General features: G+C 43.0%; 5 protein-coding genes and 1 long non-coding RNA gene across 8 annotated transcripts; 2 read left to right on the top strand and 4 right to left on the bottom strand.

The window, feature by feature from the left end:
- Positions 1-3,162: 3,162 nt before the first annotated feature.
- LOC122018508 lies at positions 3,163-6,312 on the bottom strand. Of its 3 annotated transcripts, XR_006121799.1 has the most exons (3): positions 5,741-6,307; positions 4,648-4,837; positions 3,163-3,884 (listed from the first exon to the last, which is right to left on the bottom strand). It is a non-coding gene; the product is annotated as an uncharacterized LOC122018508 (long non-coding RNA). The 3 variants fall into 3 exon arrangements; XR_006121797.1 differs by lacking the exon at positions 3,163-3,884 and having other exon boundaries at positions 4,324-4,837; positions 5,741-6,312; XR_006121798.1 differs by lacking the exon at positions 3,163-3,884 and having other exon boundaries at positions 4,324-4,833; positions 5,741-6,312.
- Positions 6,313-6,892: 580 nt separating this feature from the next.
- LOC122020111 (scarecrow-like protein 8) lies at positions 6,893-9,238 on the bottom strand. Its single transcript, XM_042577875.1, has one exon. It carries the CDS (start codon positions 8,789-8,791, stop codon positions 7,055-7,057), a length of 1,737 nt encoding a protein of 578 aa, XP_042433809.1. The 5' UTR covers positions 8,792-9,238; the 3' UTR covers positions 6,893-7,054.
- Positions 9,239-12,461: 3,223 nt separating this feature from the next.
- On the top strand, positions 12,462-17,723 carry LOC122021638 (agamous-like MADS-box protein MADS3). Its single transcript, XM_042579779.1, has 8 exons — positions 12,462-12,846; positions 14,579-14,663; positions 15,141-15,202; positions 15,567-15,666; positions 16,587-16,628; positions 16,882-16,923; positions 17,013-17,161; positions 17,291-17,723. The coding sequence occupies exons 1-8, from the start codon at positions 12,665-12,667 to the stop codon at positions 17,376-17,378; spliced, it is 750 nt and encodes a 249-aa protein (XP_042435713.1). The 5' UTR covers positions 12,462-12,664; the 3' UTR covers positions 17,379-17,723.
- A 111-nt stretch (positions 17,724-17,834) lies between these two features.
- Positions 17,835-20,356, bottom strand: LOC122021639 (mitochondrial import inner membrane translocase subunit Tim13-like). Its single transcript, XM_042579780.1, has 2 exons — positions 20,156-20,356; positions 17,835-18,149 (listed from the first exon to the last, which is right to left on the bottom strand). The coding sequence occupies exons 1-2, from the start codon at positions 20,279-20,281 to the stop codon at positions 18,000-18,002; spliced, it is 276 nt and encodes a 91-aa protein (XP_042435714.1). The 5' UTR covers positions 20,282-20,356; the 3' UTR covers positions 17,835-17,999.
- A 1,247-nt stretch (positions 20,357-21,603) lies between these two features.
- LOC122020224 (protein GDAP2 homolog) lies at positions 21,604-22,663 on the bottom strand. The gene is made up of 3 exons (XM_042578053.1): positions 22,482-22,663; positions 22,106-22,382; positions 21,604-22,026 (listed from the first exon to the last, which is right to left on the bottom strand). The coding sequence occupies exons 1-3, from the start codon at positions 22,585-22,587 to the stop codon at positions 21,801-21,803; spliced, it is 609 nt and encodes a 202-aa protein (XP_042433987.1). The 5' UTR covers positions 22,588-22,663; the 3' UTR covers positions 21,604-21,800.
- A 36,428-nt stretch (positions 22,664-59,091) lies between these two features.
- LOC122020236 (probable protein phosphatase 2C 60) lies at positions 59,092-62,497 on the top strand. The gene is made up of 4 exons (XM_042578073.1): positions 59,092-59,671; positions 59,944-60,317; positions 60,816-61,052; positions 61,929-62,497. Exons 1-4 carry the CDS (start codon positions 59,389-59,391, stop codon positions 62,202-62,204), a joined length of 1,170 nt encoding a protein of 389 aa, XP_042434007.1. The 5' UTR covers positions 59,092-59,388; the 3' UTR covers positions 62,205-62,497.
- Positions 62,498-63,047: the final 550 nt, after the last annotated feature.

Below are 63,047 nucleotides of genomic sequence, written 5' to 3'. Positions count from 1 at the left end.
TGATTGGTGGTTGCACCAAATCAGAGGGGTACCTGCTCTGATATCACTTGTAGGACCGTTAGATTCGATAGAGGCGGGGTGAATATCGATTCGAAAATATAAAGTATAAGCGCAGCGGAAAAGTAAAGTAGACACAGGGTTTTTTTACTTCGTTCGGAGCCTGTGACGACTCCTACTCGAAGGCCCGTACTCCTTGAGTACTTTCGTTGGGCAATTCACTAGCAATTCGGATAATTACAATTTAAGTACAAAAAGATGCTAATGAAAAGAAAAACAAAGCTGTACCGACAGACAAGGAATTTAAAAGAGCGGGATCGTGTCGTCGGAGCTTTGTGATCGTCGTTGGAGCGTAGAGCAGTAGAGCGAGTAATCTCAGAGTTCTCAGATGTGAAAGATGATACTGAAGCTCCTGCCTGGGGCTTCTTTTATATGTTGCTCCGGGCGCCTGGATTCCTTCCGGGCGCCTGGAATGTGACGTAGCTGCTCAAACCGAGATGCTCCACGTGGTGACGACTTGGCCTGGATATAATTTGCTTTCCGGGCGTCCGGATCCCTTCCGGGCGCCTGGAACTCCGGGCGCCCGGACCACCTTGTTCCAGAAAACTCCCTTTTCCTGCAAAACAAAGTTAGTCCGAGGCAATATATATCCTGCAAAACAGATTGTTAGCACATTTTATAATAGTATGAATTAGTACAAATAGTATGACTTAGATTCCGTCTTTCCGAGACCGGAATCTAGTCACAATCTCGACTTAGATATCCGAAATGGATCTAAGCCGGATCGACGCCTAATGTTCTCTTCCCGGGAACGCGTCCTCGCAGTCACTCCCCTCTAGTGACTTACCTCACTTACCTGCCATACGTCCGGTCAGCCCTTCGACCCGTCTGGACTTCTTGCCAGCTATCCGGTCAATCCGTCGACCTAGCTGGACTTCTTGCCAAGCGTCCAGTCAGCCCGTCGACCCGCTTGGACTTCTTGCCAGCTATCCGGTCAGCCCGTCGACCTAGCTGGACTTCGTGTCAGACATCCGGTCAACCCGTCGACCTGTCTGGACTTATCCTGCACACTCGATTAGAGTGTTAGATAACGACGAACCTAACTTAACCTGATTTGTTATTCATCAAAACCTGAGTTAGACCGTTAGTGCTAACCGCACCAACAATATGCTGCTCTAATTGTATTATATCTTTTCGAGAATAATATAGATAAAAATTCAGCACTCGAAGAATTGGATTTGATATTATATTCTACCATTAAGGTATGCATTCTTTTAAAAAATGTTAAACTTGTGTTTATCAATTTGTGTATTCATAAGTAGTTTTAATTTTAGATTCATATATGAGCAGGATTATTTTAAAATAGAAAATATAGTGTAGTTTGAGGGGGCGTTTGGTTTAGGGTAATAGGAGTGGGGAATGGGAATGAGAATCATTGATTCCCATTATTAATGTTTGGATTATAGGAATAGGAATACAAATAAGGGAATGAATCCTTGAAATTGGGTAATGACTCATTCCCATGTACCTCCCCTTCAATGAGCCATTACCCTATTTTCATCAATCAAAATATTCCCTTATTCCAAAAATACCCTTGACTTAAAACTAAAATTTTCTCCATTAATATCAAATATCAAAATATATTTATTTATTTTTTCTTTCATATCACTTATCTCTCCTTATTCTCTCTCATTATATTTTCTCTCTCATCATAGTTTCTCTCTCATCATTTTATCACACACTTTCTCTCTCCTTAATCTCTCCTATCACACTCTCTTTCCTCTTTTTTTCTCATTACACTTTCTCTCTCATCATACTTTCTCTCTCCTCAATCTCTTCCATCGCACTCTCTTCCTTCTTTTGTTCCTCATCACACTTTCTCTCTCATCACACTTTCTCTCTCCTCAATCTCTCCCATCACACTCTCTTTTCTCTTTTTTCTCATCACACTTTCTCTCTCCTCAATCTCTCTTATCACACTTACTCCTTTTTTCCTCAACACACTTTCTCTCTCATCATACTTTCTCTCTCCTCAATCTCTCCCATCATATTCACTATTCTCTTTTTCTCTCACCATATTTTCTCTCTCCTCAATCTCTCTCATCACACTCTCTCTCCTAATTTTTTTCTCACTATATTTTCTCTCTCTTCATCCTCTCCTATCATACTTTCTCTCACATCATATTTTCTCTCATCATGCTCTCTCCAATCACACTCTCTTTTTTCATTTTCTCTCATCACACTTTCTCTCTCTTCATTCTTTCTTATCATACTTTCTCTCTCATCATTCTCTTTCATCATATTTTTCTCTCATATTCATCTTTCTCTCACATCTAATTTTTTCTCTTATTTTCCTTTAAGGGTAAAAAAGGAAACTTTGATTTATTCTGATAGAAGATATACAACTAACCAAACATTGCTTTTAAGAGTGATATCCATGCTCATACCCATTCTCATTCCACAATACAATGATTCTCATTCCGATTTCTATTCCTAGGAAAGAACCAAACGCCCCCTGAATTATGTTTATTTTTTTTAATAATCTATTGTATTATACTTATTGTAGGATGTGATGACACTTATTGTAGGATGTGATGACGAGATGTGATGATAATGGATGTATTACTTTTTGATATTTAGGATGGGATGTGATATATTTAAACTATATGTGTTTGTTTTTGTGATGAAGGTGATAATTATATTGTTTTTTAACCATGTATGATGTTTTAAATATTACTTTGTTGTTAAACATTAATGTTGTTTTATTGATAAATGAATGTATTTGTGATGATGAATATAGTGTGGTTTATGAATGTTGAATGTATCATGGATGTTTCTAATGTAAACATGAATGTATTATGGATGATTTGAATGTATCGTGAATGCTGAATGTGTATCATGAATGTTGAATGTGTATCATGAATTTGGTTGTAAACATGTAAATTGGATTTAAATTGCACAAACGAAGGGGTGATGTTCGAATTTTAGCTAAATTTTGCGATGAAATTTAATTTCCATAGCTAAATTAGCGATAGAAATTAAATCTGTCACTACATTTAGCAATGGAATTATGAGTTCCGTTTCTAATTTTGTGATGGAACTCAAATTTCTGTTACTAAATTAGCGATGGATTTTGTGTACCGTCGCTAACTTAGCAACAGATTTTAATTTTTGTCATTAACTTTGACAACGGATTTTAATTTTCGTTGCTAAATTTAGCAACAGAACACAAAATCCATTGCTATATGGATTCGTGACGGAATTTTCGCAACTGAATATTTTCGTCGTTAATGGGTCGCTAGTCACAATTAGCGACCGAAATATCAGTCGCTAATATATGTATTCCATGTAGTGTTCTTCACTACCCTTGGCAATTTGATATGTGCTAAACTAGACTGACACCTCCAACTCTGGGCAAATGTTCTGGAACAGCCAATGCTCACTCAAAGTCCCCTGCTGAGTAAACATAGTTAAAAAGAAAAGAAACAAAAAAAAGGTATAGATAATGGGCATCCACAAAGTAACATCTTTCTAGTTATCGTACAGAGAATAGCATGAGTCTTTAGTTTTTTAAATCACAGCATATTCTGTGTTATGGTATCAATAATAGCTTTGATAGACCACTCAGGCACAGACTAATACAAGCAGCAAATTAAAGCAGAAAATTGGATTACAAATTTATCTTGGCATCTTTGGATCATCTTCTTTTCCCATTCCTAATAATTGATCTGATCATTCTTCTAATCTCCTGTTTCCTTGGCTTGGGTATAGCCAAAGCCTGAAATTTGGCATACCTAATTCAGACTTGCCAGTGTTCTTTATCAATTAAACTGTTATAGAGCTGTCTCATTTTCTTGGTTTGCCTACCATTGTCTCAAGATATGAGCCTGAAGCATGATACCACATTAAATATTCAAATTCTTCTAAAGTGGATTAAGCACCACATTCTATAGACAGCGTAAGCGTGTGAAACAATATGGATTAAGCACCATTTTCTTGGTTTGCCTTGATTGTTAAATAATATCAATTAATTGCCAATACTGATCGGTTTTAAAAGTACAAGAAAGGCTTTGTCAACACTAGGCTAAAATCGAAGTCATGAGCTTCGTATCATTAGTGCCCAATTATTGGGATACCCAATTATTGGAATTCCATAGTGTTATAGTGCTAAGTTACTCAGACTTGTGTGTGAGCATCCACAGGAATATGGATCTAGAAATCTATCACCAGTATTTACACCTATTCTTACGATAAATCCAAAATAGAGCATCAGTTATCTACTAGACCAAGAAGGAATAGTTCAGATTAAATACCCACCAGAGTAGCTTTGGCATGTCCAGTGAAGGATGAATAATTGCAAGTTTAAACAATTGTCGAGCATGTTCAGTTTCTCTTGACGACCTCTTCTAAATTCGACATATTTGTAACAAGTATAAAAGTTTACAGGAGACCACTAAAGATACTTCTCAATCTCTCACACAGGATACTGCCATTGATTATGACCAACTTGCAGTTCAGTTTCAATATACATAAGAAGAGAAGAGGCAAAAGACCATGAAATACTTTTTAATCAACTATCCACAATCCAAATAGCACCGCAATGAATGCTAGAAAATATCGTATGAATAATAGATCGTGCATTATGCGTACCTTACTCTTCGATCGGATCAGCCATTCAAAGCCATTTTCCAAGATTAATTTGTCAGGCACTCTTAAGATTTATCAACCTTGTCTGAAACTGAACTACCATGAACCAAATTTCGCAAGAGATAAATGTATCAACTTGAATAGTTCTCTTTTGTTTTTCTGGCTCCCTTCAGTGAATCACTGAGTAAGCTAGCTTAATTTTAAGAAAGGAAAATAGTAAGAAGAGAAATTTAATTAACAGATTTTGGTGAGACAGGACAAAATCTGATTGAGCTTATCTTTTTTTTTTCAGAAGGTGCAGAAAAATGTTTTAGGCTAATAATGAAACAGAGTGACTCCAACATTTCCAAAAAAAACAGAAGCAGATGATGATCTATAGGACAATTTGTTTACGAGTGCATAAAACCCAGAATCAAAAAATGGCAGCCCATGCGTCCTACTAAATAATATAATATCCAAATTCCACTGAGTTATTCACATTCAGTAACTTCCAATCCATATATTAAAAAAAAAAATTCAAATCCTGACACTGTCATGAGCTGAATTATAGTAGCCATTATCTCATTGAGCCCATGTACCTTTTAAACACTATCACTTTGTATTTTCTAATCGAAGAAAGCAAAGAAAGGTACTCTTTTCACGTGTTGGTCTCTCCTGTAAATTCTAACCCTGCAATCAATTAAGTTCATATGATGCATAACATATTATTCTATCGATGATATTGTAAAAAAAATGATGGATCAAATGGCAAACCTAACAATCCAACAAAAACAATAAACTATCTATTTTACCGGATTCATTCGACAGTTATCAATCGATACTCCTAGATAAACAAAGAGACACTAGCTACCACAACGCACCCACCACTATCAATAGAATAACATGATTCGCAAAGACAAGATCTATCTTTCCAATATTGCTTCTCCTTTGCTGCTGGCACATTGGCTAGCTATCTCTCTCTCTCTCTCTCTCTCTCTCTCTCTAATATACCTCGATACACCTCCCTCGCCCTGTCCAATGTTGTTGTCTCTTGAATTAATTTCACTTTCTAAAAACAAATAAAATCAGATATTAACATTTGTAAGTAGAATCTTACTGTCCGGCCGGGACCGCCACTGCTGCTCGCAAAGCTCCTCCGCCCTTCTCATGGGCCCGTCGTATAGGGAAAGATGCGACGAGCTCGCTCAGTCTCATTCCACTAGTCTTCGAAGTTCGAACTCGGGAAATTTAACGCCCGGGACCAGATCTTCACCCCCTTTCGTATCTGAATGGACCCCCGACGTTGTTTCTATGCCCTTGGCATGATTCCTGATTAAGGCAGCTTGACCTAGGTTTAATTTCCAGCACTGTGACGAATCAGACGTACGGGCGCCATGGCGCCAGATGTGTGAAGGAAGAGGCAATAAATTAATGATGTTGAGATCGAGCCAATGAATTGGCATGACAGCGGCCGGGTCGAAGAGGAGCAGCCGTCGGTGGTGCTGCGGTGATGGTGGAGACGACAGGCCGCCCAATCGCCATCGGAGACCCGCTGGAAGAGAGACTCGCTCGGCGAATAAAACGGGGTTTTTTTTTGTTGTTGGGAATCGGTTCGGCTTGGTTTTTTTTTTGGTTGCAAAACCGGGTCCAGAGCAACAGCAACCGCCGTCGTCGAAGTTGGGCGCATGATGTGACCGTTGGCGGACTAACTATTTAACTGATGATGTGACATCCACGTTGGTGGCACGTAGACGGGTTAACGTGTCGATAAATTTCGAAGCAGATTTTATAATATGTTTTAATTTATATTTAAATAGTTATTTTAATTAGATTATTGGTCCGTCAAAACGTTGTTGTATCATTTACTGAACAGCCGCAAACTTAAAGTTATGCGACCTCGATAAGGTCCGCACTAAGAACGGACGTTATTCTGCGTGCCAAACTGTACCCTGCGGCCTTCGTTTTTGGCTGGATACAAATTAATCAAAATTCAATTCCGACTTGGCAATATTTAAAACTAGTAAAATTCCTAATAATTTATCATCCTCGATCGGTAGGTGAGGATTCTACACCATTCCAAGTCTTTCCTTCTGTTGTTAGTTAGGACTTGAGTCTTGAGAGAAAAGATTAAGTAAGTTTTTAAAATCGGATTAATGACTAATTTTTATATACTAAAACGCAAAAACAGAGGGTGACCAGAACAAGTGAACGGAGCAATAGAAAAAGCACCCACGTCACTTTTGCCAAAGCAATGCAACACGTATAAATATGACGTCATAAATAGCTTAGCTTACTCTTAATTAATATCCCATACAAAGGAGAGTTACTGATAGATTGGAGGAATAATTATGGTTCATATTAAACATCGGGGTTCGGTTCGGCGCACATCCGACCGGACCTATTAATCACGTAATTAATTGACTCTACCGGCTTAGTGCCACGTGGATGCTACCGTGAGAATCTGTCCCTTCCATGCGAACTCGATTCGGTTCGCCTCCTCCGCGATGGAGAAACTGAGATTGGGCCGCATTGATTCGAGCCGATTTTTGACGGATTCGACCAGAGCCGGCCGGAGTTGGACCGGGTTGAAGCCTGCCATGCCCATCCGGGCACGCCACTTGCCGAAGACCTCGCAGCGCTCGACCCGGTCGGCGCCCTCCCTCGCCACCGAATTCACCACGCGCCGCGCCAGCCAGCCCTCGATGCGGCCCCGATCGCCGCTGTCGCGGGCGGAGGTGGCGTCCAGCGACTCGAGTAGTGCGCCGTAGTGCGAGCACGCGGCAGCGAAGCGGCCCGCGAAGGAGGCGCTGTTGGTGTTGATCTCCTGCTCCACGAGCGCGACGACGCGCGGGCCGAGGGCGCGCAGGCGGCGGAGGAGCTCGTCGCGAGGGTTCGTCGGGGAGACGCTCTCGTCGGGGATCCGTGCGAGGGAGAAGGCAAGGTTGACCGCGAGGGCTTCCCCCGCCTCGCACCCGAGCGCGGCGGCGTCGAGCTCCGCCGCGCGGTGGTGGACGGCGTCGAAGCGGACGGAGAGGCCATGCCGCTCCCCTAGCTTCTCGATGCGGTCGCCGACGGTTCTTAGAGTTCCGCCGGGGTGGTTGTTGGTGAAAGGGGAGGCGGGATCGGCGACGGCGGTGATGCGGAGAGATGGAGGACGGCCTGCAGGCCGGAGGCGATGGCGATCGACGAGGGCGTGGATGAGGGCAACGTACTGACCTCCATGACCAACCTCGAAATCGAGGATGTGGATCTTGGGTAGGTCCTTGGTGGCCTCCAGAATCGCCAAATTGGCAGCCATGAGGCCTAGCTTGAAGCAAGGGGAGGCCTCGTAGAGCATCTGCGAAGCCGCCAAGTGGTCCGAGCCACAAACTTCAGCGACAGTGGGAAAAGAACCGGCAGGAGGCGGCGGCTTCAAGCGGACAAACAGCACGGCAACCATCATCGCCGTCAGCCGCTGCTCCGGGTCACCTCTGTAGTTCGCAGCGCCCTTCAGGACAGAGAGATTCCGGTTGGCCATGTCGGAGTTACCGTCGGCCACGGCGTTCGCAGTGTCAAGGAGCATCTGCCGCAAAGAAGCCCCAGAAGGGATCGCAGCGACCAGCGATGCGGGAGGCGAGCTGGAAGCAGAGGATGATACGGTGGAGGAGGAAGAGTTAGTCGGAGATGGAGAGAGCTGATTTGCCCCTGATAGGGCCGGCACAGGTGCCGGCGCGGCAATAAGCTGCTGCATCGCCTCGCTCCACTCGGCGGTCGTCACGGCGGACCCAGAAGCACTCACCGCGTCCTCCTCCTCCTCGTCCAACAGAAGCCTCCGCTCCAGCTCCTGAAGCCCGTCCCGCAGCGCGGTTGAGGGACCGATCTCCGCAGCCGGTGCAGAGAACGGCGCCTCCTGGCGGCGAAACGGACCTGCCGCCGTCAAATTCAAGGAAGTCAGAGAGGAAGACTCGCCTAAAAAGAGATCTTGAGGCGGAGGCGTCGAAAGATGCGGAGGAACCGAGGATGCAAGAAGCGTCCTTTGTTTCACCGAGCGAAGGAACATCGCCTGCTGCATCTGCTGCTGCAGCTGTAGCCTCTCCATCTCCGAGAGCGGCCGCTTCAGCAAACCGCCGCCGCCTGCCTCCGGCACGCCAAAGCCGAACTCACGCCCGGGAAAACCTGTACTCGCCATGTTTCCCTCTCCGGAGAGGAGGACGAAGAAGAGGACGAAAGGCTAAAGAAATCTAAAAAGAGCGACTCATATCAAGATGACAGCCTTCTTTTTCCCACCCCTGAAACAGAGTAATCTCCGTAACTCCCTCCCACATTTTTATTATATCAACAACTATAAAAATCGAAGAGAAGTACGCTGTTTTCATGCCCGATTTATTCACCAATTACTAATTAATTAATGTGTGTGTGTAAGAGAGAAGGAGGATGAGGCGACGTTGGCCAAGTGTTGTCCACACGCGGAGCAGATGCCCCGTTTCCTCTTCTCGGCGCGGCGCCTAATTGGAATGGAGGCTGCTTTCCTCGGTTCCTCGTCTACGTCTTCCATCCTTAAGCCGCACGCCATCGAACACTTCGTGTGCGCTTAGCTGTTCCTCCCGTCGTCTACCGCCTCGCCCGCGACCCGGTGAGTTAACAACCAGCCACTCGCCGGGCCACGGACCGAGTTCCCCGAGTCGCGGGCGGCGATACGAACCGGACCGAGTTAATCAAACTCACGGCGGTCGACGTGGCAGGGATCGCCGAATGTAATTCGCTTGGGTCGCGCCACGTGTGAGACGGGAAAGTGTAATCCCAGCGGGTTCGGCGCCGACCGTTGACGAATCCGCGGGCCCGTCGGCGGGGTTTTTTCCTGTGTGTCACGCACAGGCTACAGCAATTTGAGCGCGTAGAATTCTGAGAAATCCCCAGGATCGCGCCAAGTGGACGTCCGGTGCCACCAGAGACAACTGAATCCATGTGTCATGATCTGATGCGGACAGCGGGCGGTTGATAACAGGTAGGAGAACATGAATAATGGTGCGTCGCATAGTGGAATTCACTCTCTTGTGGATCACGAAGAATCTTGGAATAGATTTTATTATGCCCGAAAAACATAAAATATCAAGAGATTATAATTTATAGAATTGGAAACAGCAACTAAAAAGAGAAAAAAAAAATAGAATTTAAGACCAGTCCAATCGATTAGGTCATTCCAACTCTTTACTAACTTCAACAAATTCTGATTAACTTATCAAAAAAAAATTATTTTTATAATCAAATTAATCCATCAATGTTTTTTTAACCAAGTTCGTCAAATCTGCCAATCTAGTAAGAAATTTAAAATATTTACTAATTCCCTTCCTATGAAAAAAAAAAGTACATGTGTGTATTCAATTATTTTTTATTTTTGAAAAATTATAAGGTCATGAAAGTTTTAAAATTGAAGATTTTTGATGAAATAGCATAGGGAGATTCCAATCCTATTTTTTATTCCAACCCTATTTTTTATAATTCAAGTATCCGGTACTTCGAACAGATTAAATTTAGAGGTGACTGGTCTAGTTCTATAAAAATTTTCTATCTATCACCAGGATAAATCAGGAACACTTGTGGAGGTCCTAAGAGTACATTTGATTTATGCATTTTTATTTTTCCAAAAAAAATACTATCTATTTTTTTTAGAAAATAGACATAAAAAATACAAATCAAACATCATTTTTCAGAAACACGTATTTTTTCAAAAAATAAAAATGAAAAATGTACAAATCAAACGCGCCCTAATATTTTTAAATTTATCGTTCTACTTGGGGAAAAATATCTACAATATATCACAATTAAGATTCAAACCTTGAATGTCAAATTAATCTGAAAGGCTAACCTTTTAATTTTTGTTGTTTGTGCAATATAAATGAGTATAATTTACTAGCTAAGGAAATTAAGCTGGTACTATTTAAAATTCACTGTTAAAGACAAGCGAAGCTAAATCTAAAACTAATCCAGCTATTAAATTGTTGGACAAATTTGGATTTTTTTTTAAACTTGAGTTTGGTTCAAATTGGTTGATTCGTGTAAACGTTATGACGCTTGTAATTTCGAGTTTGAAGATTTTAGGTTTTTAAATTTGAGCATAAATATTATAAACTTAATTGTTCATTTAAATTTGACCTTGTGAATATTAGACTAACATACATAATGACTCATACATAAGGACTCATAGAACTAAACATTAATCTTGTTTTAAATAAAAAAAATGATAATCTCAATTAGTCTATTATTTTTAGGATGATCGATTCGATTCTACAAAAATTTTCCATTAGTCAGGAGGGTAAATCGAAAAGCACACGTGGCGGTCAGCCCAGAAGTCCAACATCCTTTAATTACGTCTTCCATTTAAAGGAAAAATTTATACAAATACATTATAGTTAAGATTCGAATCGTAAATATCTGGATAATAACTTGAATGTCCTACCGTGACATCATAATCTCAGGACAAAATCTTATTTTAAATAAAATTATTTATGTGGTTGCTCCAACAATATCAATATGATAATGAATAGGACTGCTCAAGATCTATTTATGCAATTGAAAACATAAAAAAAGAAAAGAAAAGTTTCAATAGTAGGTGAAACTTCTCCCTCCATGCTGAACACGAGCGATAAAAAAAATAATAACAAAGGACACGAACAAGAGGTCCCTTGAAATTGACTCGACCAAGCATTGCTACTTCAAATTTAAGCTACGCAATTTTTCATTTCAAACCCAGAAATTATCTTCTTTTAAAAAATATCTGTTAGAATCATAAAATCACAATTGTATCCCTCATTTTTGATGCTACTACTTCTTTGATTAAGAGATCAGGAGTGCTTTTAAATAAATTACATATTTGTTTATATTGGGCTGAATAATTTAAATGTGAATATGGGCTGTAAATGGGCTAGCCCAATACAAACCAAATCCTAAATCAAAAATAGCTTTAATTTTCTATTTAGATTCATCAACTTCTCCCCTGCAAAAACGCTAGTCTGATGCCTACCTTCCTCAATCTCGATCGCCGCATCGCAAAATCTCCTCAAAAATTGTTTCGTTAGCTCTCGCTGCAATTGCTACTCCGCAAGGAATTCGTCGCAGTGCCGCAATATTCTCCAAAGTTTCAATTTTTCCAGCCGGAATTATATATTCTTGCAAGCATTACGTCAAACGTCTGGTGATCGATCGACCTGCTTCAGGATGCGGAGAGATGTCGTCGCCTAGAGTGGTCCAGTGAGGGCTGCAGCTATAAATCTGATACGACAAGGAAATGGAAGAGGAGCATGAGCTCGGCACTAGGAAAATGATTAAATGAACAAGGAAGGGTAGTTTCCATGGCGAAGATGAGAGAGAAAGTTGCTACAAATATGCTACTTTGCCAGTGTCTATGGAAATCTAGCCGCTTGCTTGCCAGGGAATTAATGGGGCCTTAGCTTAGCTTGGAGTCGGCCCTTGCCCAATCGGCCCTCTTCCTTCTCAGGTACGACAATAATTTTAATTTCTTTTTGCTAAAATCGATACAAGCGAAGGGAAAGGCACTCCCCACAAGGATTGCTCAAAAGCGATCCTCCTTCGAGGTTAGAGACATTCGCGTACGTAACGCAGGGAGAGATAATTAAAGTGATAAGGGGATTTGAGGTGCGTGATGGATAAAATGTCGATAATGCTGTGAACTGCTTGTGGTACTGCTTGATTTAATTAAATGTGGGGAGTAGTAACTTTTGGTGATTGATGGAGATGTTGATTTGTGTACTGCGCCATGACGCCTCCTCTGACCTCAACCTAGTAATCTCAGAAGGGGGCCGAATGCCGATGCCTCGACTACAAGAGTGAAGTGTGATGCTGTTGTGATTAATCAAGGTGAGTTTGGAAAACAGGAAGAAATATTCATTGATGGAAATGGGGAACAGTGGCAGCAGTACTAGTTACTAGTTCTTGTGACCTCTCTCTCACCCTCCTCCAATATTCTCTACCACTCTTCATTCATTATTACATTCTTCTCTCTGCCTCTCTCTGCCTCTCTCTCTCTAGCACTCTCAGAGGAAAGATGGGGAGGGGAAGAGTGGAGCTCAAGAGGATCGAGAACAAGATCAACAGGCAAGTCACCTTCTCCAAGCGCCGCAACGGCTTGCTCAAGAAGGCATACGAGCTCTCCGTCCTCTGCGACGCCGAGGTCGCACTCATCGTCTTCTCCAGCCGCGGCAAGCTCTACGAGTTCGGCAGCGTTGGGTGTGACACCACAACTGCTCTCTGCTCCGTTTCCTCATACTCCTTTTATTTCTCATCAAGATCGTTTTTTTATCTACTCTCTCTCATTTTAAAGGCCTCGTTCGTCTAATTCTTTCCTCTTTCATGCTAAGAACTGGGAGGGCGGGGAGAAAGTGCAGCCTACCTTTTGCTGCTTGAGTAGTGGTGTTTAATTCTTGCTCTCCTTTGGCTTTTAGGTCTGGATCTCTCTTAAAAACTTAGTTTTTCTGATCATTTACGGCAACAAGATCACGGATCTTCAACATACAACACATAAGTATGCATCTTTCAAGAGAGAGATGAGTTTGCAAAGGAGAAGAAAGAGAAATAAGAACTCGTGGTTTCTATTTTGGTGTATCAGCTCCTGACCCGTTAATTTAAGTTGTTATGAGCTTTGTTTCTACTGATTGATTTGTCTTTTCGGTTGGAACGACGCATGCATGCCTTCTCTGGATCTTAGGCTTCTCTCTCTTTTTATCTTTTGGATCTTGTTTTTCTATCTTGTTTCTGCTATCTAGCTCTCTATATATACTTGTGTCTTGTTTCTGCTATTTTTATTTAGATCATCTGCTATATCATAAGATACCTCAGCTGGTAAAAATCATGAGATTCCTTTTGAGATCTAGTTTGTGAAATAAATTTATCAATCTATGTGATGCATCTTAAGATTTTGAGATGTTCAATACAACCTGAGATATGTCAAACTTTGATAAACAATCCAACCTGAGATATGTCAAACTGGTTGGATGTTTTGTATATATAGAGTTGAACAAAAAAAATGATTCTTGTAGTTAATCCCAAACAGTTGAAACTAATACGGCTTGAAAAATTTATGTTGTCTCTACTATAGTACTATTAATATAAAGTCATTAGTTTAAAATTTTCATTGGCTTTAGTTGATTAGTGTTCTGACAAAGATTAATTATGATTCCTCTTCTTAATTTGGTTTGCTATTAAACATGCAAATATTTATATCTAACTCAAGACAAATCTAGACATATCAAACACTAGTGTTGTGCCTAGTTTAAGCTAATCAGCTGGTATAAATTATCTTTAAATTATTCAGTTAATTTGTTTTTTGAAGAATTATTGTACCGTATCATTCATTTAATTGAATCTTAGATATTAAGTGACTTATATATAGTGGATCTACTTGCCGCATCAAATCATGAAAGATAATATTTCCTAATTATTATTGTTCCAATTTTTCATGAATAACTCTTTTATTATAACTATTCGCATTTTAAAAAAAATCAGAAATACTCATTAATTATCATGAATTTTTCTAAATATTTTGAAAAAAAAAACTATTAAAAGAATAAGACATTAGTATTTTTTTTCTCTTTGACTTTACTTTTCTTATCTGACATGAAAATACCCTGTAGAAAAATATTTGATTGCACTGTATAATTGTTATTCAATTGAAACTTGTTAATCCATTCGAGTTAGTATTGTGATCCAATAAACTAGTATATTCCTAATAATTATCAATATTTTATCTTAAATTTTAAAATATTATCCAATAATATAATTAATTTTGAAGAGAAACAAATTACCATATAGTCATTGCTTAAATTCTCTAATGCAGTCAGTGCATCTACATAGTTTTTTATTTTTAACTTATTTCTTATCACAACTGCAATTTATTATTTTATTTAAACATTCATTGTTTTCCTTAACATTTTTTATTGATCACATCTTGATTTCTTTGTAGAACAAGTAAAACGTTAGAGCGGTACCAACATTGTTGCTACACATCTCAAAACCCTAATGTTGCTAACCGGGAAGCGCAAGCACAGGTAAATAATATTTGGTTTTTATCATTGTGACACATGCTTTTTCAATTTGTTGAGTGTTCTTAGCGTTCTACATACCAAATATGTTTATGATTGCTCTATGTTGAAGATAATCTCATTCAGTCGATATGGATATTAGCAAAGTTAATTAGGTTGTCATAAATGTAGATCGAGTTTTAATCAATTTGGAACTCATCATTGAATTATGCTTATATTAAATAAGTTAGTCAAGGAAATACAATTTAGTTATTGAATAATATTAGGTAATATACAGTTAATTCTTACTTTGGGTCATTTCTTTGGATAATAATTATCACAGTCCATTAAAACCATAAAACAATTTGCATACTAACAAAGTTTGTTTAAACACTCTTTATGTATATCTTGCAAGATAATCAAGTATTTCTTCATGTATTTGTATAGACTTTGTACAAAAATAAAATGTCTTATTTTTGTTTATCAAATCTTTGACGCTTGTAGAATTGGTACCAAGAAATGTCAAAGTTGAAGGCAAAGTTTGAATCCCTACAACGCTCACAAAGGTTTTATGTTCTTTTACACTTACATGAATAAATGAAAATTAATAACTATTGATAGTTATATAAGAAAATTGGAGAAAAAAATTAGATGTCCAATTGATCTATTTTTACAAGGGTAAAACTTATTGTTGGCTAAGCTTTTGATAGCAATGAACATACTAACCGCAAGGTACTAGTTTTTTAAAAAATAATAAGATTTAGTAGTGTTAACCTGTATTAACTATCATATTGTATACTACTAATTTCTATTTAAAATTAATTAAATATCATTAATATATAAATGTGAACATATAATTTTCATTTTACATTTCGGAAATGTGCGTGTAAATTTTTTTTTTTAACAATATAATTGTCATATTATGCAAAGACATTTGCTTGGTGAAGACCTGGGTCCATTGAGTGTGAAGGAACTGCAACAATTAGAAAGACAACTTGAGTCTGCACTCTCACAGGCCAAGCAAAGAAAGGTACTGTATTTTATATGTTCTTTTAAATTTTCTTTTATTGCGTATGATCATTAGTGTTAATTTAAGTAGTAAACTTTCTTCGAGTCAGATTCATTTGGGTGATAATTTGGGAAACCTAAGCAAATATGTTTTTTATTTTCATTAAATTCATATATGGGATTTTAACATTAGATATTAACTTAACAGGGAGACCAATTCAAATTTCGTACCTACATCTGATATTGAATCATTCTCAAATGTGTAATTAGATAAATAGGATTGGGATTTTCTTATCCTCATCATTTGTTTTTCTAATTGTTTTCTTACAACTTTCCTTGAACTTATAGCTGCTTTTCAACTTTTTGGTTCCAAAAGAAAATCACTCAACCTAGAAGCTTTGTTCTTGTTGGTAGTGTCATTGTATCGCCGCCAACTTTTAACATATATATGCAGTAATTCTTTTAACATGTCTAATTTCAAGTATATTCCAACTAGATAATCAACATCATCTCCAAGTTAGGGTAACACATTTAGTTATTTGTTTCTACGAAAGATATATTAGGGTTTAGTTGGGACAAAAGCTAACGTGAAGGAAGAAACAAGTCAATACATACTGGGCTGATTGATAATCTAAACTATGCTAAACTCAAAAGTTTATACATTCATTATATGAAAAACCTGCAAGTTTGTAGTTTTTTTCTTTATTATTATTACACTCCTAATTCCATAAGAACTTTTCGAGCCTAACGCATGAACTAAATCAAACCAACTTGGGAATATTTCTTTTAGCTGCTTTTTATTAATAACTATTATTTTTTGGTGTCAGTACTCTTTTAGCTACCTTGTTATGTTGATTGTATATTAAAATGTCAAGCTACTGATCAAAAGGTTGTACTTTTATGTTTTATCTTATATCTGTGTTTATTTTGTCATGAGTGCAGACTCAGCTGATGCTGGACCAGATGGAAGAACTTCGTAAGAAAGTAAGCAACTTTAAGCTAATTTTTTTTTTCAACTTCAAGTGATCAAAACTGACAGTTTAATTATATCGAAGCCACAAGTGCAATATCTTAAACAGGTAAGATTGTTAGAACACTAGATTTTTTTAACCTGAGAACACAAAGACATCAAAAAGAAATCCAAATTCGGATTGTTGGATTCAGCTAGCATATATCAGGTTCAAATTAAGTGTTTTATATCAACTTACAAGTATTATGGTTGCATGAACTAATGCAGGAGCGTCGTCTTGGAGAAATCAACAAGCAGTTGAAAGAGCAGGTTGGCTTATAATCAACGACGTCATATATAATTAGTTTGAATAAATTGCTGAGGACATTTTAAATAATCTTGTTGGTTCTCGATTTCAGCTTGAGGCAGAAGGTGCCACCTACAGGGCTTTTCAGGGACCCTCCTGGGCTGCTACTTCTGATGGAGCAACAGTGGATGGCAATTCCTTCTCACTTCACCCACTGCAATCTCATCCCAATATGGACTGCGAGCCTACACTGCATATAGGGTATTGCTAATTTTCAGAAATGAAAAGAAACTTTTAATTTAATTCATCGAAATCTGATCTATCTCTCTCTCTCTTCTTCTTCTTCTTCTTTTTTTCTTTCTTTCTTCTGGGTAAAAATAATAATAACAGATATCACCAGTTCGTTCCTCCTGAATCTGCCATGGTGAGGAATCAAGTTGAGGAGGAGAGGTTCATGCTGGGCTGCTGGGTTCCTTAATGGCTCTACCTATTTAAGAAGTCTGCATGCAATAATTAATGTATCCAAGTATGCACTGCGCAGTATATATGCATAACTATATATATATACTCCTATCTCAAAATTCTGCTACCTTCCTTAAATTAATGTGTGATGGCTAAACATATTTATCGTGGTGATGCCTTAAGTTGTGGGGTAACCTGTGTGGTTTTGTTTGCAATTTTTTTTTCATAATTGTAGCAGTTTAATTGGATGCCTGGGTTGTGGTTTGTGTGCATAATTTGCAGTGGCAATACATAATTCCAGTATATGATATCGTGTGCTTTTATACTCTTGTTTAATCTATTTAATTATATCTGCCTGTATATACAGTTGATTCTAAAAACTTTGAGAATCATGATGGTTATAAGGCTGAAATGGCGACGAGGTATGAAGAAGAATATCACGTCATACAGAAGTAGCACATCATACGATCAATTAAGGAACTTGCATGATCCATTAAATAATAAATTACCACATTGACGGTTTCAAAATTTGTGTTCGACTTCTTGCTAGATAAATGTTGCGTTTCTGACACAGAAAAAAGTGATTGATCTTCTTGCAGGCGCCTCGTGTTTAGAGAGGTCCTAGAAGCTTTGAAAGCTAACGGTTCGCGTTGAAGAGAGCTCGACTGATGATTCCAGTTGCCTCGATGTAGCGCTCCATACAACGGGCGATGCAACTGCTCTCGCTTCCACTCAAGCTTGATCCGGGCTTCGTGATGCACTTTGTGAAGCATTTGCTCCGCACAGTCTGCAGCACAAATCAGAGAAGAAAGATTACAAACGAGATTAACGAGTAAAATAAATTAGAAATTGGCGTGCACATTTGATACTCTTTTTTGTTACGGTTCTATTTAGTTCGTACCATTCTCATAAATTCATTGTGATCATCCGTGTTTCCTTATTCCGCACTCTCATCCAAATCACGATTACAGTTTTAATGAGTTTAACATGGGTAAAATCACTGACCCTGGAAATCGATATATGGTCAACATGCGTCAGGTCTAAGAGTCAACGGGAAGCACAAGCAAGGGGAAAGAGCTCGATCAATGAGTTAGACACTAGGTTAGACACTAGCACAAGCAAGGGGAAAGAGCTGCCACAAGAGATAGTTTGACACTTTGGTGGAAGCATAGTGCAAGACACCGTTGAAGGAATTGGTATCCCAGGGAACTATAAAAGGAAGAGGTCCCCAACCATTCAAGAGAATCTTGGACTACATACAGCCAACAAAAGTTTCATCCAGCTCAGACATCCTCTAGCTCATTTCAATAATTCATTCCACTGACACTTTTCCCACTTTGGCCTACTAAGCATTCGGAACTTCACAATCCAAAGCTCCACCACGACCTACCCCATACCTAAACCCATCAACCACACAAGCACCTGACAGGTTGCAACTCCATTGAACGAGTTGAATCCATACAAGTTCTGCGTCAAATGAGGTATCCCAACTGTCTAAGCCACTTGTGGTTTGAACGAGTTGAAGCCAACGAGTTCTGCTTCAAATGAAGTGAACACATCACAATTCCACCTCGTCAAGCTCTAATGAACTGAACCTGCAACTCAACCCAACTTAATCACAATTCAACCAAAATCCACTCAACCTAGACTCCTTTATCCACATTGTCATCTGAGATCAAAATTAGATTGACGTAGCTAGCAAATTTCTATGCTCTGTTATAGGTTTGACATAACAAAGGTATAAAGGCAATGTGTGGCCGATTAAATGAAAACAGTACGTGCAACAAAATACCACATGATACCCTACAGAGATAGGGTATTTTGTCCATAAGTAATTCACAATGATTCCTTTAATTATCTCATTCTCTAATATCAGTAACTAAGTATCATAATGCTTTGCTGATTCTCTAAATTCGGACAAAAATAAACTAACTAGATATTGCATCCTCATCTAGCATATCTATAAAGAAACTCAATTGGGTCAGACTAATAAATCAGCTTCAGTATGCTCCAAACAATCAAAAGGCTTTTAAGCAATATGATATTGTGCATATATATAAGAGCATGGATAATGCATGGAAGCATTGGATATGCATGATGTGGCTCTAAGAATCTCATTCTGAAACAATGAGAATGAATCGACTTAGGCAAAAAATTAAATTATAGTGATCAAAACAACATCAAGCACACAAACAATTGTACAAACTTGTTATGGTATTTTCTCTAACAGATTGCAGTAAGGTTGTCCGCTGTCAAGAACTGTCTTTGACCTCAGTCAGGAACAAGATCAGAGAAAATCAAGTTATGTGGAGCTTAATCGAGCTCAGACTAGATCAAACGGGATTCACCGAAATCACAAGAAGGGGATGAAGTGAATCTCAACTCGCCAGTTGTTAGGAGGCACAATCAAGTTGGTTGAGTTTAATTATAGTACAATAAAAAATGGAAGTAGGAAAACTGCTGTGACAAAATATTAGCTTTAGAATATTGTAAACGCATCGTCTATTAATTGGTCGAGCATTGTTTAACAGCAAAACAATGTCAAAAATTCTACGCTCATAGATATTAAAACCTAGTTACGATGCCATGAATACATCCAGATATCCAACCTCAAATAGTTGGCACAAATGTTAGATGAATCAAAGCCAATTAAAACGAAGTGAAAAGCAGGCAGACAGGATAAGGCATCAGAGTTTCATGAAACATCAAATTGGTGGAGAAAAAACAAGGAACCAAAAGGATTCGAGAATAACATATTCAGAAGTGAATTCATCACGGAATACAAGGGAATACCTCGAAGAACTCTTCGGCGTAGGCCTGGGCGAGCTGCGTCTTGAGCTGGTCCATGAGAACATCGGCTGACGGTACTGATTGACCCGATGAGATGCCCGACGAAGATGGCGAAGAGAAGGGATCCATTCTCAAAAGGCTCTTTCTGTTCTGCGTTCACGGCGAACAAAAACCCTAGTTTCAAGCAGCTTATATCGGAATATTTATACAGGCCGCTACGAAAACATATGGTAGCTCCGCTACACAGTCCGTATCGGCCCGATAAATAATGATAGCCCAACCCAGCCCAGCCCAGCCCAGGCATGATTTCATTGTGACATGTTTTTTTGGAGGGAAAGAGAATAAAGGGACGGGAAACAAGGGAAGGGGAAAAGAGGTCGAGTTATTGAAAATCCCTAAATTAATAGTCCAGTACAATTTCACATTAAAAAAAAAATCAACTCACTCAAATTCTATCTAGGGGTGTAAATGAGTCAAGTTGTTCATAAGCTATTCGAAACCTGATTTAATAAAATTTATTGAACTCATTAAATGAGGTTCGTTAAGATAAACAAACCAAGCTTAAGCTTTATAATATTTGACTTGTTAGCTAGTGAACTTGTTCGTTAAGTTTATGAGTCAACTTTTAAATAAAAAAAATATATAGATAAATATATAAAAAAATTATTAGAATAAAATTATAAATTTTAATAAGAATATTATAATTTTTTCTAAATATATAATTATATTTTTAATGAATATTTAAATTTATAATTTATATTTATTAAACTCGTTTAGACTCGATAAAAGTTTGAATAAACTTGTGAGTCATAAATATATTGGTTAAATAAAACTTGAGCTCTTATAAACAAGTCAAACTCAAATATTTAAAAGTTCGACTCAATTACACCCCTAATTGTATCTCCCAATATATTACTTTTTTGGACATGCTTTCCTCGAGAAACTTCCGTATGAATTAATTCATAAATACAGAGAAAATCTAGATATTTTTCTCATCGCCTAATCTAATTCTTAGATTTAAGAATGATAGATATGGCCACACTTTTTCTCATATATCTTTTTGTTCATCAATATTCGAGATATTTATCCTTTGGGCATGCTTCAAAAGGGGCATTAATTTTTCTTTTTAATTTTTTTAAAAATATAAGTTAACAATTCAATTTGCATATTCATGTAGGGACTATTAATCAATGGGCAATTTTTTACCCGTGAATTATATTCTTACCCATTCGTAATAATATTTATATTATTATACATCTTGTTGATAGTAGAGTTTATATTACTGACGGATTCAGTATAGTATGTATTAAATTAAACAGATAAATAAATTAAACTGCATCACATGGGCTATCATTTTAGGATTTATATAAATATTTAACAGATTAAATATTTTTTTCTTTTGTTTTTAATTGACATATCTAAATTTTTTTATTAGTATTCCAATTTGACCATAAAATTAACTCTGCCATCTGATTGAAGATTAAAAAAAAATACAGAGAAAAATTTCTGGAAAACTAATCAAAATTACTACGAGAAGAACCTTTTCTGGATCATTACGAACATCAATCGAAACAAAGGATGCGTTTATCTACACTTGAGGCTTGTCAGCAACACATCGCCAGCGGCGATCCTGCTACGGCCGGCTATGCTAAGAGATGCATCGGAGGGAGTGCATGGAGGCGGCGGTGTCCATAGCGGGCGCGTCGAAGGCCCGATGGTGGCGGTCGCTCTCCACGAGGCCGTAGTCCATGAGCGGCCGGTGCTCGAGCTCGTCGTCGTGGTCCTGCACGAACTCCGGGACCTCCACTTCCCTTCGCCGGATGTGCTGCCACAGGAACTCCAGCCGGTTCACGTACCGAAGCTTCCCGTACAAGCTGCTCCACCATCGATACCAAATTACACACCGTTTGTCATAATGGTTAATCATTCAGAAAGGGGCGATGAATCGATTACCCTGCGCTGAAGAAGAAACGTCCGAAGGTGGCGAAGAAGATGCGGGCCTGAAGGCCAGGGTGGACGAAGTAGACGGCGCGGATCCCGTCGCGGACGTCAGCAGGAAGCGCCTCGTAGACAGATCGAAGCGCCGATAAGCCGGGGTAGTTCTCGGCCCTCTGCGCGTGAGCGTGCATATACACCACCACGAATGGCGCCCCGCCGAGCGCCGGGAACACCCTCCTCTCCAGGAAGCTCCTCAGCAACTCCATGCCTCCGTCGGCAATCAGTTCCCTCGCTGCCACACATCCGAATCCCAAATCACAACCCAAATCCGTCGATCGGAAACACCAAAAACAACAAAAGGATCATGGATCAACCCCGTCCGTCACCGTACCAGGGAAGAATTTTCCGACGATGCGGAGGACACAGCGGCCCTTCTTGTCGCGTCCGCCGATCTTGAAGGCCTCCTCGAGGATCTGGTCCATGCAATTGCTGCCCATCGCCGAATCGATGGAATCCGGGAGAGAATCGAGGTTCGAACTCAAAAGCGAGAGAGATAAAACCTAGGCGAAGAGAAAGGGGGCTTTTTAACGGCGTAACGGCGAAACGGACGACGGAGTCAATTTTGCAACTGAAGAATATCCGCACGGAATCTCCCCTTCCGTTAGCGATATGGAGCGCTCTGACGCGGGCCAGGCCGTCACGTGGCGCCGGCTCCAGCCGAACCCGATAAACCTGACTGCCCCCACTGATTTTTAACCAATAACGATCGAGACAGATTCCAGTGGATAACGAACCGGTGGTTATTAACGAGATGGACAACTTAACCAGTAGAGTTTGGCCGATTAAACACTTTCAAAAATTTTAAAGTGCTATATTTTAATTATTATTTTATTTATTGGTTTGCCAAGTAACCAAGTGATGGATTTGGTCCAAGATTTGGATATATTTAATTAAATAGGAAATTAAGGGGAGGCCCATGGTTTTGGAACGTGGTATTCCAAAATCAAGGGAACTGTTCCGTTGACAGTTGACTACGCGTTAACGAACTAGGTAAGTGGCTGATGTCGTGGAACTTAGAGGAGAGAGAATGGAAAGGAAAGGAATTTCCAGGCAACTCCCTTTACTTTATCTTCTTGCGCTGGAATTTTATATTGTCCGTGGACATTTGTTTAATTATGGGCAGTTGAGTGATGGCGATCTGATTTATAACGCTGGCATTTTTAAATTTTTTTTTTATTATAGTTTTTGATAATAACATTTGTAATAATATCATAACATAATATCATAACAATCGCTCTGAATCATATCCAATTGGCGTCAAACAACTGTTGATATGATTGACTGGATCTTTGATTTGGAATAGGCTGTTCTTCCTTAATTAACTAAAACATATCTCATATACAAATATTATGATATACTAATTGAATACTTTTGTTTTTTGTATTTCACAAGCGAACTTTATCCCAACACTAACTAAATTTATTCAAAATCAACACAATATTAGTACCTTTGGAGCTAGAAGCAAATAAGAAGCGATGGAATGAAAAGTTTCTAAGATATTGGCACGGCTCAATCAAAATATACGATCTATACAGAAAGTACGTACTACTCTTGAGTGAGCCGAGACAACATCATAGTAACAATTTCATGTGTGTTCTTTCGATATGCAACCGATATATCATCAAGAGAAAGAGAAAAATGGAAGAATAGTTATAACGTTGCAATTCAAGGAGGAAGAAAGAAGGCGGATGAGAGAAACTCGATCTCCAGAGAGTGAGAAAGGAGAAGAGGAATGTGTGGGAATTTAAAGAAGGCCAAAGGCATGCATTAACAACGCCCCGGCTACCCAAGGAGAGAAACAGAGCTAAAGCATTAATACTAGAAATTGTTCGCACATCTTCCTCGCAATTCAATATTATTTCTGGAGAAAGAAGGGCGTTTTTTGTTTTTGTTTTTCTGATAAAATGGGAGGTCATTAATGGATCATTAAGAAGATATCACGGAATGCATGCATGGCGAAGCATTTAAAGGGGTAGTTAATAAATATGAATGATGCCCTGCTCCACCAACTTTTGAGGTTTCTTCTGCTGTCGCCATTAGTGGACTACTGCCTGCTCTACTCTGATCTGCTATGTTCTCTTCTCAAACGTATAATGCATGTACGCATTTCATGTGAGGGAATGGGACAAGGAAGGTGCCAAGCAATTCACACTTGTAATTAATGGTAACATGTCAAAGTGAATCACTTAAGTACTGCTTTGGTGGTATAATAGTTTTGTGACTTTTTGGTGGAGAGCATTGATTATACGGATGGCATTGAATGAGGATGGGCGAAGAGTAAGTGAAGGAATCTTGGTCTGACAGAATTAATGGTAACAGGCAGGCCGACTGCAGGCATCTTCTGCTTCGATACATCATCTCGCGTTCGATCGCTACTGCACAATGCATCGACTCTGTCTCTCGTATTCATTGAGAAAGAGGCGTTTACAACGACCCTTTGCAATTAGGTGGAGATATTAAGGGATGCTTAATTTACGGGAATTATAAGAGTGGAGAATAGAAATAATAATTATTAATTGTCATTGTTAACGTTTGAATTATATGAATTTGCTGTTAAAGATAATGTTAAATGGTCAGAATTTGATCACCCAGAATACATACATGCATGTGTATGCATGTGTATTTTAGTAATATCAAATATATATATTAATTATATGCATGTACATGCATACATTATAATTGGGAGATAAAAATTTCTAGCTACCGCCAACAATATTTACTGTTAAAATATAAATAAGGAATGAATCCTTATAATTAGGTAATCACTAATTCCCATATCCCCTCTGAGTCATTATTCTATTTTCAACCATCAAAATATTTCTTTATTCCAAAAACAATAAATCTTGTTGGTTAGAATCTAACCAACTAGAAATAAAATTTAATGCATGAATATACATGCATGTAATTAATATAAAAATATGATATTACTAAAATACCCTTGATAATAACTTATAAAATATATTTTGGCTGGTCATATTTTGACTATTTAGTGCTATCATTTTAAAAATACCTTTGAACTAAAACTAAAATTTTCCCATAATATTAAATATCAAAATATATTTATTTAATTTTTCTTTCATATCACTTTCTCTTTTCTTGTTCTTTCTCATCATATTTTCTCTTTTCATAATCTCTTCCATCACACTCTCTTCCTTTTTTTTCTCATCCACTTTCTCTCCCATCATATTTTCTTTCCCCTCAATCTCTCCAATCACTCTCTATTCTTTTTTTTTTCTCTTCCACTTTCTCTCTCATCATATTTTCTCTTCTCTCAATCTCTCCCATCACTCTCTTTTCTCTTTTTTTTGTTCTCATCGTACTTTCTCTCTCATCATTTTTTCTCTCTTATCACACTTTCTCTATCCTCAATCTCTCATATCACACTTTCTCCCTTTTTTCTTAACACATTTTCTCTCTCATCGTACTTTCTCTCTCATCACATTCGCTAGGCGTTTCTTTTTTTTTAATCATACTTTCTCTCTCATTACATTTTCTCTCTCATCATATTTTTTTTCCACAATCTTTCCCATCACATTCTCTCTCCCCATTTTTTCACATTACACATTCTTTCTCTTCATCCTCTCCCATTATACTTTCTCTCTCATCATATTTTAGCTATCATATTCTCTAATCATGCTCTCTCCCATTACACTCTCTTTCCTCATTTTTTCTCATCACACTTTCCCTCTCTTCATTCTTTCCATCACACTTTTTTCTCTCATCATACTTTCTCACTCATCATTCTCTGTCATCATATTTTTCTCTCACATATAATTTTTTCTCTTATTTTTCTTTAAGGCTAAAAACAGAAATGTTGATTTATTCCAATAGAAAATATTCAACTAACCAAATATTGCTTTTAAGAGTGATCCTGTCGGGAGCTGAGAAGACGGACCTGCCAGTGTTATGTGTCTGGAATGTTGGTCACATCTCCATGACCCGAATGGTGAGCTGTCTTCTGTGTTGACTAAGTCGTCGGAAGTCCTCTGGTCAATAACACCTACAGCCAGCGACTGGATTGCCCCGATCCCTGGTACCTCGATGCTCGAGGTGGGTCCCACAAACATATGAGCAGTCAGATAATAATATAGAAATAAATGCACGAATAAGGAGTACGAGAACGTACCCTGGCCCTGGGGGGGGGGCGCCCTCGGATGAATGAGTGAGCTGGTCGGGATACTGACCGAGTCGTCGTGACCCTGAATGGTAGATAAATGTCCACCAAGTGAGTAGATGGCTCTGGTGGCTCGAAGTCGAACGCGATATGGATGTGCAGGACGACACACTGTACGACTATAGCCTCGGCTCGTAGGCCGGAATGCAACAGCGACACGAAGGCCGAACACTCCATCGGCTCGCAGGCCGGGATACAATAATGACACGAAAGCCGAACACACTCTCGGCTCGTAGGCTGGCACACGACACTCAGGCCGGATAATACTAATAACAAACATAATAACGGTACAAATAACACAAAATAACGGCTCGAGGGCCGAAACTACATTTTGATTTATTCTCTTATTTTCTTTTAAAGGTAAAATTTTTTTGATTTATTCTGATAGAAAATATTCAACTAATCAAATATTACTTTCAAAAGTAATATCAATACTCATACTTATTCTCATTTCACAATAATATGATTTTCATTCCAATTCTTATTTCTAAGAAAGAACCAAACTCCTCCTTAATTCTCTTTTAACTTTGTTATTATATAGGTTTCTTAAATCTAATTCACTTATTAGAGAATAAAAATGGAATAGAGAATATGGACAAATAGATAGAATTCTTTGATCACAAAGCCCGTGCAAATAATCTTATTTCGTTTTAACAATTTTTTTCAAAATTTTAATTGCCATGAATTATAAAGTTTCAATCTGATTTATTATTATTATTATTATTGTTTAAAATGACATTTGTATGGCAATTAATCTATAGAAATTAGAGAATATCCGATCCGATAACTATGAACAGCTCGATTTTCAATTCTCCTCCGGAATGCTCCGCAGTGCCGGCGACCACCTGCCGATCCTTCCGGCCACACTCTGCGCGTGCAGCCGGCGGATCCCCTGCAACAGTTGCTCGGCGCCCTGCAGCGGCTTCCGGGACCCCCGCCGCCGATTCTCGTGGAAGCTCACCGAAGCGGCGGCGGCCACCATCAACTTCAGCTCTCGCTTGCTCACCACGATTCGGACCCGCACCACTCCGTCGTCGGCTTTCTCGGCAGAGATAACCCTCCCGACCGCGGCGGTGCCGGCCGCTTGGCGGCCTTCCTCCTCCGCGGCGAACCTCCTCCTCCTCCTCCCGCTGCTACGGCGAGCGAGGCAGAAGCACTCCACGAGGCCATTCCGGTGTTCCGCTCTGGAATTTACGAGCTCGGGCTCCATTTCCGGCGACCCTTAAATCTGTACCTCCTCGTCGAAATCTCTGTATATATGCACACGCGCAGAGAGGGAGAAAGAGAAGGAGGTGGCATAGAAAAAGGAAATAGTTTGAAAGATGATCAAGAATCGCCGGCTTAAATTTTGCCTGAAATCAAACAATTGAGAGCGATTTGGTTATAACTTGCATGAATTTTGGCAGCGTAACGTGTGAAAAAAATGAAAAGAAAACAAATGATGGATTCTGTTTCCACCGACTCGTATCATATCACATGGATGAAGCGATTATTGCGCAGAGTACCAACCTAAATCATGGAGAAGAAGCTTCACGCCATGTTATATTTATAATGAAATTAAATAATTTCCATCAATCTCATTAGAACACAAATCTATCTTAATAATAGCTCATGATTATTTGGAAGTTGGGGTGTCTGCGTAGCCGCGTAGAGGAATATATATATGCTAGTTATTAAGCGATAAGATTCATTAATTATTATTCGTAGCTTCTTCTAATCATGGTGAGTTTTTGGGCTATTTTTAATTGGGCCGTTGGGTCCGGTCCAGCCTGCCGAGATGTTCGTTGAGGCTAAGGAAAGGCTAAGGAAAAAGAGAGTAATTAATAGGACTGGCCATAATTTGGATCCATGGTTCCATCCAAAACCTAACAAGATCATCTTCTTGTTGATAGTGACCAAGTTAGCTCACATCCATTTAATCATTCCACTAACTTTAATCAGACGTGTAAACCCTAATTCTAGCTTATTAACGTCCATATCAATCTCACCTTTTCATTAACACATCTCAATCGAGACCTAAACCACTTCCATTCTCACTAAATGGTCCCATGTTGCACCAACATTCACGAGGTCGGGCTAGATGATCATGTCAAGAAAATAAAAGTTGGTTAAAAATGATAGTAAGACATTACATGAAAATTACTCATAATTGTGCGTCCCTAATTTAGTGACTGAAATATAATTTCTAATTTAATAAGTGCGTCCCTAATTTAGTGACCAAATATAATTCCATTAAATTAGGGATTGAAATATAATTTTATTGCTAATGAGGGGCCGAAATATAATTTTGTCGCTAATAAAATATCGACTTAAATAAATTTCTTCTCTAAATTAACGACAGAAATACACTTATGTCGATAAGGTTCCCTTCTCTCCTCTCTTCTCTCTCCCCTTACCCTAATTTGTGGGCAGCCGAGGCGTGACCTCGTTGTGCTCGTGATCAGGTCACCAATGGTAGAGCCAACTCAGGTGATTTTTCCGGTCTGTTGGCCATGAGCGTGGACGCCAACGCCGTCACACGGCTAACCTCCTCTTTTCTTCACTTTTTTCCCATTCTCCTCCGATAAAATCTCCTTTCTACCATCGTGGACCCCCAGGCTATAGCCCGAGTAGCCATCAACGTGGCTCCGCCATTATAGGTCACGCCTAAGGCCTGCTGCAACCTTGTAGCGAGGTAGTGAGGCCGATCACACCCTCTGTTGCAACCTCATAGCGAGGTCAATCCATTGCCTAAGCTGACTAATTAACCTTGATGCAGTGATAAAGGGAGTCCACCAAGTGCGGGTCAAGGGCGGAGAGAGCAACCAACATGGATGTCAAAGTCAAAATGGTCAACGCGTCGATGAACCATGACATGCCCAATCTGCAAGTGGCTTGTCCAAGCAGAGCGTCTGTATGACCAAGGCCACCATAGCAGGAACATTAGATGCTCATCACAAAGCGGTGGATGCTTAGACGACTGGAGCGTTGTTCCGGTCGGACGGAAACAATCAACCGACTCAAGGGATTATGGAGAAGATCGGCTAAGGCCGACCGAGCGGAGATACCTCGCCGAGGGGCTATCCCGCTCGACCAAGTAGAGGGATCATTGACGTATCTCTTAGTATCTTTCTGAGAGATATATAGTGTCGCCGACACAAGGCATGGTCAACAGACGGATCGTACGAGGGAAGCTTCCACTGTTTCATCAGATATTTGCATATCTTGTTAAGGTATGTTGTCAAAGATATTTTTCTGACATGTCCTTTCATGGAATGGTTGGGAAAGCATGCTCATGCCTTGGAGAGCGTGCACATTGCCCACCAGGGTACTATTTTCCTAGTTCGGCACTAACGTTTCCTGTGTTGCAGAGTGAAGCGAGGTCTATATCCAGACAATACAGAAGTCACATCCCAACTAATCATCTCTACGATTTTCGGAAAGGGTCGACCTGGTTGAATTAGCATGTTAATTACATGCTACTTTGTTTTCACCTTATCAAAGGTGTTCTATTGTGGTCAATTTTCCATGAGTGCTCATCTTCTTTCACTGTTAAAAGATGTCAGTTTTGTTGTGTAATACTTTTTCATTGTAGGTCTGCAGATTGTTAAAATGATACCATAGAACTAGCTGCTGTTCTTTGTGTGCAGGCATAAGTTTTTCCTTTATTTAGTCTTTTATCTGGAAATTTTGGTCATTAAAATGAAATATACCATCTTATTTCTATATGATTTCTTCAGTGTGATTTTTGTAAAAAGAAGAAATTCTCTTTTATCTCTTTTAATTTCTTCAAAGGTATTTAACTGCTCAATTTCATTCCTATGTTAAGGGTTAACACTCATGTCATTTCCTTATTAACCATTATTTGGTAGTAATTCTGTAAACAGTGAATGAACATTGCAATATTGAAGCTAGCTAGTTTGCATGGGAAAATATAAAATGTTTATAAATGAATTCATATTAGGTTTTTTTTTTTTTTTGACATTTCTGATTAGATTAATACCAGAAATTTATTAGATGGAAGTGTATCCCTGCAATTTGACAACTATCAAGCAGCAACAACATCATCACCACCAAGATACAATGAAAAAGATGAAGAAACAGCAAGTGATGAGGAGGAGATAAGATCTCATACACTGGCTGTCTTGATACAAGAACAACCATTATTAGTCAAGAAGATTTATCCATCAGCAGTAATTCCATCTCGCAAGACGGAAGGAGCAACAGGATATGATGTTGCTATTAACAGAGCACAGGACATTCCTAGCTATGGGAAATCATTATTATCCACCGGCATAGCAATACAAGTTCCGGAGGGAACTTATGCAAGAATTGCCCCCAGATCTAGCGCCTCAATGAAGGGTATTCTTATTGGAGCACAAATAAGAAACATGAATGCATTGCACAAATTATTCTGGAGCACATCTCAACTCCTGAAGTTATTGAAGTTGAAGATGTGACACAAACAACACGAGCTGATAAAGGTTTTGGCTCAACAACATCTCAAGAACAATTGGCCAATAACACCACGAACTAGCAAAGACATTCTTAAGGAGATGGATGATCTGGATTGCAAAATGAAGATGCTATCAAGGGACTATGAAGTTACCAAAGAAAATGAAGCCATAGCCGCCCGCAATAATGACCAAACAAGAAATCTTGATTTGGACAAAGCTAAAACAATAGCACAAGGTCTTATTCCAGAAGATGTTAGTTCCATAGGGTCGGATCCAGATGACCCTAATGACCCGAGAAATTGGTATTCAACCATCGGATTCTCACCTCCAGAACATACACCAACATTACAAGATGTGGTACCATTTCTTATTCCGCAAGAATCTTCTTCGAATTGGCATCATAATTATGCCTTTACTAATGATGATGATGATTATCTTGAATATATCCAATATCTGGCATTACAAGATACACTACCTGAGGAAGAATTTATCAATCCTTTCGCGGAAGGTGGTGAAGGTACCTCTACTTCTCCCATTAATAATTCTCCGAATGAAATTCTTGCAGCAGGCAGAGAAGGGGAAGGAGAAGAATGGCTCTCTGATTATCCACCGCTGAGGGCATTATCAGAACAGGTATATTCCCAGCAGGCAGTATCTCAATACAGGCCACCGCAGGATACAGTTATGGGTCCTGTAGGGTATCCCCCTAGAATAGCAAAACAAGAGCCAGTCAGTTTGGCACCATCATATCAGCCAGCAAGAGGACAGTTTAAAAGACGAGAACCCTCTGAGTGGAATTTGCCGTCAGCACAACAACCTACGGGTGCAATCTTAACCATCCCAATTCAACTTCATATGTTTGATGATGTCTTTATGAGATGGAAAAGCATTTCTAAGAATGTTGTAGCCTCGCAAAATTTCACTGATCCATTGGAAAAAATTGAGTTTATTGAAAATTTATTAGGCGGAGTAGAAAAGTTAACTTGGATACAGTGGAGAATGGCGTACCCCAATGAATTCCAAGAACCGGTGAACTCAGCAGATGGAAGAATGGCACGCAAAATTTATTATTCTGCAATTTATGAGTGATTATATGAGAACTACGGCAAAGACTGGCAGGTTATTTACCAGTGCAGAGCTATCTGAAAAGTTTTGGCTCAAATTACTTGATCTCGGAAGAAGGGTGAAAGAAGCATTTGAAAGTAAATACCAAGATAATACTGTAGGAGTACATCCTCAGACACTATTTATCTACATATATTTGGAAGAAGAGTGTAAAAGGGCAGTTTTTAGTAGATCTATGAAGAATTTATCTTTTTACTCACAAATTCCTATACTTGGTTATTACAAGAATCCAAGTAAAAGGTATGGTCTCAAAAAATCTTCTACTTATAAAGGCAAACCCCATAATACACATGCTCGTGTAGAGAAAAGAAAACACCTTATCAGAAACAAAAGGTGTAAATGTTATTTATGCGGCGAAGAGGGACATTTTGCAAGAAAATGCCCCAAGGATTACAAAAATACAAAGAGAGTCGTCTTCTTTGACGGGCTAGAGATCCTTGACGATTATGAAATAATGTCTGTCCAAGAAGGAGATGAGCAATCTGATGCAATCTACAGCATCTCTGAAGGGGAAGATCAGATCCAAAGTATTAATTCAATAATACTTGATGAATTTCTATGCGTCTTTATTGAACAGGCAAACTCATGTGTAGAGTTCAAGATTTAAAATCTCGACCTATGCCGAAATTTGAATGATACGATTTTGATATTGTATTGTATCGTGCTATAGTTTTGATATTTTTTTAAATATAAATATAAATGTATATTAATATTTGATTATTAAAGATGTTTAGATTTTGAGTTGTTGAATTTAAATTTTAATATTTTCTCATAAAATAATGCCTCTTAAATTTTTATAAAAAATATTTTAAAAATAAGTAATTTTTAAAATTTTAAATTATAAAAATAAATATTAAATTATTTTTTAATGTATTTGTAAATTTTTAATTTTTAAAATTTTATTTGAAATGTTTAAGAATTTTATATATTTTAAATTTTTTAGATTATTATACATTTATGTTGAATTTTAAAATTATTTAAAAAATTTAAAATTATTTTGTATATATTTATTAAAATTTAAAATTATTTAAAAATTTTGAAATATTTTTAACATTTTATAATTATTAATAATAATAGTTTTTTTTATAAAAAATAGATATTTAAAAAAAAAAAAAAACAACTTAATCAAAAGACTAAGAAAATCACATAAGATTTTAGGAATATATAATATTTTATTAGATTTTTTAATTTTAAATTAATTTTATATATTTTAATAGAATAATTTAATTAGGATTTTTAAAAAAATGATTATTAATTTAAATTAGAGATAATTATTTTATTAAAAAAATTTAATAATATAATTAAAAATAAATAAAAAATTTATTATATATTTTTAAAATAAAATAAATAAAATAATTAATTAATTAAATAATTTTATTAGGATTTAATTAAATATCTTTGAATTATCCTCATCCATCTTGAGAATTATTTTATTAAAAAATATTTAATTAAAAAAAAAGATCGTGACTGTAGGCACCCCTTCGATACAGCTGTCAGGGTCGCGCAGCCCCTCTAACGTAGCTGTCAGGGTGGTGTGGCCCCTCCGGTGTGGCCGCAGGTCATGCGACCCCTCTTACGTTGTCGTGGGGTTTGCGTAACCCTTCCTGAGTGGTCGTGGGCGTCGCGACGCCTTTGCGACTGTAGCGAGATTGGTGCCAGATTCGTACGAGTATTGATCGATAGACGGAATGAAATATTTCATCCTTTTCAACTGACTCAATACGAGATCTCAAATCTGGCTAGAGCTAGCCTGTTATATGTACACAGGAACAGAGCTAGGGGGGGGGGGGGCTCCTCCTCAATTTTTAAGTATAGGAAGTGCATAAGCTATAGAAATAGGAGGTGATAGAGAGGCGAATGGGAGACAATGACATGGTCATCTCTCCTAAATATAAACACATATATTTCATCCCCTCAATATGAAATTTTTAACTTCGTCTCTATGTACACTCTTAATATTAATTCAAACTATAAAATTGTAGCAATTGTGTCTAGCTAGTCTATACCTTGTAGTGGGTTTCATGCTAAGCTGATTAGAACTTTACATTTTGTTTAGCAACTAATACTGCCACGTCTACCTAGAGAGCTGGCAAATTAGTTTTTCTTGTTATTTCTTTTGAATTTCTGAGCCCCTTTTATGTAAATTGATGCGATTGAATCTAACACGTGACAGCGTGGTTTTTGAATCATAATGATTGAATTGTTGACGTCGGACATGTACTGTGATTTCTATCTACTTAAAAAGAAATCAACTTAAAAATTATAAAGAAATAATAGTCTTTTGTGGCAAAAGGTGAATACGCTTGCCCCCAGTGCCCCCGCCAACCTGTCCCAGAGCTAACACAGAGGAAGTAAATCATGGGCGGATACTAGCCTTTGAAATAGTGACTAGCACATAAGGGAGGTATTTACCTAGGCATTGCCGAGATTCTAACCCCATACCTCATTGTGACAACACATCATGTGTGCTAGCCACTAGACCAATCCAAGAGGACAAGAAATAGTAGTCCTTTAGAAGAGAGATGGTGGTAGCGCAATAAGTTTGAATGAGATTGTTAATGAGTTTATGGAAGTATTCCTAAACTTGTTTGGCACTAGTATCCAAAGGACTCTAATCCAAATCGAATGTCTAGCTTTTGGGAAAATGTTAAGTTTAGAACAACAAGAAGCCCTTCAAAAAATGCCAACTGGAGGTGACATCAAGAAGACTCTTTTTAACATTAGTGATCAAAAAGCTCCTGGGTTGGATGGATATGGATCCAAATTTTTCAAACACTTGTGGGACATCATAAAGACTGATTTGGTGGTGATGGTTAATGAATTTTCAGACATGGAAAGCTACTTAAATAATGGAATCACACTCTTATCTCCTTAGTCCCAAAAGTGTCGCATGCTAGTAGAGTTGCGGATTTCAGACCCATATCATGTTGGGCAGTTTTCTACAAGATTAAAACTATTATCTTCTAGGCTTGTAGAGGTTGCTTAACACATCTTTCACCCAACCCAGATTGCTTTTGTTAAAGGGAGGAATATAGTAGATAATATTCATCTAGCATAAGAGATTATGAGGAATTACACAAGAAAGAGAATCTCCCCTAGGAGCACTATAAAGATAGACCTCTAGAAGGCTTTTGACACTATTCACTTAGATTTCTTGATGAAGGCTCTTGCAGGACTACAGTCTCCCCTACTTATATTGCTTGGATACATGAATGTATTATTACCACCAGTTTCTCCTTGTCTATCAATGGTGACATATACGATTACTTCAGGTACTAGAGGATTGCGACATGGTGACCTTCTCTTCTCGTACCTTTTTTACCTCTGGCTAGGTTCATAAGCCAGCAGACACGGAGAGCAGATTTTCACTTTCACCCGAGATGTCAAGCACTCAGGATTGCCCACTTTGCATATGTTAATGATATTCTTTTGTTCTCTAAGGGTGATAGATCCTCCACAACCATTCTTATGGGATGCTTAGAGCATTTCGGAATGATGTCATGTTTGAGGCTGAATCTGAGCAAATCATATATTTATATAGTTGACCTACAGGGGGATGCACGATAGGAGTTGCTCACCATCATAGGTTTCCAAGAGGGGCACATGCCTTATAGATACTTGAGGTTTCCTTTGGCGTCGGAAAAGCTTAAACTTACGAACTATAGCCCCTTGATGGATGCGTTGAGTAAGAAGATCAATGCATGGTCGAAACTTACCCTCTCTTATGCAGGGAGATTACAGTTGATACAGTTTGTGTTGCAGGGGGTGGAATGCTATTGGATGTCAATTTTGCCATTGTCGAAGGGAGTTGTGGAGCATATCTATAGCTTATGTCAGAGTTTTTTTTGGGCATGCATGCATCCCCCCATTGCTTGGATTGAGACGTGCAGGCCTAAAGAAGAAGGAGGGCTAGGGTTTAGAGAGCTATCTGCATGGAACACTGCTTTATTATCCAGGGTATTATGGCGCATACATAATAAGCAGGACGACATCTGGATTTGATGGGTTCATCACACCTACCTACAACACATTGATATAGAGGAACAAGCATACTGACTCTCCACTTTTGAAGAGTCTAATGCAAATATGTGAACAGATGATTACTTCAGTCGGATCTATAGAGTTGGCACAACAAACCTTGGCTTGTTGGTTTAGCTAGCCCAAGTTGAGTTGCAGAGGCATCAGTCATACGTATGATTTCTTCCATGATACTAGAGTCTGCGTGTCGTGGGTAGGGGCAGTGTGGAAGAAACATATCCAACCCAACCATAATTTTACCTTATGGTTACTTGCACACGGTAGGTTACTTACCAAGAATCGGTTGGAGTACTTAGGGGATACTGATAGGGTCTGCTTATTCTATGGTATGGAGGAGGAGACACATGAGCATCTATTTTTCGGGTGTCCATACATACGACAGTCATGAGACCGCATCAGAGACTGGTTGCACATGACGCATGAGAGAACTAAGTACTGACGGATGTTACACGTGTTCATACGCCACTATCAGGGGACAAGGGTGTTGATGAGAGGGTGCCACATTGCTATGACTGCTATCCACAAGCCTATACAGCTTGCTCATTGGGGTTGTATGCATATTGACGTGGGGCTCCTGCAGAGAACCACCGGCAGGAGTAGCATCAGCATGGAGGAGTGTATAAGTTATGATTATGAGGGCCCATACTTATTTTGTGCGGTGGCGTCGATGTATACGAGAGAGAGGGAGGCTACAAGGTAATGGTCATGGTGAGATTATACAATAGAGGGAGAGATCTTACATATTCTATATGGGGAGGGATTATACTTTGAACAGTGAGGACATGAGGTTGTACACTTTTGGCTATAGAGAGTAGATGAGGGTTGGGAGGCAAGGGCGAGGATGGTTAATAGATCCACCATAATTGATCTATTTAGTTCGTAATAAATTGCTCGCGGTAAGGACAACGCCAAATCCGTTGATGGCTGGGATTTTGCCAAAAAAATCCAAGAGGATAAATAGTCCACTATAATGATCTATCTAGTCCGCAGCAAATGACTTGCGATCAAATCCATTGATGGCTAGGACTTTACCATAAAGCCCAAGAGAATTCATAGATCCACCATAAAGATTTATCTAGTTTGCCGCAAATGGCTTGCAGTAAAGACACTAGAAAATCCATTGATAGCTAACCACTTGCTAAAAGTAGCACGATGACATATGACGGGATGGTAACCTTGGTGAGGTGAGACTTACCTCAGGCAGATTGATAGAGTCACCATACCAAGGCCAAACCGAGCATTGCAGTAGTCGGGTGAGCGAGGACACAACGATACCAGCGAATGCGGTAGTGGGTGACATATGGCTAGCACCGAGTCAATAGCTGACATATATCCCAAAGACACTCGGATGATTGGGACACAAATGTGGGTAGGTTGACTGAGAACACATATTGCATAGTATTGGGTTGATGTGTGGGGATGTCAACGTTCGTGCACTGAGACATTGATGGTATTGTCGGTATCTTCGAAGGATAATATAATGTGAGTACATGACATTGGTTGTATCGGGAAGGATGATACAATGAGAGTATATGACATTGATTGTATTTTGGGGATGGTACAATGAAAGTACACTGCATGTATATTGGCTTGCTTGGGTTCATATCTCCGATAGCTAGTTGGATCTGATATTTCATCAAAAACAGCTGACTATCCTCGGACATGTATAATTGTACACCTTTTCATGATGATCTAATTTACCTTTCATCAAAAAATATCAAGGAGATTCGCCCTTAAAGAGGCTCAATCTCCTCGAATGAGAGCTATCAAGGAGACACCCTTAAGGAAGCTCAACCTCCTTGAACGTGAGTTATCAAAGCGATTCACCCTTAAAGAGGCTCAACCTCCTTGAATGACATCTATCAAGAAGATACGCCCTTAAAGAAACTCAACCTCTCTGAATGAGAGCTATCAAGGAGATTCGCCCTTAAAGAGGCTCAACCTTCTTGAATGGGAGCTATCAAGGAGATTTGTCCTTAAAGAGGCTCAACCTCTCCGAAAGAGAGCTATCAAAAGGATTTCCCTTTATAAATCATGAAGGATTTCGTCCAGTGGCACGGAGGGGGGGAGGGGTAAGGTGATACTGTTATCTTACAACAAAGGGTCATTCATCAAAGTTGATTTGGTTCTACTAGTCATGATTTTTTGAGTGATACAATAGGCGAAGCCACGTTATAGCTTACCCGAGCTTTAGCTGGGGGTTTGACAATTACCAACAAAATTATTAATGTTGATGTTGTCAGTAAATTAAACTTTCATTAATGTTGATATTGTAATTGTACGTCAATATATAGTACTTCCAATAACATCTTATTCAATAAGTATATAAATATGGTTGTTGTCAGTAAATTATATTTTTATTAATATTGATATTGTAATTGTGTACATTTCAATATCGTTAATAATATATATATATATGATCCGGTAGTAAGAGTGGGCCCCCCCTTTCTTGCAAAGTCAACGCCAAGGGGAAGTCACCGGAACAGCCGCCCACCCAGAGGAGAGTGTGGTCCGACCGGACGGATGGCCGTAGACGGCCGGTCCGATTGGACTGCCGGCCGGCCGATGGAATCGGGTACCCGGAGGGGCCCGGCCGGCTCGCACTTGTAGTTGGGAGGCACCCTGTCAAATCGGGGTTCCGACGCTCAGTTAAAAAGGTCATGGACCGAGCTGACCTTTTGACCGACCGCAGTCATAAAGCACCCCTGTTTGTTAGTCTCCACAAAGCACAAGTAAACCACTGCGGATGTCCGGTCGGATGTTTAGGTATCTGTCCGCTCGGACTACAAGTTTGGAGCAAAGGAAAAGGCCAGAGGATTTCTTTCTTTGACAACCTGTAGGCTTCACGTGTGTGTCATGCTCCAAATCTTGTGACAGGGGATTCTGCTGTCCCATCGAGGGCATGCTTTGACTGTAGCGATATGGGTCAGGTAAACTTTCTGACAGCCGCGTACCTAGGAAAGGACAGGTAAGCTTTCTGACAGCCGCATACCTAGGATAGGACAGAGGACACTTATGCACCTTGGTACGCGTGCCCAAACCTTTCACAGCTCTATATAAAGAACCTCAGGTTTCATCGACAAAGGATTCGGGTATGTACTCGGAGGGTCGTCGCTGGGAATCCCCTTCCCGGCTCGACTTCTGTGCAGGATAGCCGGAGCATCTCGACACTAGTTGGAGATCTACATCAGCGAGCCTTGGAGCGTCACGTGCCCAGCGTCTGTTGACTTCTGGTTCGGACAGGATCAAATTGGCGCCGTCTGTGGGAACGCTCCTGCATCCGATCGAAGACAATGGATGAGGCTGGACGACAACATACGGTGACGCTTTCAACAGAAGAACTCGACGCCCTGGTCGAGATAAGGGCCGCCAAACTCATAGAGCAAAAATAAAAAGCATCCGCCGAGCGGGCGGAGCAGCAAGCAACATCTGCGTCTCATGGCCGAGCGGAAGACCGACGAGCACCGTCGTTAAAGATCAAGAGACGAGCCGGCGTCTATAAACCCTCCGAGCGGAAGACCAATAAACTCTCCGAGCGGAAGACCGACGAGCACCGTCGTTAAAGATCAAGAGACGAGCCGGCGTCTATAAACCCTCCGAGCGGAAGACCGACGAGCACCGTCGTTAAAGATCAAGAGACGAGCCGGCGTCTATAAACCCTCCGAGCGGAAGACCGACGAGCACCGTCGTTAAAGATCAAGAGACGAGCCGGCGTCTATAAACCCTCCGAGCGGAAGACCGACGAGCACCGTCGTTAAAGATCAAGAGACGAGCCGGCGCCTATAAACCCTCCGAGCGGAAGACCGACGAGCACCGTCGTTAAAGATCAAGAGACGAGCCGTCTATAAACCCTCCGGGCGGAAGACCGACGAGCACCGTCGTTAAAGATCAAGAGACGAGCCGGCGTCTATAAACCCTCCGAGCGGAAGACCGACGAGCACCGTCGTTAAAGATCAAGAGACGAGCGGGCGTCTATAAACCCTCCGAGCGGAAGACCGACGAGCACCGTCGTTAAAGATCAAGAGACGAGCCGGCGTCTAAAACCTCCGAGAGGAAGACCGACGAGCACCGTCGTTAAAGATCAAGAGACGAGCCGGCGTCTATAAACCCTCCGAGCGGAAGACCGACGAGCACCGTCGTTAAAGATCAAGAGACGAGCCGGCGTCTATAACCCTCCGAGCGGAAGACCGACGAGCACCGTCGTTAAAGATCAAGAGACGAGCCGGCGCCTATAAACCCTCCGAGCGGAAGACCGACGAGCACCGTCGTTAAAGATCAAGAGACGAGCCGGCGTCTATAAACCCTCCGAGCGGAAGACCGACGAGCACCGTCGTTAAAGATCAAGAGACGAGCCGGCGTCTATAAACCCTCCGGGCGGAAGACCGACGAGCACCGTCGTTAAAGATCAAGAGACGAGCCGGCGTCTATAAACCCTCCGGGCGGAAGACCGACGAGCACCGTCGTTAAAGATCAAGAGACGAGCCGGCGTCTATAAACCCTCCGAGCGGAAGACCGACGAGCACCGTCGTTAAAGATCAAGAGACGAGCCGGCGTCTATAAACCCTCCGAGCGGAAGGCCGACGAGCACCGTCGTTAAAGATCAAGAGACGAGCCGGCGTCTATAAACCCTCCGAGCGGAAGACCGACGAGCACCGTCGTTAAAGATCAAGAGACGAGCCGGCGTCTATAAACCCTCCGAGCGGAAGACCGACGAGCACCGTCGTTAAAGATCAAGAGACGAGCCGGCGTCTATAAACCCTCCGAGCGGAAGACCGACGAGCACCGTCGTTAAAGATCAAGAGACGAGCCGGCGTCTATAAACCCTCCGAGCGGAAGACCGACGAGCACCGTCGTTAAAGATCAAGAGACGAGCCGGCGTCTATAAACCCTCCGAGCGGAAGACCGACGAGCACCGTCGTTAAAGATCGAGAGCCGCGCCGATCGACTATAAATATCCGCGCCGACGAGCACCGTCGTTAAAGATCGAGACGAGCCGATCGGCTATAAACAGCAGGCTAACCGTCGAGCTCCGAGGTTGAACATCGAGAGGTTCGGATCGTCTCATAACCAGCGATTCTTGGTAGCAACACGGAATTATGTGCGGCCGAACGGAAGAGCTGGAGAAAATACTCCAGCGATTCTCCAAAGGTGTGATGTGACAGGAGATGAGCGGACAGCACAAGTGTTAGCAAGGGGACAGAGCAAGAAGATAAAATACACGAAAGGAAAGCATTTCATTAAAATTAAAACTTTAGGCCGAGTGGCCTAAATACAAAAGGGTTCATGATCAGCCGAGCGGCTAAATTACAAGAATTACTCGATGTAATCGTAGAGGTCCCTCGGAATGTTGCTCAGAAGCTCCACCTGATCGCCGCCCGGAATATTGGTGGACTCCGGAAGAAGGCCCTTCGACTTCAGATAGGTCATAGTAGCCGTAATTGCCAAGTCGAAAGCCGAGTACATCCGCTCGCAAATTTTCTCCGAGAACTCTGGCGATCGAATGTGGCTTTGTCGGAGAGCGGCGACTCGGCTCGGCTCGGCATCCTGGTATTCTTTGAAGGTTGCCTGGGAGCTTGTGAGGGCCTCATTCAGACGTTCGATCTTCTCCGCATCAGCCGAGCGGCCTGCCTTCTCCCGATCGAGCTGCTCCGCCTCTTTATCTTCGACTGGCCCGGCCTCCACGCTTTCTTCTCCGGATCGGAGATGGCCGTGTTCTTCCGAGTGGTGGCCGAGTTATCTTTGTGTCAAGCGACTTGACCTGTCGCTCGGACTCGGCTAGGGCGTGGGCCTGGTTAGCTGTTTTCTTCTGCTCAGCAGCCAGCAGAGTTTGAGGACCACCTGCCGCCCGCAGTTGCCTTATCTCCTCGTCCGCCATAGCCAGACGGTTGGAAACTGCTATCTCTTCCACCCACCTCTGAAACGAGAAGGCGCAGTTGTTAGAAGCCGAGCGGGAATATTTTAGGCAAAACAAAAAACAAAAAGCAACGAAGAACTTACCCCCGTAGCCGCTTGCATGTGGCTGTTGGCTAAGTTCTGGAGAGGGATCAGTGCTACGCCCGCCCGCACGGTTGTCCGGTCAGCTTCTGGCAGCAACTCTTCAGTCGGAAGATGAAGAGTAACCCGTATTGTGCGGCCGTGACCAGGGATCGCCCGACCGGGATCAGAAGCTGGCGCAGAAGACCGCGAATGGATGGTCGAACGTTGGACTGAACGGCGAGCGGGGGGGAGAGTGTCGACCGGAGTGGCTTCGACCGGAGTGGCCTCGACCGGAGCAGTCAGCTCGTCCCAGTCAGAAGGCGTCCGGTCGGACGAAATGGTCTCGGGCACAGACGCCTTCCCTTTCGCAGTCGAGGCGGCCCGGTCAGAGGGTTGGACCGCGGAGGTAGCCGAGCGTAGCGGGGTCTCCACTCGGCGTCTCTTTTGCAGTGGCTGATCCTCCTCCCGAACGGACCCTTCCTCGGGGGCCGTTGGTTCCCTGGAGGGGGTAGCGCCGCTGTCCACCTGCTGTTGAGAGGCCTGAGCGGCCGATTCAGCCTGGGTGCCGCTTTCTCCTTCGTGAGAACCGACCGGCTGAATACCCAGCGCCTTCATTTCTTTGGCTGCCACGGCCTCCAGCGCCGCTGCCTTTCTCTTTAGAACGCCGGCCATCACCGAGTCCATGACGATGTCAGCTGCAGGAAGAGAAAAAGAAATCAGTTAGCAATTAAAGCAAGTGCCAAAGCAAAGTTCTTACCGAAGCCGGTTGGAAGTGGGGTCCGTATAGGACTCAGCCCAAAAATGTACATCACTCCCTCGTGAAGAAGCTTGTTGATGTCAAGCCGTAGACCGGCTAGTACAGCGTGAAGATAGTCCGGTCGGGTCTTGAATTTCTTCAGTTCGGGAGGGGGAGGTAGACTGACTTGCCACTGGGTCGGAAAGTTTGGCTGACTGGGCATGCGGAGGTAGAAATAATAGTCTTTCCAATGTTTATTGGAAGTGGGTAGTTTATTGAAGAAGACCAGACCGGGCCGAGCTTGGAACATAAAGGTGCCCGGCTCGGCTTGCTTAGGATAATAGAAGTAAAAGAAGACCTCCGGTCGGAGGGGGATGTTGTGAATCTTAAACAAAACGACAACGCCGCAGAGCAGACGAAAGGTATTTGGTACTAAACTGCCGAGCGGCACGCTAAAATAGTTACAGACGTCTACTATAAAAGGATGTACGGGGAACCGCAGACCGGCGATGAATTGGTCGCGAAAGACACAGAAACCGCCGCGCGGTGGTCTATGAGGCTGAGCGGCAGGACCAGCTAGGCGAACTTCGATATCCTCGGGGATTTCGAAATTGTCAACCAAAATATCAAAATCCCGTTGTTCGAAACGAGATCGCATGGTAGTATACCATGGGCCTAAAGATTGTTCTTCAGGATGAGAAGAACTGGCCATGATCGGGACAGAAGAAATCAAAAAGGAAGTTTCAAAGACGAGGAAATGGAGTTTCAAAAACTAGAGCAGAAGTGCGAATTAGATATCGGAAAGGAAAAAGGAGAGATCTAAAACCTTACTGGGGGAAGAGGGATCGAAGAAAGGCGCCGGATAGCGTCAAAGGGCAGAAGCGAGATCGCCGGAGCTCCAGAGCGCAGAAAGCAACAATAGAGGTGACGGAGGCGTGTGAAGGTGAGGAGGAAATGAAGAATTTATAGGGTGAGGGCCGGGCGGCCTCCACCGTCGGATCCAGGTCACGGGAATCAATGCATACATCTAGCCGTTTATTTCGAATTGCTTCGGTCACATCAAAATATCATGCAACCGCCTCTGTACTCTGATGGCATTGCTCCACGTGGCAGTCAATCATTCGGAGCATTTAATGAAGGTATGATCGACATTGATGTCGAAGATTGGCGCAGAACGCAAGGAGATCCGGCGAAAGCCATCATTGATTCATTCAAGGATACCTCTGCCGCTGACCGGGCGGAGAAGATTAGCATGGAAGAGCCATTCGGCTAGACTCACAGTCCAGTCAGTCGGACTATGCTCCTCCTTCGACTAGACTTGAAGGGAAGGCAAGTGATCCGGTAGTAAGAGTGGGCCCCCCCTTTCTTGCAAAGTCAACGCCAAGGGGAAGTCACCGGAACAGCCGCCCACCCAGAGGAGAGTGTGGTCCGACCGGACGGATGACCGTAGACGGCCGGTCCGATTGGACTGCCGGCCGGCCGATGGAATCGGGTACCCGGAGGGGCCCGGCCGGCTCGCACTTGTAGTTGGGAGGCACCCTGTCAAATCGGGGTTCCGATGCTCAGTTAAAAAGGTCATGGACCGAGCTGACCTTTTGACCGACCGCAGTCATAAAGCACCCCTGTTTGTTAGTCTCCACAAAGCACAAGTAAACCACTGTGGATGTCCGGTCGGATGTTTAGGTATCTGTCCGCTCGAACTACAAGTTTGGAGCAAAGGAAAAGGCCAGAGGATTTCTTTCTTTGACAACCTGTAGGTTTCACGTGTGTGTCATGCTCCAAATCTTGTGACAGGGACTGTAGCGATATGGGTCAGGTAAACTTTCTGACAGCCGCGTACCTAGGAAAGGACAGGTAAGCTTTCTGACAGCCGCATACCTAGGATAGGACAGGGGACACTTATGCACCTTGGTACGCGTGCCCAAACCTTTCACAGCTCTATATAAAGAACCTCAGGTTTCATCGACAAAGGATTCAGGTATGTACTCTGAGACTTCTGGAGCCACCTTGTTCATCGTGATTTACCTGACTTGAGCGTCGGAGGGTCGTCGCTGGGAATCCCCTTCCCGGCTCGACTTCTGTGCAGGATAGCCGGAGCATCTCGACACTAGTTGGAGATCTACATCAGCGAGCCTTGGAGCGTCACGTGCCCAGCGTCTGTTGACTTCTGGTTCGGACAGGATCAATATATATTACAATATTAATACCATCCATATCAACACCAATTAAATAATATCAATACCAATAATCAATATCATAAAATTTATAATAAAATTAACAATGAAAATTTAATATTTTGTCACTAAATACATTGATGCGATGATAAAGGGACTCACCAAGCATAAAGCAAAGACAGGAATAATAACCAACGTGGAGATCAAAGATAAGGCGGTCAAAGGAATGAAAGAGTCGGCTGACCAAAGTCGGCCGAGCGGGTGACAACGTGTCGACCAAGCATGAATGATCCCGATTAGCACGGATGCTCATTTGAGCAGATTGCTCATCCGACCAGGACGACCCTATAGAAGACATCAAATGCTCATAATTGTTACTAAACAAAGCCTAGTCCGACCTGATCACCTGTCCAGCCATGCGAGGAATGACCTACTGAGCTCGAGCGACCATGGAACAGAATAGCCTTAAGCAACAGGATAGAGAATATTGGTCGAGCGGCTCCCCCACTAGGCCCAACAGTCGAACAACTCATCATATCCTTCTCGGAGTTAGTGACGCTGACAACATGACATGGTCAACATGGCAAAATTGTATGACGGAAGCTTCTACTATCATGCGAGGGATTTACGTGCCTTATTAAGGAATGGTACAAAGATACTTTCCTGACATGCTTTTTCATAGGATAGTTGGGAAAATATACATATGCCTTGAGAAGCGTACACGTCTGCTACCAAAGCACTATATAAAGGGAGGTCCATGCACCAGTGGAGGTATGTGTTATTTGTGCTAGAGCTTTTATTGTTGCTACAGTTCTTTATCATTGATCCGGTAGTAAGAGCGGGCCCCCCCCTTCTCTGGCAAAGTCAACGCCAAGTGGAAGTCACCGGAACAGCCGCCCACCCAGAGGAGAGTGTGGTCCGACCGGACGGACGGCCATAGATGGCCGGTCCGACTGGACTGCCGGCCGGCCGATGGAATCGAGTACCCGGAAGGGTCCGGCCGGTTTGCACTTATAGTTGGTAGGCACCCTGTCAAATCGGGGTTCCGACGCTCAGTTAAAAAGGTCATGGACCGAGCTGACCTTTTGACCGATCACAGTCATAAAGCACCCCTGTTTGTTAGTCTCCACAAAGCACAAGTAAACCACTGCGGATGTCCGGTCGGATGTTTAGGTATCTTTCCGCTCGGACTACAAGTTTGGAGCAAAGGAAAGGGCCAGAGGATTTCTTTCTCTGACAACCTGTAGGTTTCACGTGTGTGTCATGCTCCAAATCTTGTGACAGGGGATTCTGCTGTCCCATCGAGGGCATGCTCTGACTGTAGCGACAGCCGCGTACCTAGGAAAGGACAGGTAAGCTTTCGACAGCCGCATACCTAGGATAGGACAGGGGACACTTATGCACCTTGGTACGCGTGCCCAAACCTTTCACAGCTCTATATAAAGAACCTCGGGTTTCATCGACAAGGGACTTTGGTATGTACTCGAGACTTCGGAGCCACCTTGTTCATCGTGATTTACCTGACGTCGGAGGGTCGTCGCTGGGAATCCCCTTCCCGGCTCGACTTCTGTGCAGGATAGCCGGAGCATCTCGACACTAGTTGGAGACCTACATCAGCGAGCCTTGGAGCGCCACGTGCCCAGCGTCTATTGACTTCTGGTTCGGACAGGATCAAATTGGCGCCGTCTGTGGGAACGCTCCTGCATCCGAGCAGAGACAATGGACGAGGCTGGACGACAGCACACGGTGACGCTTTCAAGGGAGGAACTCGACGCTCTGGTCGAGATAAGGGCCGCCAAACTCGTGGAGCAAAAGCAAAAAGCATCCGCCGAGCGGGCGGAGCAACAAGCAACGTCCGCGTCGGGGGGCCGAGCGGAAGCACCTCCAGCCACCGTCGCATTCCACCGGGCCTTATTTCGCACCCCTGGAGCCACGCCAGCCCGAAGAGATATAGGATCTTCCTCAGATGAAATGCCAAGGCGGGATGACAGGAAGGGGAAAGCTCCCCGGACGGACTCATCTCCCGAGCGGACCAACCGCCAATTTTCGGAAGCCATTCTGCGAGATCCTCTGCCCAAGCACTACGTGCCCCCTACGATCGGCGAGTATAATGGAACAACGGACCCGGATGATCATTTGGGTAAGTTTGATAATACCGCCACGCTCCACCAATACACTGATGGAGTGAAGTGCCGAGTCTTCCTTACCACGCTCTCGGGATCGGCCCAGCGGTGGTTCCGTAGACTGCCGGACGGATCCATCACAAGCTTCAAGGACTTCCGAACGGCCTTCCTCCACCACTTCGCCAGCAGTCGGCGTTATCAGAAAACAAGCGTTAGCTTGTTCGCCATCAAGCAAGAACCAAAAGAATCGCCGAGCTTACATCGATTCAACCAAGTGGCGATGGACATCCCAACGGCCACATCGGAAACGATGATGAACGCCTTCACACAAGGCCTTGTTGATGGGGACTTCTTCGGTCGCTCATCCGACAGCCGCCCCGAGCCGATGATCACGTGCTACATCGGGCCAACGGCTGCATAAACGGGGAAGAAGCGCATGCCGCTCGGAAAAAAGAAGCTCCAACAGAGCGTGCACTTGTTCATGCCGAGCGGAAGCATCACTCCGCTCAGCAACCACCTAGAGGACCAAGGGCTGAAGCAATTCGATCTCCCCACACCGGATCGCACGTGCAAGAAGTGGTGCCGCTCGCCCAAGCCAAAGAAGAGGTGGACCCCAATGTTCGCAAATTCCACCAAACGGATACGCACAACACGAGGGATTGCCGAAGCCTTCCCTTTGTCCAATCCTGTTCCCCGGAGAACCGAACGACGGTCTCCTCCCTCAACACGAGGCAAAGGACCCGGAAGCCGACCGGACCCGCATAGAGAGGCGACATCACCATACGTCCGATCGGCATAGATCCCCAAGACAGGAAAGTCGCCGGACGTCCAGGGAACGTCCCCGACCGTCCGCTCGGGAAGAAGAAAATAGAAGCAATACTTCCCGAGGCGAGATCAACATCATAGCCGGTGGGCCGACCGGAGGAGACTCCAACCGAGCAAGAAAGGCGAGCGTCCGGCAGCTCCAGATCCATGCAGTCGGCTGCAGCCGAGAGCGGGCGAGTGGACCCGAAATCAGTTTCGGGCCCGAGACTTGGAAGTACTCCACGACGACGCGCTGCTCATTAAAGCGGTAATAGCAAATTACACCATTCACCGCATATTTGTTGACACAGGGAGCTCGGTCAACATACTATTCAAGAAGGCGTTCGATCAGCTGCAAATTGATCGAGCCGAGCTGCTTCCAATGACGACCCCGCTCTACGGGTTTACGGGCAATGAAGTTCAGCCGGTCGGACAAATCCGGTTGGCCACCTCGCTGGGAGAAGAGCCGCTCAGGAGGACCAGGACAACAAACTTCGTGGTGGTTGACTCTCCCTCATCCTACAACGTCATTTTGGGACGACCGGCGCTCGGCGAATTCCGAGCGGTTGTCTCAACCTTCCACCAGAAGATAAAATTTCCCGTGGAGGACAAGGTTGGAGAAGTACGGGGAGATCAACTAGCCGCTCGGCGTTGCTATATAGAGATGATCCGAGCAGAAGCTTCTTCCGCTCGGAAGGTCCCCCGAATCGAGGTACACGCCATAACCGAGAAACCTCCTGCTTTAATTTATGATGAAAAGGAGAAAGTTCAGATCCATCCGACCCGATCGGAGGCCACCACTTTCATCGCCTCAGATCTAGAGGAAAAACAGAAGAAGAAGCTGATCCAATGCCTCCAGCAAAATCATGATGTCTTTGTTTGGTCGACACACGAGTTGCCCGGAATTTCGCCTAGCCTAGCACAACATGAGTTGCATGTCCGACCTGACGCTCGGCCAGTAAAGCAGAAAAAAAGAGATTTTAGCGCCGAGCAGAATGCCATAATCCGGGCGGAAGTAGAGAAACTTCTGGAGGCCGGCCACATACGCGAGGTGCAGTTTCCGAGCTGGCTAGCCAACGTGGTATTGGTCTCCAAGCCGGGCGGCAAGTGGCGAGTTTGCATTGACTTTCGGGACTTAAACAAAGCATGTCCCAAAGATTTTTATCCTCTGCCCCGGATAGATCAGCTGGTGGACTCTACGGCCGGCTGTGAGTTAATTAGCATGCTCGACGCCTACCAGGGCTATCACCAGGTACCGCTCGCCCGCGAAGATCAAGAAAAGGTGAGCTTCGTAACGGCCGACGGCACATATTGCTACAATGTGATGCCGTTCGGATTGAAGAATGCCGGGGCCACCTATCAGCGCTTGATGAACAAGGTATTCAAGGAGCAGATCGGGCGGAACCTGGAAGTTTACGTGGACGACATTCTTATCAAATCCGTCCGAGCGGCCGATCTTTTCAAGGATATGGAAGAAACCTTCCGAACACTGCGCAAATATGGAGTCAAGCTAAATCCCCAGAAATGCCTGTTCGGAGCTAAAGGAGGGCGTTTCTTGGGGTATATAGTGACCGAGCGGGGGATCGAAGCAAATCCCAACAAGGTGAAAGCTCTGCAAGACATGCTTCCTCCCAGAAACACAAGGGAAGTGCAACGGTTGACCGGTCGGATAACTGCTTTGTCCAGATTCATCTCCAAAACTGCCGACCGGAGCCTGCCATTCTTCAAGATCCTACGCAAAGCTACTAAGTTCCAGTGGAACGAAGAGTGTGACCGAGCATTTGAAGAGTTGAAAACATATCTGAATTCCCTGCCTCTGGCCAAGCCGATCGGAGGCGAGTCACTGATATGTATTTGTCAATCGAGCATGTTGTAGGCTCGGCACTTGTGAGGGCGAACGGCAAAGAGGTGTATTTTCCGAGCCATATTTTGAAAGATGTGAATCGCTACACCGGCTCGAGAAGTTGGCCTTTGCATTGGTTCTAGCCGCTCGGCGCCCGTATTTCTTGGCCCACACAATCATTGTCCGGACGAATACTCAGAGTCTTGTTGAATCGAAGCGTCCGGACGGCTTATCAAGTGGACGAATTAAGCGAGTTTGACATCCAGTTAGCCCCGCTCGGCGATTAAAGCCCAATCCTTGGCTGATTTTGTGACCGAAGTGCACGACCCGGAAGCTCGTGGAAGATATATGTGGATGGGTCTTCCACTCGACTCGAAGCGGGATTGGGATATTACTTATCTCACCGCAAGAAGAAAAGATGCACCTATCCGTCCGACTGGACTACAAGGCCACCAACAATGAGGCAGAGTATGAGGCCCTTATAGCCGGATTACAAAGCAGCACGACATGTGGGGCCGGTCGGGTAACTCTCTATTCGGATTCACGGTTGGCCGCTCAGCAACTTTCCAGCACCTTTGAAATCAACTGTGTTCGGCTTAAACTCTACGCGAGGCCTTTGAAAACTCAAAGCTACTTTCCGAGAAGTGCTTATCCGAAGATTCCCGAACCAGACGGCCGATGAGTTGGCCAAACTCGCGAGCTCAATAACGCCGGTCGCCATTCAGCAGCCAATTGAAAAACGCTGATGGTGGCGCATGTCGACCGGATGCAAGGCCTCGCGTTTCCAAGTGACTGGAGGACACCTATTATAGAATTCCTCCGTTCGGCACCACACCATCCGATGAATATGCAGCCTCCTCGGAAGAAGAGCCGGTCGGTTTACACTCATCGGAGATCAGCTTTACAAGAAAGCTTTCTCGCGTCCTCTGCTAAAATGTGTGAGCTCGGAGGACTCGACTTACATCCTGGAAGTACATCAAGGATCATGTGGAGGTCATCCAGGCGGGCGATCGTTGGCTTGGCGGATACTTTTGGCCAACTTTACAAGCGGATGTCGCTCGGACAGTATCTACATGCCTTTCATGCCGAAGTATCACAACTTCTCCCACCGACCCAGAGGAGATGAAGGCATCAACCATCTCATGTCCGTTCGATCGGTGGGGAATGGATATTGTGGGTCCATTTCCGATGGCGACCGGGCAGAGGAAATTTTTACTAGTGGCGGTAGATTATTTCTCCAAGGCCGAGCCGCTGGCAAAGATCACTGAGCAAATGGTTAAAAAATTCATCTGGCAGCACATCATTTGTCGGTTCGGCATCCCTCGCCGACTGGTGTCCGACAACGGGCGGCAGTTCACAGGGAAGATGTTGGAGGATTGGTGCCAAAGCTACGGCATCGAGCAACATTTCACGTCCGTGGCCTATCCTCAGAGCAACGGTCAAGCTGAAGTCGCCAACCGGGAAATTCTTCGTATTCTGCGCGCTCGGCTCGACCATTTGGGAGGGAGTTGGCCGGATGAAGTGCCGAGCGTCTTGTGGGCTATCCGAACGACGCCAAAAGAAGGGACGGGAGTCACACCGTTCCATTTGGTATATGGCGGTGAGGCTGTCATACCGGTCGAAGTCGGCGTTGAGTCAGCCAGGATCCAGAACTATGATGATGACAACACCGAACGAAGAAACATGGAGCTGGACTTGGTAGAAGAAGAGAGGGCAAAGGCTTCCGTTCGGCTGATGGCGTACCGTCAGCGGATGAAGCAAAACTACAACCGGCGCGTAATTCCCAGATCGTTCCAAGTCGGCGATCTTGTCTGGAAGAAAGTCAAGCCGGTCGGCGACGTCGGCAAGCTTGAAGCGCCATGGGCAGGCCCTTTCAAAATCATCGAAAAGCTCCGCTCGGGCGCGTATTATCTGGAGGATGAGGACGGACGGCAGCTAGATAGGCCGTGGAGCGCGAACCACCTCCAGCCTTACCGGGCGGGGTGAAAGGTGTATCACTGTAAATCACCCTGTGTATTTCATTTTTCGACTAAATACTTGAAATGCAGAGATGAAGAAAATGGGTCGAGCGAAAGGCATTATCATCGTAGAACGAAGGCACCGCGCCGTTCGGCCGGAGGTAAATGGGTCGAGCCAAACGCTCGAAGAACGAAGGCCCCGCGCCGTTCGGCCGGAGGTAAATGGGTTGAGCCAAACGCTCGAAGATCGAAGGCCCCGTGCCATTCGAACGGAGGTATATTATCCGAGCCAAAATACTCGATGAAGTAGATCCTGAGCCGTGCGGCCAGGAGGGCATTATCCAAGCTGGGGGAAAGGCGAAGAGCAACTCCGAACGGAAGTGTCAAAATTAGCCTTGACGGCCGTCTAGCCCAGACGTTAAACCGCAGAGCCGCGCCGACCGGCTATAAATATCCGCGCCGACGAGCACCGTCGTTAAAGATCAAGAGACGAGCCGGCGTCTATAAACCCTCCGAGCGGAAGACCGACGAGCACCGTCGTTAAAGATCAAGAGACGAGCCGGCGTCTATAAACCCTCCGAGCGGAAGGCCGACGAGCACCGTCGTTAAAGATCAAGAGACGAGCCGGCGTCTATAAACCCTCCGAGCGGAAGACCGACGAGCACCGTCGTTAAAAATCAAGAGACGAGCCGGCGTCTATAAACCCTCCGAGCGGAAGACCGACGAGCACCGTCGTTAAAGATCAAGAGACGAGCCGGCGTCTATAAACCCTCCGAAGCGGAAGACCGGCGAGCACCGTCGTTAAAGATCAAGAGACGAGCCGCGTCTATAAACCCTCCGAAGCGGAATACCGACGAGCACCGTCGTTAAAATCAAGAGACGAGGCGTCTATAAACCCTCCGAAGGAATACCGACGAGCTCGTCGTTAAAGATCGAGCCCGCCGACCGGCTATAAATATCCGCTACCGACGAGCTCCGTCGTTAAAGATCGAGAGCCGCGACCGCTATAAATATCCGCGCCGACGAGCTCGTCGTTAAAAATCAAGAGACGAGCGGCGTCTATAAATCCTGCGGAATATCGTCGACACTGCGATTATTCGTATTCCCCGCCGATTGTCAGACCGAAGCTATTTTCCGATCGGACTCGAGGTATAAAAGGTTCGGATCGGCTTATAGCGAGCGATTCTGGCTAGCAGCCCAGATTGATATTCGGCCGGACGGAAGAGCTGGGGAAAACACTTCATTCTGGAAGAATGCACCTCGAATGCCCAAGGTATGATGTGATAGAAGACGAGCGGACCGTACAAGTGTTAGCCAGGGAACAGTGCAAAAAGATAGAGTACACGAAAGGAAAGCATTTCATTAAAATTAGAACCTTAGGTCGAGTGGCCTAAGTACAAAAAGGTTCATGTTCAGCCGAGCGGCGAAATTACAAAAATTACTCGATGTAGTCGTAGAGGTCCCTCGGAATGTTGCTCAGGAGCTCCACTTGATCGCCGGCTGGAATATTGGTGGACTCCGGAAGAAGGCCCTTCGACTTCAGATAGGTCATAGTGGCCGTAATTGCCAGGTCGAAAGCCGAGTACATCCGCTCGCAAATTTTCTCCGAGAACTCGGGCGATCGGATGTAACTTTGTCGGAGAGCGGCGACTCGGCTCGGCTCGGCATCCTGGTATTCCTTGAAGGTTGCCTGGGAGCTTGTCAGGGCCTCATTCAGACGTTCAATCTTCTCCGCATCGGCCGAGCGGCCTGCCTTCTCCCGATCGACTGCTCCGTCAGCTCCTTTATCTTCAACTCCAGGGCTGTGTTCTTCCGAGTGGTGGCGAGTTATCTTTGTGTCAGCGACTTGACTGTAGCTCGGACTCAGCTAGGGCGTGGGCCTGGTCAGCTGTTTTCTTCTGCTCAGCAGCCAGCAGAGTTTGAGCTTTCTTCAGCTCTTTTTGCAGCTCGGAGTAGGAAGGTCCTTGGGAGCCGCTCGGACCACCTGCCGCCCGCAGTTGCCTTATCTCCTCGTCCGCCATAGCCAGACGGTTGGAAACTGCTATCTCTTCCACCCACCTCTGAAACGAGAAGGCGCAGTTGTTAGAAGCCGAGCGGAAATATTTTAGGCAAAACAAAAAACAAAAAACAACGAAGAACTTATCCCCGTAGCCGCTTGCATGTGGCTGTTGGCTAAGTTCTGGAGAGGGATCAGTGCTACGCGCGCCCGGGCGTCGGCCCACATCTCGGCGAGGGTGAAGAGTAACCCGTATTGTGCGGCCGTGCCGGGATCGCCCGGCCGGGATCGGAAGTGGCGCAGAAGACCGCGAATGGATGGTCGAGCGTTGGACTGAACGGCGAGCAGGGGGGAGAGTGTCGACCGGAGTGGCCTCGACCGGAGCAGTCAGCTCGTCCCAGTCGGAAGGCGTCGGTCGGATGAAATGGTCTCGAGCACGGTGCCTTCCCTTTCTCGAGGTGGCCCGGTCGGAGGGTTGGACAGCGGAGGTAGCCGACGGCGGGGTCTCCACTCGGCGTCTCTTTTGCGTGGCTGATCCTCCTCCCGAACGGACCCCTCGGGGGCCGTTGGTTCCCTGGAGGGGTAGCGCCGCTGTCAGGTTGGAGCGGCCGATTCAGCCTGGGTGCCGCTCTCTCCTTCGTGAGAACCGACCGTGAATACCCCGCTTCATTTCTTTGGCCTGACCTCGGTATTCTTGCCTTTCTCTTTAGAGCCGCCATCACCGAGTCCATGACGATGTCACTGCATGAAGAGAAAAGAAATCGTTAGCAATTAAAGCAAGTGCCAAAGCAAAGTTCTTACCGAAGCCGGTCGGAAGTATAGGACTCAGCCCAAAAATGTACATCACTCCCTCGTGAAGAAGCTTGTTGATGTCAAGTCGTAGACCGGCTAGTACATTTGCGGCGTGAAGATAGTCCGGTCGGGTCTTGAATTTCTGGAGGGGGAGGTAGACTGACTTGCCACTGGGTCGGAAAGTTTGGCTGACTGGGCATGCGGAGGTAGAAATAATAGTCCTTCCAATGTTTATTGGAAGTGGGTAGTTTATTGAAGAAGACCAAACCGGGCCGAGCTTGGAACATAAAGGTGCCCGGCTCGGCTTGCTTAGGATAATAGAAAAAGAAGACCTCCGGTCGGAGGGAATGTTGTGAATCTTGAACAAAACGACAACGCCGCAGAGGAGACGGAAGGTGTTTGGTACTAAACTTCCGAGCGGCACGCCAAAATAATTGCAGACGTCGCTATAAAAGGATGGACGGGAACCCATGAGTAAATTGGTCGCGAAGACACAGAAACCACGCGGGTGGCCGGGACCAAGCTAAGCGAACCCGATATCCTCGGGATTTCAAATTGTCACCAAAATATCAAAATCCGTTGTTGAAACGAGATCGCATGGTAGTATACCATGGGCTAAGGATTGTTCTTGGGGATGAGAAGAACTAGCCATGTGAGAAATCAAAAGGAAGTTCCAAAGACTAAGGAATGGAATTTCAAAGACTCGAGCTAGGGGAAGAAATACGGATTAGATACCGGAAAGGAAGGAGGAGAGATCTAAAACCTTACTGAGGGGAGATGAATCGAGGAAAGGCGCCGGAGAGCGTCAGAAGGCAGCAACAAGATCGCCGGAGCTCCACAGCGCAGAGAGCAACAGTAGAGGTAACGGAGGCGTGTGAAGGCGAGAAGGAAACGAAGAATTTATAGGGTGAGGGCCGGTCGGCCTCCACCGTCTGATCCCGGCCACCGGAATCAATGCATACAACGAGCCGTTTATTTCAAACTTCTTCGGTCACATCAAACTATCATGCAACCGCCACCGTACTCTGATGGCATCGCTCCACGTGGCGATCAATCATTCGGAGCATTTAATGAAGGTATGATCGACATTGATGTCGAAGATTGGCGCAGAACGCAAGGAGATCCGGCGAAAGCCATCATTGATTCATTCAAGGATACCTCTGCCGCTGACCGGGCGGAGGAGATTAGCATGGAAGAGCCGTTCGGCTAGACTCACAATCCAGTCGGTCGGACTATCGCCTCCTTCGACTAGACTTGAAGGAAGGCAAGTGATCCGGTAGTAGGAGCGGCCCCCTTCTCGCAAAGTCAACGCCAAGTGGAAGTCACCGGACAGCCGCCCACCCGAGGAGAGTGTGGTCCGACCGGACGGACGGCCATGGTCCGACCGGACTGCCGGCCGATGGAATCGAGTACCGGAAGGGTCCGGTTTGCACTTATAGTTGGTAGGCACCTGTCAAATCGGGTTCCGACGCCGCTAAAAGGTCATGGACCGAGTGACCTTTTGACCGATCACATCATAAAGCACCCTGTTTGTTAGTCTCCACAAAGCACAAGTAAACCACTGCGGATGTCCGGTCGGATGTTTAGGTATCTTTCCGCTCGGACTACAAGTTTGGAGCAAAGGAAAGGGCCAGAGGATTTCTTTCTCTGACAACCTGTAGGTTTCACGTGTGTGTCATGCTCCAAATCTTGTGACAGGGGATTCTGCTGTCCCATCGAGGGATGACTGTAGCGATATGGGTCAGGTAAACTTTCTGACAGCCGCGTACCTAGGAAAGGACAGGTAAGCTTTCTGACAGCCGCATACCTAGGATAGGACAGGGGACACTTATGCACCTTGGTACGCGTGCCCAAACCTTTCACAGCTCTATATAAAGAACCTCAGGTTTCATCGACAAGGGATGCTGGTATGTACTCTGAGACTTCTGGAGCCACCTTGTTCATCGTGATTTACCTGACTTGAGCGTCGGAGGGTCGTCGCTGGGAATCCCCTTCCCGGCTCGACTTCTGTGCAGGATAGCCGGAGCATCTCGACACTAGTTGGAGACCTACATCAGCGAGCCTTGGAGCGTCACGTGCCCAGCGTCTGTTGACTTCTGGTTCGGACAGGATCAATCATCTTTTCTGTTGATGCAGTTAGCACTAACGATCTAACTTAGGTTTTGATGAATGACAAAGTAGGTTAAGTTAGTTTTATTGTGATCTAACGCTTTGACCAAGTGTGTAGGAGAAGCGCAGCTAGGTCAACGGGCCGACTGGATAGCTGGCACGAAGTCCAGACAGGTCGACGGACTGACCGGATGTCTGGCACGAAGCCCAACTAGGTCGACGGGCGGACCGGATAGCTGGCACGAAGTCCAAATGGGTCGAAGGGCTGACCAGACGTTTAGCATGAAGTCCAGATGGGCCGAATGGCTGACCGGACGTCTGGCAGGTAAGTTAAGGTAAGTCACTGGAGGGGAGTGACTGTGAGGACGCGTTCCCGGGAAGGGAACTTAGGCATCGATCTAACTTAGAACCATTTCGGAACTCTAAGTTGAGATCTTGACTAGATTCAGATCTCGGTGAGATGGAATCTAATTAATACTCTATTTAATTATTATAATTATGCTTACATTTTATCTTGCAGGGTAATATAATTGTGCTTCGGACTAATATTTTCTTGCAAAGAGTTGAAGCTGCTAGAAAATGGGGTCTAGGCGCCCAGAGTGCAAACTTTATCCTCCTCGCCGCTTCGCCACATGGAGCTCTACGGTTGGCTGGGCTACGTCACACTCCAGGCACCCGGAAGGGATTCGGGCGCTCAGAGCCTCCTATATAAGGAGGGTGAGCCCTGGAGCAAAAGAGAACTCACAACAATGTCTTCCAACGCTTGCTTTACTGCGCTGTGCTCCTGCGACGCTGCAAAGCTTCTACGACAACATGCTGCTTTCTCTTTACTTAATTGTTGTCGGTATTTTATTTTTAAGCATTTCTGTACTTTCATTTGTAATATCCTTTTCAAACTGCTAGTGGATTGCCCAACGAATGCACTCAACGAATACATGTCTTGGAGTAGGAGTCGACTAAGGCTCCGAACCAAGTAAAACGGTTCTTGTTAGCGTTGTGAGTTTACTTTTCCGCTGCTTACTCTAAACGGATTTTTAAATCGCTATTCACCCCCTTCTAGCGAATTCCTCGATCCAACAAGTGGTATCAGAGCCTAGACTGCCAGAAGATTTAACCACCGACTGTATACAAAAGTTATGGTCTGATTGAGCCATGTGGGTACAATATTAACCTCGAGCAAAGAAAGTGGAGGCTCCTATGTTCGGATCAAGAGGATCAGACACTATGCAGGAAGTCCTAGTTGCGGTTAGGCAAGGAAGTCCTAGTAGGTCGGGTGGACCGAGAGGCAGGAAGACCTTATGGGTCGAGGATCGGGCATGGGAAGCCTGTGGTCCTTTGTTTGAGGGGGGGATTGTTGGGATTGCAAAGTTGCAAACATAACCCCACATTGAAAACATATGAGAAAAATCATGAGTTTATAAGAGAAAAGATATCTTCATTAGCATAATGCCTTTTGGGTAGAGCCCAAGAGCAAAGCCATGAGGGCTTATACTCAAAGTGGACAATATCATATCATTGTGGAGATATCTAAATTTTTTTTGAACCAATATTTTCTACTATTCCAATAACTGACTTGAGCGTTGGAGGGTCAACCTGGGACCCCTTCCCTAACTCGACACTAACATTCTTTATATATAGTCAACCGAGGAGTCACATTTCTAATCAATTATCTTCTTCATTTTTAGATAGAATCATACATTATCTACTAAAAATCTTACGATCAAAATTTAGTTGTTTTTCTTTTATAGTGAGAAAGACATTAATAATACTAAGTGGCTATTAAATTTAGGCGAAATAATAGTTGTGCATGACAAATATGTCTACAAGATGAGATTTTATTTTTAAAGCTTATAAATATATTTTAACTATGTTTATATTATATATTTAAAGACCAGATTCTCTATCCTAATATTTTTATATTATTATGTCATTTTATTGATCGGATGACCTAAATTATATCGGAAAGATATAATATATATTATGCCCATTCGATCGATGAAGAAACACGATGATAGAGAATTTGATTTGACATATTTAAAGTATTGAGTTAAATTTTAATATGGCTATAATTTTTCTTTTTTAAAAAATACAAAATTAAGGATCTCAATAACTTGAAAAAATAAAAGTGAAACCTCAAACACGGCCTGAATTTTCATATCATCTTTTAAAATACTCAAATATAATATATCATTCAAAATACTCAAATATAACCTCAAAACATTAAACACATATAATGTATCGAAAGATATTTAGAATAATTTTACGTCTAAACACTAGAGGGAAATATTATATTGAAAAAATTATTTGGTTATGAAAGTTTTCTAATATATATATTGAAAATATTATATAGTTAAAATTGATTTTCCGCTCTGGCGGGGCAATTGGTTTGTTTTAATTTCTTGTGTGGTCGAGGTGGATCCCACGGCTGGGGCCGGCGCCAAAGTTGTTATGGTTTCTTTGTCTTCATATTATTTTATTTCTTGATTTTATTTTATTTATTTATTTTTATTTTTATTTTTTATTTTCAGCTTTGCCTTTAAATCGAGCCGATCGCTCCACGGCCCTGTGCAACTCGCCTCCTCCCCCTTCGTCGATTCTCCCATTCGCCGATTCCCCTCTCCTTCCCGCCTCATTCCTCTTCCACAATCACCGCATCGTCGCACTTTGCAGCTTTTGAGCTTCGTCCATCCCTCACGGCTTCTGAGATCTGGCGGAGGCACCGAGTCTGGTTCTTGATCGTTTGTCCCGGATTGGAGGACGCGGGGCCGGCGCTTGAGAAGTAGGAGTGCGAGTTTTCAAGAGATTTATGCGTGAATCCCTTTCCGGAGCCTGAGGTTTCGATCTGGTGGAGTTTAGCATATTCATACTGTCTTCTTGTTCTTCTTGATTGCAAAGAAAGAAGGGGGATTCATTGGCTGTCTATGTAACAAACCATCTGGCGGAGGTAATCTCTGATGAATTTCTTCAAGTCCTGCTTTTGCATCCAGCCGTGCGGCACCAGTGGGCGGCGAGGTCGGCTTCTTTGGAACACTAACGCAGGGCGTCACGTGAGCGGCGAGTTCTCGATGGCCGCCGTCCAGGCCAACTACCCAATTGAAGACAAGAACCAGATTGAATCAGGTTCGCTGAGCTTGGAAGATTGTGGCCCTTTGGGAACCTTCGTGGGCATCTACGATGGACACGGCGGTCACGAGACTGCCCAGTACATAACCAATCATCTTTTCCTTCACCTCAAGAGTAAGGTTCTGAATCTGGATTCTTGCAGTCCTGGTTCGTAGTGGTCATTTAATCCATATTTCTAGTCTTTATTTTTAATTCTTTTATTGCCGACGTTTTAGTGATAGAGATTTTTTGGTATGCTCTTGTTTATTGTATTGCACATCTGGCGATTTGCATTTCGACCATTCTGCATCAATTGATGATTCAAATGTATAAAATCAATAACATGGAATATGGTTGAGAAATGCCTCCCGAGTTTGCCATCTTATATTCCATCTGATGTTTCATAGGATTTACATCGGAGGAACATACAAATACAATGTCAGCTGATATACTGAGGAGGGCATACCAGGCTACAGAAGAAGGTTACTTGTCTTTGGTCACTGGACAATGGGCTGTGAAACCTCAGTTAGCAGCAGTTGGCTCTTGTTGTTTGGTTGGAGTAATCAGTGAAGGAACACTGTATGTTGCAAACCTTGGCGATTCCCGTGCTGTATTAGGTAGGCTTGTGAGGACCACCGGAGAAGTTCTAGCTGTCCAGCTAACGGAAGAGCACAATGCAGCAATTGAGTCAGTCAGACAAGAATTGCATTCTTTGCATCCTGATGACCCAGAGGTTGTCGTTCTCGTTCGCAATATTTGGCGTGTCAAAGGAATTATACAGGTAAATGGATTTGCTAGTTATATCTTGCAATAAGTCAAAAAGGCAAATTTTTGTTGTTAGCTTCACTTATGGAACTATCATTCATAGTACTTAGCACCACAATTGGTAGGTGGCTGAGCCAAAACTAAATTAGACCTTTTTGTTCTTTTAATTTAATCGCAACCCCATAACTACACTTTTGGCATATTACTCTTTCTTCAACAAGATAGAATAAGTATTTTTAAAATATATATATACCAAAAAAAATACTATGATCACACTGTAACATGACTATGTACTAAAATAATGCTTGATAGTGAAACAAGGAAAAAAGAGGCAAAATTAAAGAAAGATTATGATGATGTACTTTTCCAAATAGCAACAAACTTCATGTATATATTAATACAACAACCCACCACCAGAGGGTGCTAATTATATACTATACAGTGTCTATGTACGTTGCCCTTTTGACATCTATGTTATCCTTGATTTCTCAGGCTTTTATGACCTTGCCTGCAGATTTCTAGATCTATTGGAGATGTCTACCTCAAGAAAACAGAGTTTAACCGTGAGCCCTTGCCTCCAAAGTTTCTCCTTAATGAACCGTTCAGTACACCATTCCTGAGTTCTGAGCCAGCAATTCTGGTACAAGAATTGCAGCTGGAAGATCAATTTCTTATATTTGCCTCAGATGGCCTGTGGGAGAATCTAGACAATCAGGAAGCAGTTGATATTGTTCGAAGGAATCCTAACACTGTATGTTTCTCATCTCTAAGTTGTATATTTCTCAGTCAATCTCTGTTTAATACTTATACATTCAGAAAGCAATTACTCTTTGTTCTAAATTGCGTTTTAATTTTTTTTTAAAATGGGCATTGTTCTACTTTCTTAGTTAACATGCTGCTTTCATGTATAGACCTGATGGCGGTTATGAGCCTCCAGTGCTAATCTTTCAGAAATAGATAATACGTCAGTTCATTTATTTAAAAGAACTGACAATATTTTCTTTTTCTCGAGTATATCTCATACAATCTTCCTACATTTCTACTTTGACCGCTGGAACTTCATGCTATATTTTGAAACGAATTGATAACGCAAATAGGTAGTTCCTACATTTCCTTATTTTTGGATAAACGCTTGAACCAGATTCAGCACTTGTCGTTCCAAAATACACTATCATATTGTATTGTGCTTGTGCAAGAAAAGTGTATCAAGACTTTGCTTAGTTAGAGAGAATATAAGGGAAAGCAACTGTTTCTTTTTGTCTGGTTGGGTCCACGTACAGTACGTTAATGATGTGTTTGGTTTGTAGCGGACGTGCTAAATAAAATATTTCTTATAGGGATGTTTTATCATTGTACAAACTATTCATTGTCTACTCTTTACAACATTTTATAAACCAAATAGTTATTTCATGGCTATTGAATTCTATGAACCAAAATTAAGGTAATTTATTCTTATTCTACTATTTGCTGCATCCATTCCTTGTTTATTTCATTCCGTAAACTAAACATACCTTAATTTTTTTTTAGAATTATATTGCAATATTTTTTCTTCCCTCCAGTGTATAACTTTACTCTTGGATACTTATGGAGTCAACTGTTAACTTTGCTACATGTCATTTACTTGCAGCGAAGTGCACGAAAGCTTGTCAAAGCTGCACTACAAAAAGCAGCAACGAAAAGAGAGATGAGGTACTCAGATTTGGAGAGGGTTGATAATCACGCTCGCCGGCATTTCCACGATGACATAACTGTCATTGTTGTGTTCCTTGATTCTAACCTCATTAGGGCGGCTATCTCTAAGAAAGGTCCAAGCCTGCCAGATGTTACGACCCTACCTCCATCATCATCGTCATCTTCAGCGGCGTCTTCTTCTTGTTCTTCTTCTTCGTATATGATTAACTGAAGCCAGGTTTTGAAAGAGCTATACGTTCTAAAGTGAAGTGGGATGGTGACAAATTTTGTTTGCAATCTACCACTCTCCTGCAAACAATATGATGCTCATTAGAAGATGTTATTCTTTTGATTTTCATCACAGGAGAGTAACTGAGAATAATGTAGGAACCTGTAGCACTTGACACTATTTTTTTTCCTTTTTTTTTGTTTGCACAGGAATGGATCTAGTAGGTCGCAAGAAAGAAGGATATAATTCTTTCTCAATATAATTCTTTTTGGTTTTTGTAGAACCGTATCAGTTGATATGCTCATTAAGCATTGGACTAGACTTAGCAGAATGGATAGGCATTGCAATGAATGAACCAAAAGAGAGATCAAACGAGTGAAATTGTGGGTTGGCTTGTCCAAAGGAATGAATGCACTAAGCAGGCCAGGATGGGAGTGGGCTAGACACGATGTGGATCAACTTAGTAAAGGCAAACAGAAGAAGACCACTGGAACAATTTTCATCTAAAAATCAATCCCATTTGTTGCTAAAATTTGCTTGAAACAAACCTCAAACGTCTACTGGATTGTAGTTTTTGTTCTCTTCTCTCACCATACATCGGTGGCATTTACACATGGAACGCCAAAAGTCTGATCTCTCTTCAAATATCATACATGGTGTACGTAGTCCGAGAACTTATCATTTAAATGTAGACTTTCCCAGTCTTTTTTTCCCATTACGTCCAAGAATACCACGTCTGTAGGATAACTGAGGCTGTAGAGCAACAAATGAACGGAAGATTCTGAAGAAACTCATCAAGAACAATTTGGATCGGAACAAGTCACAGTCATTCACCATGCCAGTTTG

This window comes from Zingiber officinale, chromosome 9A, assembly GCF_018446385.1.
Source record: "Zingiber officinale cultivar Zhangliang chromosome 9A, Zo_v1.1, whole genome shotgun sequence".
Taxonomy (NCBI): domain Eukaryota; kingdom Viridiplantae; phylum Streptophyta; class Magnoliopsida; order Zingiberales; family Zingiberaceae; genus Zingiber; species Zingiber officinale.
Note: the sequence above shows the minus strand (reverse complement) of the source record. Positions and strands in the feature narration are given on the sequence as shown.

Excerpts from the sequence above, each read along its gene's own strand:
- LOC122020111 (XM_042577875.1), bottom strand. The coding sequence starts at position 8,791 with ATGGCGAGTACAGGTTTTCCCGGGCGTGAGTTCGGCTTTGGCGTGCCG.
- LOC122021638 (XM_042579779.1), top strand. The coding sequence starts at position 12,665 with ATGGGGAGGGGAAGAGTGGAGCTCAAGAGGATCGAGAACAAGATCAAC. Across the intron at positions 14,664-15,140 it reads ACCGGGAAGCGCAAGCACAG|AATTGGTACCAAGAAATGTC; the intron begins GTAAATAATATT and ends TGACGCTTGTAG. Across the intron at positions 15,203-15,566 it reads TCCCTACAACGCTCACAAAG|ACATTTGCTTGGTGAAGACC; the intron begins GTTTTATGTTCT and ends TATTATGCAAAG.
- LOC122021639 (XM_042579780.1), bottom strand. The coding sequence starts at position 20,281 with ATGGATCCCTTCTCTTCGCCATCTTCGTCGGGCATCTCATCGGGTCAA. Across the intron at positions 18,150-20,155 it reads ACGCCGAAGAGTTCTTCGAG|ACTGTGCGGAGCAAATGCTT; the intron begins GTATTCCCTTGT and ends TTTGTGCTGCAG.
- LOC122020224 (XM_042578053.1), bottom strand. The coding sequence starts at position 22,587 with ATGGGCAGCAATTGCATGGACCAGATCCTCGAGGAGGCCTTCAAGATC. Across the intron at positions 22,383-22,481 it reads CGTCGGAAAATTCTTCCCTG|CGAGGGAACTGATTGCCGAC; the intron begins GTACGGTGACGG and ends GATGTGTGGCAG. Across the intron at positions 22,027-22,105 it reads CGTTTCTTCTTCAGCGCAGG|CTTGTACGGGAAGCTTCGGT; the intron begins GTAATCGATTCA and ends ATGGTGGAGCAG.
- LOC122020236 (XM_042578073.1), top strand. The coding sequence starts at position 59,389 with ATGAATTTCTTCAAGTCCTGCTTTTGCATCCAGCCGTGCGGCACCAGT. Across the intron at positions 60,318-60,815 it reads GTGTCAAAGGAATTATACAG|ATTTCTAGATCTATTGGAGA; the intron begins GTAAATGGATTT and ends CCTTGCCTGCAG. Across the intron at positions 61,053-61,928 it reads TTCGAAGGAATCCTAACACT|CGAAGTGCACGAAAGCTTGT; the intron begins GTATGTTTCTCA and ends ATTTACTTGCAG.